The sequence below is a fragment of the Macrotis lagotis genome, chromosome 3, assembly GCF_037893015.1.
Source record: "Macrotis lagotis isolate mMagLag1 chromosome 3, bilby.v1.9.chrom.fasta, whole genome shotgun sequence".
Classification (NCBI taxonomy): Eukaryota; Metazoa; Chordata; class Mammalia; order Peramelemorphia; family Peramelidae; genus Macrotis; species Macrotis lagotis.
Window position 1 is genome coordinate 225,989,907 of NC_133660.1, and position 72,089 is coordinate 226,061,995.

The 72,089-nt window shown below is 35.6% G+C and overlaps 1 protein-coding gene across 2 annotated transcripts; it reads left to right on the forward strand.

Moving 5' to 3' along the window:
* Window positions 1-4,280: 4,280 nt before the first annotated feature.
* RNF212 (ring finger protein 212) lies at window positions 4,281-49,884 on the forward strand. 2 transcript variants are annotated; one of them, XM_074227509.1, is made up of 12 exons: window positions 4,281-4,488; window positions 11,603-11,664; window positions 13,301-13,375; window positions 23,523-23,579; window positions 28,007-28,065; window positions 30,038-30,102; window positions 30,201-30,261; window positions 33,472-33,517; window positions 35,595-35,658; window positions 44,272-44,338; window positions 48,327-48,511; window positions 48,997-49,884. In XM_074227509.1, exons 1-12 carry the CDS (start codon window positions 4,377-4,379, stop codon window positions 49,032-49,034), a joined length of 891 nt encoding a protein of 296 aa, XP_074083610.1. In that variant the 5' UTR covers window positions 4,281-4,376; the 3' UTR covers window positions 49,035-49,884. The 2 variants fall into 2 exon arrangements, with proteins under 2 accessions (XP_074083610.1, XP_074083611.1); XM_074227510.1 differs by lacking the exons at window positions 33,472-33,517; window positions 35,595-35,658; window positions 44,272-44,338.
* The last annotated feature ends 22,205 nt before the right edge of the window (window positions 49,885-72,089 follow it).

The following is a 72,089-nucleotide window of genomic DNA, read 5'->3' on the forward strand; positions in this document are numbered from 1 at the left end:
GAATCCAGTCCTTATCTTAACCTTGATGTGGGTCAACTATAAACCTCTTCATGATAAATGATTTCAATGCACTTTACCAGAGTTTTGGCTTTCTCTTAATGTTAATACTTGATGCACTTTTATTCTGATTAGATTTGAAAGTTTGTTTCAGAAAGACTACATCTCAGATGCAATAATTGAGAGAATAAGGAGAAAGAGAAAGAGAGAAAGAGAGACAGAGAGAGAGAGAGAGAGAGAGAGAGAGAGAGAGAGAGAGAGAGAATATGCCATTAGTGAAAGACAGAGAGACCAATAGACAGAAAGGGAGAAGTGAAATCAGGGGTTCTATGAACTGGTTTAAAAAATATTTTGACAATGATATTTCAAAATAATTGACTTTCTATGTGTTTATATATTTAAAAATATTCTTCTGAGTAGAGGTCTATAGGTTTCACTGGATTTTCCAAAGGTTTTATGACACCAAAAAAGTTAAACACTCTTGTACTAGGTAATTGTACATTTATGTGTATTTAGAAATTGTTGAATGGTTGGATCCAAAGAGCTGCCATTCTTGTTGTTCTATGATACCAGAAGCAGAGTTCCCTATGGATTTGTTCTTATAATTTTGGCAATAAAATGCTGTAGAATGGAGGATGGGTGGTTTACTTATCAACTATGCAAATGATCCAATGAAAATCTTCAGGCAGGGAATGGATGACCTCTGACAAGGGATGGCATAGAAACAATTCTTATTTATTATTTTTTTTTTGCAAGGCAATGAGGTTAAGTGATTTGCCCAAAGTCACACAGCTAGGTGTTAAGTGTCTGAGGTTGGATTTAAACTCAGGTCTTCCTGACTCCAGGGCAAGTGCTTTATATCCACTGCACCACCTAGTTGCCTCCATAGAAACAATTCTTGGTCAAGCACAGGTTGAACTGAAATTTTGTCTAAGGCTGAGATTCTGGACTTCTTTGTAAATCCCAGAAAAACCACATGATTTGCAATTTGTTGCAATATCAATTATAGTTGTACAAATCATTGTTGTCAAGATTCAGGAAAACCAGTCTGTGAGGCTGATTGTGATTCTGTTCAAAGATGGCAGTGCCCAATTGGGAAATGGCAGATGTCCAACCTATGGAAGAGATGTGTTTAAAATACAGGATTTTGCAGTTTTGTACAAATGCAGCTAAGAAAGGTAAGTGACTAGTGAATAAAGAAGATCTATTTGATAGACTTTGCCATTGATGAACTTTACCAGATTAAGAATATGATTTATGAGCTGTTCTTGGATTTGTGAGTATCAACTTTCACTTTCCTCCCACACATTCTTTTGTTGAGAAGTTTTTAATTTCACCCCAAATATCACAGCTATTTCTTTCTTTTTTTTTTTTTTTTTTTGCAAGGCAATGGGGTTAAGTGGCTTGCTCAAGGCCACACAGCTAGGTAATTATTAAGTGTCTGAGGTCGGATTTGAACTCAGGTACTCCTGACTCCAGGGACAGTGCTCTATCCACTGCACCACCTAGCCGCCCCATCACAGCTATTTCTTACTGAACACAAACAAAGACTGAATTTGGAACTCAAACCATTTAAGTAACTCCCTAGTTTTTTGAAGACTTTCTATGTCAAATTCATTTTGGAGTTTAGGTAACAAAAAGAGACATTTGGTAAAGAAACTATTGAATTTTTGAAAAATTTTATCCTATTTCTTTTGCCTTTTTTAAGATTAGCATTCTAGGGGTGGCTAGGTGGCGCAGTGGATAGGGCACTGTCCCTGGAGTCAGGAGTACCCTGGCCTCAGACACTTAATAATTACCTAGCTGTGTGGCCTCTTGGGAAAGCCACTTAACCCCATTGCCTTGCAAAAATCTAAAAAAAAAAAAGATTAGCATCCTGATCATCAGAGATCAGATTAGTATCATCTGATTAAAATGAATGATTTGTAATGTCAGGAGACATAATGGTACACTGGGAAATAGAGAATTTGACCCCAGAGGGGGTCAAATTCTTACTTGATTACCCTGTGTGACAATTAAAAAGTTCAAGTTTCTGGGTAATTTAATCATTTTATTAAGAAGACTTTTATGTTTATTAATAAAAGTTTGGTCATTTGACTGAATCTCTCAGACCAAAGACCCCTTGTGGCAGTGGGTTCACAGTTTATAAACCTTCTGAAGAGTAGGTGTTCCTGAGGGAACTCTGACTGAGGAAATAAATATGATGACGAGAGGTTGGGCTATATAACACTGAAGTTCTTGGGACAGTGACTGGGATCACCTAAATCTTGCTCAAAGAGGCATTAATTTACAAGTAGCCTGTCTGACAAAAGAGAGAATCAAGACTTTCCTGTACCCTTCAGAGCAAACACAATAAACAGGAGTGCAACCATTTGTCTAAAATTAGAAATTTAAAAAATTGTCTCTGATTAGACCTCAGCCATCATGGCTAGGCTAGTTTTTAGATGAGGAAATAGAAAAGAGGTCCTAATTCAATAATTAGCTACTAAACATGAGAGAAATACTCATTTCTCACATTTGTCAACTTGGACAATCCTCTTTGGGCTTGAGGTCCTCATCAATGGATAAAGTATTCTTGAGTTCAAGTTTTGCTTGAGATATTTACTAGCTGTAGAACCTCAATCTTTCAGTCTCAGTTTCCCCATTTGCAAAATGGGGATAATATCACCTATTTTATTAGATTATTGTGAGGTTCAATTGAGATAGCATATGTTAAGTTTGGAAAATCTTAAAGCACTATATAAATGATATTCTTATCATATTAATGATATTATTATTATAAATGATATTATTATTACTATCATCTAAAAACGATAGGGGCAGCTAAGGTGGAGCAGTGCATAGAGCACAGGCCCTGGAGTCAGGAAGACCTGACATAATAATTATCTAGCTGTGTGACCTTGGGCAAGTCACTTAACCTCATTGCCTTCCCCCCAAATGAATAGTTAGATGGTCCCTGAAATACTTTTCAGCTCTCAATCTATGGCCTACAAAATCTTTATATACAGTATATAAATCTATAATCTAAATTCAACTAAAATTGAACTAACATTACATAGTAACACTGTTTCCACCCAAATAAGTGGAGTTACATACAAAGCATCTACTCTGTGTTCACAAAACCCTTTTCATCTACTGCCCTGGTATCCCCAGGGTAAAGATCTATTGAAACCTACTGCTCACAGCCTCACTTCCCACCTAGTCATACCTCTTTTTTAAGTCAAAAAATTCAAAGTTAAGTCATTTAATGAACCAGAATAAAAGGTTTAATAACATGAAATTAAATCTGGTGTCAAACTCAGTTGGCACCCCTTCCCTTCTGGAAAGAGAGTAGTAGAGTCACTCCCAGTCAACTCTGATCTCAGTCATCACCAGTTTAGCACAATGACTGGCCTATAGTAGGAGCTTTCTATTGTCAGAATGGCAGAAAACTGTAATTTTACACTGCTTAACGGTCAGTTTTGTTAGTGGGAGTTGCCTCAATCTAAGAAATCACAGGTGCATATTAACCTTTTAAAAAGTGATCTAGATGGGGTGGCTAGGTGGATCAGTGGATAGAGCACCAGCCCTGGAGTCAGGAGGACCTGAGTTCAAATCCGACCTCAGACACTTAATAGTTACCTAGCTGTGTGGTCTTGGGCGAACCACCTAACCCCATTGCCTTTCAAAAACCTAAATAAATTAATAAAAAATAAAAAGTGATCTAGAATGTTGAAAAACCACCATAACATGTAACTGGAAAAAAATAAAATATCAGATGGGGAACTTGATTTTGGAAAAAAAAATCTAAAATTTTTATTAAAAAAATAAAACTTTAAAATTTAAATAAAAAATAAAAATTTTAAAATTTAAATTAAAAAAAATATTTGTATTAATAAAACAGCAGAGTTGACATATACTGTCTGTGAGGTTTCTTTTTATGTCTGGTTTGATTCCAGCCTCCCCCATTCCAAAGAGGAAACCTTTATGTTGTAGCACGTTTCTTAAAAGGATCGAGTTCCTCAGGGAGGTGCCACAGTTGAGGTGATGGGGGGGGGTGCTGTGCTGGGATAACTTCCATACGACGCCTGTCTGCGTGGCTGCCTCTGGAATTGGGACGACAGAATAAACTTGAAAGTCGTTGAATAATTCTTTCTCCCAAATAGGGCCAGAGCGGGAGAGCTGTTATCGTCATCTCCTTCCATTCCAACACGCACCCCCTGCCGGCATCAATGGGCACGTCCCAACCTCTCCTCGCCCTCTCTCACGGGGAGGGGGCGGGAAGGCAGTAGTGCGCAGGCGCCGCGGGCGCTCGCGCCTCTTTTCCCTCCCTTTGTCCAGAGCCCGGGCGCCATTGGCCGCAGCGTGGTCGCCGAAGCCTCACGCCGCGGCCTGCGGCCATGGCCGTCCGGATGTTCTGCAACCACTGTTTCCAGCCGCCCGGAAGGTCCTCCTCGCACTTCAGCGTGACGAGCTGCGGGCACGTGTTCTGCCACCTCTGCCTCCAGCAAGGTAAAAGGCCGGGAAAGAAAAGGGACAAGAGGGAGGCCTGGCTGGACGGCGCCGGAAGTGACGTCAGAGGCGCGCCAGGCCTTGGCGCCTCTCCCCCATGCGAGCTCGTTATCGCTCCCCCAGGTATGGAGGGCGGCCCGCGGGCCCCAGGCCTCCCTCACCGGACACCCCGAACCTCGCATTTGTAGCTTCTCTTGGATACACCCCGTGGCCGTTGTGATGCCGCGCCCCCGCGGGCAGGCCGGGCAGCTGGCCAAGGGGACGAGGATGTAGGCCTTGTAAAGGAGGATTAGCCCGGGGCTCTTCCCCTCGGGCCCTTCCAGACTCTTCTCCTCCCATCCCCTCCTTATCTTCTCCTCACAGGCCCCTTTCCTTTTTTTTTTTTTTTAGGTTTTTGCAAGGCAAATGGAGTTAAGTGGCTTGCCTAAGGCCACACAGCTAGGTAATTATTTAGTGTCTGAGACCGGATTTGAACCCAGGTACTCCTGACTCCAAGGCCACCTAGCTGCCCCTGGCCCCTTTCCTTCTATCAAAAAGGACTTTAACTTTCCTTCAGAAAGCATGAGCTTTCTACCATCCTATCATTCACTCGTTTTTTAAGGCAATTTTTGACCCTCAAACTACTTTGTTTTAATATATATATATATATGAAAGAAATATATAATTAATAATATAATATATTATTAATTAGATTATTATACATAAATATATCATCAATACATTATTATATATGAATATATTATTACTGTATATTAATTTATTAAATATATAGTTAAGGCAATGGGGTTAAATGACTTGCCTAAGGTCACACAGCTAGGCAATTATTATGTATCTGAGGCTGCATTTAAACTCAGGTCCTCCTGACTTCAGGACTGGTGCTCTATCCACTGGGACACCTAGCCACCCCTTGAAGTGACGCTCTCAAATAGGGGTGGCTAGGTGGCATAGAGCATGGGCCTTGGAGTCAGGAGTACCTGAGTTCAAATCGGGTCTCCGACGCTTAATAATTACCTAGCTGTGTGGCCTTGGGCAAGCCACTTAACCTGGTTTGCCTTGCAAAAACCTAAAAAAAAAGAAAAGTCACCCATGACCTGTATTCAATCCCTGTTCTAGACCTCTGCTGCTTAAAAAATATTTTTATTATTTTTGTTTTTTTATATCACATCCATTTCCAAACATTCCCACTTAACTCTACCCAGAGATCTATTCTCTGTAGAAAGAAAAAAAAAGAGGGAGAAAAATTCAGTAAAACTAACCAACCCATTAACCAAATCTAGTTAGATGTGGATGTCAATATCCATCTATCCATCCATCCATCCATCCATCCATCCATCCATCCATCCATCCATCTCTCTCTCTCTCTACATTTCACTATCCATCCTCTCTTATCTATAACCTACCACTCCACCTCTGTGGCTTTTGACACTTATCTTCTCCTTATGCATCCTTTGGTTTCTAAGGCACCACTTTTTCTTTGCTTTCCTCCTATCCTCTCAATAGCACCTTCTCAGTGTCATTCACAGTCACATTCATTCTTTATTGTTGTTATTCCTCAAGGTTCCATATTTTGGACATATCCAAGCTGCCAATTTCACTTTTGTAGCTTCTCTTGAATGCCCACCCCCCTTTTGCTTCTGCTTCCCCCATCCTGGTATAGGCCCTGAATTACTGCCCTATATTTGGATATTTTCCCATCAATCACTCATATGACTATAACTTTTGTTTGCACTTAGCTGATAAACAAATACAATCCAAGCCTTATCTTTGCCTGAAGGTCTAGACTTGAGTCTCAAAATACCCATAAGAAACCTCTGCTGAGATTTCCTACAAGCACCTCAAATTCAACATGTCTGAAACTGAACTTCTTATCATTTACCATAATTTCCTTATTTCCTATTTTTCTTTTCTTGCAGCATTCAGCCACCCATTCATTTTTGCACCTTTGAAATTAACTGATTAATTCTTATCATCCTTACCTCTCACATCTTCGTTACCTAGTTTTATGGATTCTGTTTCTATTATATTTCTTGTATTTTTCCCTCACTCTCACTGATCTCCTATAATTCCAAGTCTTTCTTGGAGAGTTCCAGTAGCCTTCCTAAGTCCTCCTTCGTATCTTCCCTCTCTTTCATCCTTCTTTTAGACTACTGCCAAATGAACATTTCTTATATACAAATATAATTTTGTCACTCCCTTGTCCAAAACCCTTCAATAGCTTTCTATTGCCTATCAAATAAAGTTAATATTCAATTCGATTCAAAACATTTATTAAGCACCTAGTATGGGCAGCTAGGTGGTGGATAGCATGAAACACTTGGCCTCTAGGTGGTACAGTGGATAGGATGGAACACCTAACCTGAAGTAAGGAAAGACTTTGTCTCCTTGAGGACAAGTCTGGCCTCAGGCACTTAAATGAGTAAGATCCTGGCCAAGTCACTTAACCCTGTTTGCCTCAGTTTCCTCATCTGTAAAATGAGCTGGAGAAGAAGAAGTTAAAAACCCCTCCTTTGTATCTTTGACAAGGAAACCCCAAATGGAGAGTTGGACCCATTGAAATGATTGAACACAATAATGTGTCAAACATTGTGCTAAGTGTTGGAAATATAAATAAGAAAAAGGCACTTAACAGTCTAATTGGGGAAAACAACACACTAATGGAAGCTGAAATCAGGGGCAGGGGCTGTCCCCAAAGGTACCCAGTGGGAGTGTGGGGGGCGTTAGCATGGTCTTCTGTGGAGTTGAAGCCAAGCAATGGAGCTATCTCAAAAACATGTTAAGTCCTCTCTAAAAGAAGCCTTTGGAAAGAATTTACTGTTTGCCCCCAGTCCTCTAATCAGAGAGGAGAGTTTCCAAACCTGAGTTAATGTCTGTTAGCTTGAGGTTCAGTGTTGTTCAAAGTTAGTTCCCAGTCTTCCCTTCTAGACATTTTGGGTCCTTGTCTACTACTATTTCTCTTTTCTTTGATCCTTTCTCCCTTCTTCCATGCCTTTTCCCACAAATTGTTTCCTGTCCAAAGAACCACTATTTGTTGAAATCTTCCTTCTTTAAGGTCTCAGACCAGGTATCTTCTCTTCCATAAAGAATTCCTTCATCCTTTCAGGGGATAATGATCTTTGCCCCTTCCTTTATTGTATAGCCCTTACCTCTACTTTTGTTAAACATTTATACATTTGATGTTGTTATTGGTCTTCTACCACATACAAGACTGTAAATTTATTGAAGGAAGGGACTATGTCTTGTTTATCTTGGTATCTCCAGTGCACTATTTTTATATTTCTAACATCCATGATTTGTTGGTATGTTTATTCCTTGCATCAATTCCTTTCTGCCTCAAGAGATGGTTTTCTTGAATTGCTCTGGACAAATAAACTGTCACCCTGCAGTCAGTATGATTTTGATCTTCTTTGGACTTATCAGGCTGATCCTTGGATGCCTTAGGGCCCAAATTAAAGTTTTTCCAAGTTTGATAGGTGCTGCTGCAGACTATGTTTTATTCACCAGTGTAGTCCTTTTTTTTAATTAAAATTTTAAAAATTCATTTTAAACTTAAATGCAAAATGAAAAAAGAAAAACATTTTCATGAACATAGCAGACCATAATAGAGGATTCAGTATAAAATAATATCCATTTCATGAAAATCAGTGTAATAAATCCTACATTTTGTTTTCAAAACAACATAGCTTCTCTTTTCTTCTAAATTTTACTTTATTCACTTTTTTCTTTCCTCCGACCTAGAGAAGGCTACAATTAAATGTGAATAAACACAAATATACATAAACATACATATGTATCCCTATTTGTCAGATCATACTATGCATATTACTCTTTGTCAGTTCTTTATCTGGAGGTAGATAGCATCTTCCTTCATAGGTCCAAGTTTTTCCTTTTTTTTCCTAATCAACGAAGTCATCATTTCTTCCATCATAGCAGTATTCCATACCACAGTTTTTTTAAGATACTTCCCTAATTGAAGAACAGCTATTATTTTAACCAATCTGATGGGTATAAGATGATATCTCAAAATTAGTTTAATTTGTACTTCTCCAATTAACAATGATTTAGAATATTTCTCATATAATTGTATATAGTCTTGATTTGTTCACTGAAAAATTGCCTGCTCTTATTACTTAGGTATGATTTATATTCTTATAAATTTGACAGAGTTCTCCATATATTTGAGAACTGAGACTCTTGTCTGTGAGGTTGTCTATGAAAATTTTTCAAAATTTTCTGCTTTTCTTTCAATCTTGTCTACATGGTTTTATTTATATAGAAACTTTTTAATTTAAAAATAATTGAAATGACCCATTTTACACTTAGCAATATTCAGAATTTCTTTTTCTTCTCATATTATTCTCCTCTTTGTATGACAGATAATATGTTCCAAGTTCTTTAAATTTTCTTTTGATAGCTCCCTATATATCTAGTTCATGTATCCATTTTGACCATATCTTGGTATACAGATTTAATACATTGGTCTATTCCCACTTCTTGCCAGATTGCTTTTCAGCTTTCCCAATAATTTTTTCCAAATAATGAATTCTTTTCCCTAAAACTTAAAATTTTACATTTGTCAAACACAGTTACTGTAGTCCTTTATTACTGTCTATTCTATGTCTACTCTGTTCCACTAATCTACCTTTCCATTTCTTAGCCAGTACCAGGTAGTTCTGCTATCTGATTCTCTTTTATGAGTAAGTTCATCCCATTTATATTCCGAGTTATAATTATTTGTTGTATATTCCCTTTCAGCCCATTTTTTCTCACTGCCTTTCTTGCTCTATTTACCCTATCCCTCCTCACTGGCTAATTTACTTCTTCTGCCCCCCAATTTCTTTCTCTCCTATTTGGTACTCTACCCTCCACTCTAAAAGTCCACTCCTTATCCTCTTCCCCCAACCTTCCATCTTAATCCACCTATTTTTCTAAGAATTTCTCCTTCATTCCCTTGCTTCCTTCCTTGCGTTACTTCCATGCTGTGATGAGGCTTCTATGGAGGTTATTGCACAGAGTTAAATTGACCTAACAGCTGATATTTAATAATTATTTATCTAAAGAACTGGGGCTTGTCTCCCTAGAAATCCATGGATCTCCATATGGGGTCACAGGCATCAGGGCTGAAATAGATTTTAGAGACTGTTTACTGAGGTGCAGAGTAGAAGTGATGATTTGTACCGTTGCCATTTTGTGGTTGGTTCCCAGGGTTATGGTCAGCTCAGAAGTGTCAGACTTGTCTCCATGGGCAATTTCTTCACACTATAATTTGATTCAATTGGGTGGCATTTGAAGTTTATAAAATGATTTCACAGATATTATTTTACTTGTGTGTCATAACAAATCTTTGGTGCTGAGAAGGCAAGAGTTCTTTTACAGATAAGGAAACTCAGATCAGGGAGATTGCTTAGGGTCACACTCAGAATGGGGAGCTTCTGACTGACTACAAATTAAATTTCTTTCTACTATATCACAATGTCTGTTCCATAGTAGCTCCACAATCAAAGATGAAACCCCCATGGATCCATAGGCATCAAAAGTACTTCTTTCACTCAATTTTAAAAAGTGTCAGTAGCCTGAGAATGCTGTTAAATTTCAAAGTAGGTGATTCCTTTGGGAGAAACAACCTTCAGTCAAATTCTATGCCATTTAGTTTGCAGAATGTTTCTAGGACCATAAAGAAGTTCAGGGATGTTTTCATATTCTCAGAAATTAAAATATCGGAAAGGTAGTATCAGTATCAGATAGTATCAGGAAAGATATGTATCAGTTCAAAAATATTACATTTATTTATATGTATACAGCACTGTTAGTTACTGTGGGATATAGACAAGTCTTAGCAGAGTCTCTAAGAAAGGAAGCATGAGAGAGACATTTCACAAATGGGAATGGGGAGCAAGAAGCTAGACTTGTGATTTTATTGTCTAGACAGAATAAGTTCTTTTGGAATTTAGAGCAGGAAGAGATCACATTAGGAAAGCTATGTAACGTGGATAGAGTGAAGGATCTGAAAGTCAGAAGACTCATCTTACTGAGTTCATATATGGCCTCAGACACTTATTAGCTATGTGATCCTGGGCAAGTCACTCAACCCCAATTGCCTCACGAATTCCCTTCTCTAAAACATCAACCAAACAACCTGGAGGCCAGTGTCACTGAATCATTGAGTATGTGAAAGGGTTCAAGGGATGAGAATGAAGAGGGAGGAAGAGGTCATATTTTTTTAAGAACCTTAAAAGCCAGAGTAATTAGTGATTGAAATAATCTTTTATGTGGTGTTGACTGGCAATTCCTCTTTAGAAAACTGTTCATACCAGTCAAGTCAACAAGCATGAATTATTCTCTGCATTAGGAATTGTGTTGGGCACTGAAGACATAAAGACAACATAAAGTAGTCCCTGAGCTCAGGTTGGTTAGTTAAGAGTCTCTTCAGGGGAAACCACCTATGCACAGGTAAGTCATTCAGGCTTGGCCCTGTCTACAGAGGATTTGCCAGGGAGATGTTTCTGATGAAGCACAATGGATACTTTGCTTGTATTTTGTCCCCCTTTTTCCTTGTTAGGTGCTGCTCCTGTCCTCTCAAGAAGATGCTAGGGTACTTACTTGTTCATATGTCTTGGTGGAAGTGACATGCACAAATTAATTGGAGATCTCCCCACTTATTTAATCTGAATCAAAAAATAAATCAGTATTGTCAATACTTCTGTGTTAGTTGAATTCAGTTATATGAATGACTCTGATCATATTTTTAGCATTCATTCACCTTCAAAAATACTGTGTTCTTTTCATTCATATTCATAGTATCAAAGATATATCATTAGAGCTAGAAGGGAACTCAGAAATTAACTAGGCCAATTCCTGAATTTTCTGTAAGGGGAAAAGGAGGCTAATGATTTGCCAAAGGTAATGGTAATTCTAGGTAATGCTTATCAGAACTCAGGTCCTCTGACTTTCTGCTCTTTCTATTATACTATTAGACTAATATTCCCAGAACTATAGTCCAAATGTGGAGAGTGGTTTTACATGCCATTTTCATTTAGAAGAAATTTTATAATCACAGTTCTATTTTAAACTACTAGCCAATTTTATACATATCATAAATTTACCTTTTTTTATATAGGTAAAAAGGAAGAATGTTTGATTTGTAGCGCCCCTTGCCGCATAATTTTACTTTCAAAACAAGTAAGTTATTAGTTTTGCAATAATATTTGCTTTTAAATATGAAGATTCTTATATTCATATACTTGAAACTTATTTAGAAATTCTAACAGTTGTACTAAAAGATTTTTAAAAAATTCTGAACATCTAAAGTATATACATTAAAAAACTAGGGAATAATTTTTGCATAATTAGAATTTGTTAATTTATAGTGTAAGTTGGTTTCCAAGGTATTGAAAATTAGTTGTTTAAATAATTTCCTTTAGAAAACAGTTATGAAGAGACATCTGAGATTTATGAGAACTCAGCTTTTGTTTTAAAAATACTTTTCTTCAGATTTAATTCCTTAATATAATATAGAGATGTAGACTATTTCCAAATCCCATTTAAAATTAGTTATTAAAAAATCCTCACCTAAATATGAGACTAATTATCAGTGAATTATGCCTACTATAATAATTTTGTTAGTATTATGTTATTTTGCTAATTAGATGTAGTTAATCTGCTTTGTAACTTAGTTATAACTGACATATTTATATATATATACATATATATATTATACATATATATGTGTATATATATGAAACTTAAAAATACTCTTAAAAATATTCTCCTTGACCCAGGGAAAATTTGTGAAGTGACTTGAGTTTTAAATATATCTACTGTGGATATTTATTGTTAGCATGTTGAAATTAAGACAGGAGTGTTTTCAGTGAACAAAGTCTATCAAAGAAAGACTTTTCAGATTTTTCCTTTTTTTTTTTTGGAATGGGGAGCACACAATTTCAGAATGAGTTTGATTTGCCCAAAACTATGTGGAATGAGTCTAAAAACTAAGGACCCTAATATTCTGCTCAGCCAACCTTGAAAACTATCCTGTATTGTAATAAGTATTTGAATCTGATATGGCTATGTAGAAAAAAAATCAAGTAATTTTTTTTAAAATCAAAGATTCCTAACTTTTTTTTAATGTGCTAAAGGCCCCTTTGACAGTTTATGCAAATTTAATAGTACTGTGGTTTGATACCTACATTATTAATCAAAGAAAATGCCTAATTTCATTTAGAGATTAGTGAAAAATGAAGTTGTAAATTTTTCCCCATTCACTTTAATAGATTCCTGAAATTTATTCACAGATCAGTTAAGAACCTTGGAACAAAATCAGTTTTTTTAAAAACAATCTGCAAACTTAGATTTTGAACAACCCTATTTTATATATATAGGTAATAATTTTATAAGCAAGCTATATTTAACATTTTGTATCAATCATTCTTCCATTTTATGTAATAGAATCATAGAAATTTTAAAATGAAAGGAACATTAGAGACCATCTATGTTCTTAAATCAGATTTTATGTTTGTTTTCCAGGGCTGCATAATATACTTTGTTAGACTAAAAGCAGCCCAGTGGGAAGGAGTAATTAGGTTTGAAATCCCTGATTTAGTAGACCCTTTTAATTTTCTTCTTGAGAAACTGAGACCAAGAGAATTGAAGTGACTAGACTAAGACCATGCAACACTAACATTAAAATACAATATATAAAAAAAACTTTTGCTTTGAAATTTAAGTTCTATATATCTTTCTAATATTGAGATAGAATTTTAATGCCACCCAAATTTTATATTAGAAGTTAGATAATCTCTTTGTTTTCCCTCTTCAGACTGATTTTAATATTCAGGCATTCTTTATGGGAATAGATGGATTATGCAAGAAATATTCAAAAGAAACATCTCAGGTGAGTTATAATTTGAACTATTTTCTAAGACTATCAGAATATAAGATCATTTGAGAAGGTGACTCATGAGTCTGACTTTGAGAGGCTCTGAGATATTGCTAATAATCTCTACAGAGAAAAATTAAAAAGGAAGAAAAATTACTTTTAAGGAGCTTTCTTGCTATTTGCTTCATTTATAGAAATAGAATGATGCAGTTTTAGACTGAACATTTTTCTATCAATTGTAGATCTGTTGATGTGATACTAGAAGATTTTTTTAGAAATTATAATTTATTTCCTTTGATTTTTTTTATCAGAGACCTATAATAATTATTCTTTGGTTTACTTTATTTGGACCAAATAAACCAAGTAAAATAAATCAGACCAGAGAAACTTCTGAATCATATAAATTAGACTTGAAAGAAACCAAAGACCTAGTTAAGAAGTTCAGACTTTATCTAACTCATCAATCTTCTCTAAAATATCCCTCCAAAATATATCTGGCAAGTGATCATCTAGTCTTCACTAGAATAGACTTCCAGTAATGGCAACTCACTACTTTATAAAGCAGAACAATTTTAGTTTTGAGTATTGGTGAGCTTTGCCTCATTGATTTGAAATCTGTCTTTGCAACTTGTACCCTGATTCTAAGTTTAATATCTTTTTCTATGATCCTTCAAATATTTGAAGACAATTTATGTCTTCTTCTAAGCCTTGTGTTCTCTAAACTGAACGGCTATAGTCCTTCATCTTAACAGGTTATGGTATGATTTTAGTGCCCTTTATCTTTAACATTTTCCAGATCATCATCTTCTTAAGATGTGGTTTCCTGAATTGGCTATTACAGTCTAGATATAATTTGATCACAAAACTTGGATGTCTACTTTGTTAGCCTTATGGTAGAGGGAATTCCTGCTTTAAATGTCAGCTGTATTCAGTCACTTAGAACTTGTTTTTTTCCTGGGATTTTCTGATGTATTGAACTGTTTTTCCATGGAAATATATTACTGGATTATGTAAAATATACTTATTTAAAAATAATCTAGGATATAAGAATTAAAAAGTTCCTTCATTTTTACAGGCAAACCTTAAATAACATTGTCTTAGGAAAATTATCGTGCAAATAACATCCTTAGTTGACCATAATGTAATTCTGTTCAAACATTTCAACACACATTTATTAATTATCTACTATGTGCAAAACAACATTGTGTTAAGGGGCTGGGAGAAAAACAAATCAAAAGTTACAATCTTTTCCTTCAGAAAGATTGGGGTCTGGGGTGGGGGGGAGAGTAGATAAGACTTATACTCAAGGAGCTGTTAAAAATCATTTTTTTTTACTCCAGTTACTTCCCCTTAAATCTCCCTCACCCCACATACATTAAATTCTTTCCAGTGAGAAAAACATTTAAGCAACACGGTGACTATATTTGGCAATTCGTATTTTACACTTTTTTCTTTAGAAGAGGGGTGTATGTTTTATCACAAGTACTCTGAATTCCAATGACAGAGTTAAATACCTTGTTCTATTGTCTCTCTTGTTTTGCCCAGCTTCAGCCTTCTTTTACTACCATTATCTGTCTCTCACCCATGTTGACTGGGTTCAATACAAATTCACATTCTGTAACCACTCAGCTAGGTCCTCACTACATCAAGGCAAGTCTTTTATTATCCCCTCATTGATAGTCTATCTCACTCCCACAGAAGTGGGAGGCCTTCATTTTCTTCAGCATCACCCCCTCCCCCACTTTCTCCTTCTCTCCTCAGCTTGAGCTGAGGACCTTGCTTCTTAGTGAAAAAATATTGAGACTTTTCATAGTGAGCTTCCCTATTCTCTTCACTTCATAACCCTTTGGCATCTTCACTCCTCTCTTCTCCTTTTCCCCTTTTGTCAGAGAGAGATGGCCTTCCTTTTTGCCAAGCCCAACCAACTCTAAGTGTGTACTTTATTCCATCACCCTGACTCTTCATCCTCAGTCATCCTCTTTTTCCAATCTTCAGTCTCTTCCTTCCAACTTGTTTCTTCCTTGTTGTCTTCAAACATGTCCAAGTCTCCCCTATGCTTTAAAAACTTTCACTAATTCTACCATCTTCTAGTTTTCCCTTTTCAGCCTTTCTCTCCTTGAAAAAATTGTCTGTACTTGATGCCTCCACTTCTATCTTCTCATTTAATCCTGGGTCCTTTGTAACTGAACTTTTGAGTTCATCACTTAACTAAAATTACTCTCTCTAAAGTTAACAGTGATCTTTTAATCACCAAATCTGATGGGGTTTTTTTCAGTCGTAATCTTTGCCCTTCATCTGACACTGTTGAGTTATTCCATTTAAAAAAATGTTTCAACTTCAAGTGGAATGGAATGAAATCTCAAGAGTTTTGATATGTATTTCTCTTCTTAATAGTGTTTTTAAGCAGAGTTTCCTATGGTAGGTGAAGGTTTATAATTCTCTTTTTGAAAAGCATGTTTATTAGGGAGTAGTTCTTGCTCTTAACATTTTTGTCTTCTCTATGGAGCTCATACAGTATAGGATAGAGGGTTTTTTTTTCGGGGTGCATTTGGAAAAAGCAGTATTTTCTCCTGTATACTATTTATCTCAATGAAATTCAAGATCATTTTTGCTATTCTTTTCACCCTCCTTTAAAATTTAATTATGTTTGTGTTTTTTTTTGAGAGAACATTTTCTAATAAACCTTACTTCCTAACATCTTAATTCATGAATGAAGCAGTATGGTAAGACAGTTTATTTCCTGGATCTACTTCATGTCCCTGTGTTTATTGTTTGCCTGGCATAAGGACAATCATATGTTATCTCTGAATATATATTTTTCTTTTCACATTGGATAGTGGTATCCTCTGGACATGTACATGAATTGAGACATATTTTGGGGAAGCTTTACCTTTTCTTGGAGAAAGGGTAAGGGCATATCTTGCGTTATCCAGTCCCCTCTGATGATATTTATTGTTAGGTTCATTTTGCACCCCACTCTGCTCACTGTGTAAGTGCATTTGAGAATCCCTTTGTTTCAAAAGGTGCTTCTTGGTTCCTTAACCCACATTTTTCTCTATTACTATTCTTACTCTACTGTCTGTCCTACATTCCTCCAGGCAAGTCTAAGCTATCATAAAGACCTCTCCTCTCAAAGTCATGTTTAGCAGAAGTATATTTCCAACTTCCTTCCTATTATTTGCTTTTTGAGTGACTTTTCCTCTGCAATAATTTCTCTTCTATTCTATAGATTTTGATTGCCATCTGAGGGAATAGGTTTCAGTCTATGGAATGTTAATTCAATTCTTCCTTTTTTTCTCCTGATTCTTTAATACCCCTTTCTATGCAGAGCTCATTGATTGATAAGCTTTGATAAGCATTTTTAAAGTAGTGCCTTTTCTTACCCTAGAATAAGGAGAAAATTGATTTCATTATTTTGTCTTTTCATATGTGTTTCTGTCATTTCAAGTGTTTGAAGTCAAATATCTTATTGTTTTCTCTTGGAATAATGATTCTAATGCCTCACATTTTTCAAATGTCTATTTTTATTTACATTCTAAATCTTTTTTGCTTTTCAGAATATCTGATTCCAATCTCTTCTTTGCTTTCTTTTAGATTAGTAGTAGTCTTTGGCTATTTGAATTTTTTTTCCTTGATAGCTAAAGACACTGTTCTTGGCTTCTTGCAATATTTGTTATTTGATATTGAAATTTTGAAGTTTAATCACTGTATTCCTTGATGAATAAAACTTGGAATATATGTCAATGATTTAATTTGCCTTCTATTCTCAATACTTCTGTCAACTTTCATGTATTCTTGTAGTATATAGGATTTTCATGTCATATTTTTTCTTGAAATCTATGATCTTAAAGTTGTTTCTGTACATTCTTTAAATATTGTTTTTTGAAACAGATGTTGGTGCATATGAAGCATTCTTTGAAATTGTTTTGCTAATTTTCCTTAAGATCTTCATTTTTGAATTCCACATATGCCATTCTCCTTTTCAGAGAATCACCTGACGTGTTCTGAATCACTTTTCCTATCATGTCCAAATAACTTCTCTAAGAGTTTCAGTTGTATCCTAATTTTTATCTTTATTTCCTCTTTTAATTTCCCTTTTTCTCTTTTAAACCATTTTGGAGTTTTTTGCTGTTATTTGATCATTTCTGGGAGACCCATAGAATTTATTGTCTTCCTTTCATTTTTTTTTTATACTTTTTTTTTTAGGTTTTTTTTTGGCAAGGCAAATGGGGTTAAGTGGCTTGCCCAAGGCCACACTGCTAGGTAATTATTAAGTGTCTGAGTTCGGATTTGGACTCAGGTACTCCTGACTCCAGCGCCGGTGCTCTATCTACTGCGCCACCTAGCTGCCTCTCTTCCTTTCATTGTCATGGAAGTTTTCAAGGCATTTTCTTCAATAAGATTTCTTTATTGTATTTTGATCTTTTTGGTTTAGGGTCTCATTTTCCTTATCTTCCTGTTGATCTTTTCTGTGGGGGAACATGATATATCCCCAAGCTTTCTCTGTCAGTCTTTTGGTTTCTTCTTCTCTTCTGATCATCTAATATTGTATCATACCTTATTTGGTTTTAGCAGAGTAGTGAGATATAGCTGAATCCCACTACTCTGCTAAAAATTCAGGAAAAGCAATAAATATCATTCAAAATCAAAATGAAATTTAGTAAATATCTAGAAATTAACTTATGAAGACACATGAACATAATTCATATTAAGGACAACTATGAAACAGTTTGCAAAAAATTAGAATAAATTAGGTATTAAATTTAGATGAGAAAGTCAAGCTAACATAGTAAAGATGACAGTACTCCTTAATCTATAGATTATATGATATATTGATCAAAATGCAATAATGGTATACTTCAAAGAAGTAGATAAAATAATAAAAAAATGTGGAAGAACAAAAAATAATGCCTTGGAAAATTATGAAAAAGTAAAAAGGAAGTGAGATACATTTCCAGATCTAAAAATATACTGTAAAACAATAATTTTCAGAACTTTCTGGCACTAGATTTTTTAAAAATACAAAATTTGTATTAGTAAGATATTTTATTTTTCATTTTTGTTTTTGTGCTTATTGCAAGGCAGTGGGATTAAGTGACTTGCCTAAGGTCACACAGCTAGGTAATTATTAAGTATTTGAGTCTGGATTTGAACTCAGATCCTCCTGACTCCAGGTGGTGCTCTATCCACTGCACCTCCTAGCTGCCCCTAGTGAGATATTTTAAATAATTACAAACTAGAATATGACTTATCTAATAGATTAGGTTTCCATAAACCTAGGATTTCAAAACACTGGAGAAAATTTTCATTGATCAATAAAAACTGTTGGGAAAACTGGATGTCAGTTTGATAGCAGATGAAGGCAGACCATTATTTCACAATATTACAATAAATTCTAAATTGATCTGCAGTCTAATTTTTTTAATTAAAAATTACAGCTGGAGAATAATAAACTCTGCCAGACGGGGAGAAGTTAATTTGTTAACAAGCTATCACTTTAGAGAAAAATTATTAAAAACATTCTGGTGTGCTAAGTATACTGATTATTACTTATGAATTCTAATTTCTGGATTACCATAGATGTTTGATAATTCTTCACATTTTTGTAATACTTCATAATTTTCAAAGCACTTTCACATAAATGGATTAATTTTATCCTTAAAAAAAACCTCATATAAGAGGCAGAGTTCATCATTTTAATTCAATTTGATTATGTAGCAAGTAGCTTTTATAATATACTCTGAACTCTGCCTGTTTGGAATCCTTCAACCTCCTTTAGGCCACAGTTTTAAAATCTGTCCTGTGTGTACTGCAAGGCTCTCAGACCTGGGCCTGAATTCAAATTTAGCTGTGATACCTGGGCACTTATCTCTTGTCTGCTGACCTCCAGCTTGTTGTGAGAATCAAAAGATCACATTGGTAAAGTGTTTAGCACAGGGTCTGGTACAGAGTTGGTGCTGGGTTGATAGTTACTACTGCTATTATTAGTAGATAGTACTTCTGCTTCTTGAAATTCCATTTTATTTCCTTATCTGTTACATGCTTATTCCTCCATAGGGGTGAGGAAATGTCCTTTTAACACACTTCTTCTGGACTCTATTGTATTATCTATGTTGCTCTGTTTTTTTCAGCCTTGGCTATTGTTCACAGGGCAAAAGGTTTTTCAGACTACTCCAAAAATGAAATGTGATACTTTTTAAAGAAATAAAAAGTTCATAATTATCTTAGAGAATATAAATTTCTGGTAAAATCCAACTAGTGTTAACTTAAGCTTAGATAAAACTGAAGTAATTTCGATAATGAAGACCATAGTTTTAGAAAGTGAGCAGAAATAAAGTAACGTAGGGATTTGTGACTATAATGTAGGTATGATGAGTGGGTGTGCTGATTTCTGTATTACTTATAAATTTTCTAAAGTTTCTGGATTATCACATGTTTGGGTTGTACTTCTTCACATTTCTGTAACACTTTAAAGTTTATAAAACACTTTGATATTGTCATGAATAAAGTTTCCAAGAGAGAAAGTTCCAGGTATTTAAAAGCAATTTTATTAATTAGCCTGGTCAGTAATCATTAAATTGATGGGCAGTGGTCTTTCTAAGTAACAAGAGACAAAGAGGCAAAGTCTTAAGTGTCCACCTGTCTTCCTGACAGCACACACTATTGGACCCTCCCCTGACAAGAAAAGGCAACCCTAATTGGTGGACACTTATGAGGAGGTAGGAGTCCTCTACCTCTCCAGATTACTTCATCTTTGAGGGAGTGAAGTCAGCTGAGAACATGAACTGCAATCTGGGGGCCCAGCAGGCCCTCTCTTGGTTTCTCCTTCATGAGAGGCTGTCTGAAACTAAAGGGACCACAGACAACTAATCTCTCTGGGTAGCTAGAGACCCTCTCAGTTTGGCTTCTGTTTATGGAGTATACAACTTTTGCAGTAGTGGGATCTTGACAAAATCAAGAGGAAAAAGGATAATCACAAATTAATAATTGATTATTAATACAATAATAATAATTTCCCTCAATGTGAATGGTTTCATTTAATCCTTAGAACAACCCAGCGTATAAGGCAGAGATTATTATACCAGGTTTTTTTTTTAAGATAAAGAAATGGTCTCAGGGAGATTTATTGTCTTGCCAGTGTTAAATAGAAGAGTGAGTACTAGAACCACGTTCTTCCAATTCTCAGTCCAGTGCTCTTTCCATTAATGACATTAGTTGTAGTAGTACAGTCAAATATTTTCTCTTAAAAATTCAAAACAGGTCATACATAGTCTATCTTTGCCCTGTCTTTCCTTAGCAGAAGTGTTTTTTTTTTTTAAGATTTTTGGCATGAATTTGAGAAATGATTCCCTTTTCTCTTGAGAACAAATGCAGTCTATATTCATATATCAAACATAAAAACTCATCTGTCTCTTTTGAAATTGGAACAAAGTCTGCCATCTTTCTTATTATGTATATCATATATATATATATATATATATGTATAAAACAGATATATCTAAACGTATACATAATTTCCTACCAAAGCCCCTGACTAAGCTTAACTTCAAATATTATTTCTAATTATTTGTTAATGTGTTTTTTGGGATAAATTCAAACACAGATGAATTTCTGCTTTCAATTAAATTTAGCAATTGTTTATTAAGCACCTGCTGTAAACAAAATACTGTGCTATAGACATTGAGACTATAAAGACAAAAATAAAATACTTCCTGTCTGTGAGGACCTTCTATTCTCTTGGAAGGGAGATCATGTAAAGGGATAACTAAATATAAGATAATTTGAGGAGGAAGGGAGTACCAACAATTGAGGACACCACAGTCTTCAAGGAGAAATTCCTGAATTTTCATGTCATCAAAGTGAAGATCAGGGAAAAAAACAGACTTCAGGCACTTATTCTTCCTATTTATGTATTACAAGGCCTCTCCAGAGACCCTGTTCTGAGTTCCTTTTAGTTTGGAGAGATGATTCTGAATTCTTGAAGGCTGTACCAGTGGAATCCAGATTCTGTCAGGTCCTAGAAAGATTTGAGCATGGGTTCAGCAATAGCTTTGACAGAGCTAGCCTACCTCTATAGGGTCATCTATTTAGAGACCATCCAATCCACTCCCATTATTTTTACACATGAGGGAACTGAGACTCACAGGGGTTAAAGTAAGAACAAGTCCTTTTATTCAAAAGTCGTTTCTCTTTCTACTACACTGCACTGCCTTTGTGAAGGGATGCATCATGAGATTGACTATAAAGTGATTAATTTTTCAGACAAGACAGCTTTTAGAGACTCTAATGATGGATCCTTGAAGTATGTTTCATGGGGGGCTTAAAGCATTTCATTCTTTTCTCTTTGTTGCTTTTTGTCTTTTTACTTTTTCTTCATCAAATTTAGATTTGTTCTTTGCTTTTTTTTTTATTGTGCAGTAATATCTCACTTATCCAGAGGTCATTTGTCCTGCTATTGCCCTATTCAAAAATCTGAATAGAAGCAAAAAAAAGAAAAAAAAAACCTCCCTCAATAGGTGTGTCCTGAAGTCTGTGCATTAGTTTCAAGAGTTTGCTTATGAGATACCTTTAGGCTTTATTCTTGTTAGACATTGTTGTCAAGAAACTTGATTATCTGCTTTTTTAGCCCATAACAAATTAATAAGTTGAAAAGTGTCTCCTAAATATTAAAAACTTGACAGATCATAGAGAGAAAAACCATGTAAACCAAAAAAACCCCACAAGAATTAAAATAACAAATCAATTTGGGGTCAGTTAGAAATGAGCACATCTCAGTATGACAATATCTCCTATAGCATAGCATGATCATTGATGATCATAACGAAAATTTTGGTTGTGGACTTGGCCCGACTCAGGCTGGCTGATGGTTTGGACTTAGCATTAAAACAATATGATCGACTCAGAGATAATCGAACACTAAATAAAAGCTAAATTTACTTAACAATGGCATGGAAAGAATAATGAGCAAATAGCCAGTGCTGATTTAGGAAGACAGAGGTCCCCCTTTTCTTCAAGGGAGATATCTTCAGCTCTGAGGGTCACTGACTTAGGCCACCAGGAAACTGGTCAGCAGCTCTTTCTATAATACTTTGGACAATCAAGTCTCTGGGATTGCTTTCATGTCTTTTAAGGAAAACTAGCTGCACACAAGACTAGGTCCATAGGAAATATTATTTCTACTATACCCTAGGGGATCAAAAAAAGATGAATTTTGTTTCCTTAAGAAGACAGGAATATATTTTGGACAGATTTTCATCCCCTAAATGGCTCAGTTGTTAAACGTTAATAGGATTTGTAAGATCAGAGATTTAGATCTGGAAGAGGACCTGAGGTCATCTAGGACCCCGCCCTTTATTTTATAGATGAGGCAGCTCTGACCTAGAAAGGGCTGAGATCAGAAAGGGTCAGACTTTGGTTGTCAGTAGGAGAGCATGGCCTTGAACCCATAACTCTATGGCTTTTCCTTTTGTACACCACCTTTGGTTTTTAAAAAGTTAGATTCCAGTTATTTAGAAAATTGTAGAAATGACTCTTCATGTAGCTGAAGTTAATAATAATAATAATTATAGCTAACATTTATATAGCTTTTTGAGGTTTGCAAAGACCTCTACATATGATAAATCATAATAGTAATAACAATGCCTAAGAATTATTTTATGTGCAAGGCACAGTGCTAGGCACTTTCTCTGGGAGGAAAGTGCTTTTGTCATTTCCATTAAAGGTTAAATGGCTTGTCCAGGTTACATAGCTAGTTAGTGCCTTAGGCAGGCTTTGAATTGGGTCTTCTTGCCTTCAAATCCAGCCCTCTGTGCATAGCAGAGCATAGCAGCATGGCTAGCTGCCTCATAAGAGTGCCAGATTAATGAGATTTTACTATATTAAGTACAAATATCACTATGTTTTAGACTAAACGTTTCAGATTAGTTTAGACTAAAACAAATTGTTTGTTCTCAGGGAGCCCCCCATTCTGAAGCAGTGGGACAGCTTTTATCTGCATTTGATTACATTTCATATTAGAAATGTTTATAAAAATATTTCTGATTTAAATACTTTTCTTCAGACCATTTAATTACTACTAATAAAATCGTAAAGCTAATAAAGTAAAATGGGGATTTTGAATAGGAACGTATGTCAGCAGCTGAAATTTATATTTTATTTTTAGATTTTAGAATTTCAAGAAAAACACAGGAGGAGATTGTTAACATTCTATAGAGAAAAGGTAAGTCTGATTTTGCCTCTGAATGCCAGAGTTACTATTTAAGGTTGTGTGCTCCCTAAATTTTAGTAAACTGATGCTAGAATCATGGTCAGGATGAGAGAACTTTTGAAGACTTTCTCAGTCTTGGGCAAGGGCTTGCTCAGTTCCATAGCTCCCTTTCCTAGCACCCATAGGCTCTGGCACACATTGACAAGACATCTAGCTGGGGTTCCAGATGTCATCTCCTGTGATTTTTTTTTTTTCCCCTAGAGAATCAGTGTGATTTATCCAAAGTGGAACAAATGTTTATAGTTACTGGAGGTACTGAAAAAGCGTCTCCCATATACTGTTGTATTACAAAATTGTAATAAGTGTGCTATATCACTTAGTATATAGGACAATCGTATCTTGGTTTTAATTAAAGCAACAAATGATTTTTAGAACCTTTATTCTCTATAGCATTGAAATAGGGCAGGTAAGGAATAGAATGCTATGTATGGATAATGAGTAATTGAAGAAAAAATTTTTTAAAAATGTCTGTACTATATGCCAACATTTTATAAATATTGGGGCTACAGATAGAAAAAGAAGAGTCTTTGTACTCAAATGATTTCCATTCTAATTAGGAGAGAGAGAGAAAACACATGTGGGAGTAGGCAGTGTCAGGGTGGAGGAAAAGGCCGAGGGGCCCTAAATCCTGGAGGTGGGAGGACTGCACCACTGTCCTGAAGCTTGGAACCAGTACCCAGGAGAGGTCAGAGTTGAACAGTCGTTCTGAAATTCTTCTGCAGAAGTGGGAAGGGGCCAGCTGTTAGTGTCCAGCCAAGATGGGAAGTGGGGAAGTGATCATTGACTGGAAGGGTGGGGGTGGAGGTGCAGGTGCAGAGAAATAGGTCGAGAGCTGAGCCGAATGGACCCAGGGAGAGACTTAAAGGGACAGGCTGTGGGGGAATTTGTCCTGTGAACTGTTCTTGTCTCATTCTGTTCTTTACCTGGCTGTGAATGTCAGAGTTAATTATCAGGAGTTACCACTGCCCTTTGAAGTCCTGAAGTCCTCTGGTGTGCTTTTCTTTTAAGACTTCAAAGCGTAATTTAAAATAAACTTCTTTTTTTTCCCATAGCTTTCTAAAGGTATTTACTATATATATATGAAGGAATGACTTGGGTTTAAGAAATTTACTTTGGAACCTTAGAACTCCATAGTCAATTTACATAGCTATCAGCCTGAAAGTCCCTTTGACAGGCCCCAAACTGCCTCATCTTTGTTCTTTTTTTCTTTGAGAAATTTGGCTGCCCCATTCAGATAGTGTTGAAGTGTTACATTAGAGATCAGTCACCATTAGATTCTTACCAGGTTGGTTGAATCAGGGTGACCCAAAATTCTTGTGCCTGAGGCAAAGAGGGGAGGGGGTTGGGAAATTAGAAAAGTTAACTTCTGGAAGGGGCAGTACAGAAAAGTGTGTTGGGAATTTCTCTAGAGAATACCTCAGGATTTTACTCATATAGACCTTCACCTTCATTACTTACATTTGACTTTATTTCATTTGGCAAATACAACCTATATGCCCTCCAGAACAAAAGCCAGTGTGACCACTCATGATCCTCAGCCTTGGGTTCCAGGGAGAAAAAGAAAATGGGGACCTCCCCTTCAGGGGTTGTAACTTGCCTAGGGGAGGAAGCAGGATAGTTTTACAATGGAAGCCAGTGGCATTTGAAAGAATCAGTCCTCAGTTTGTGCTCTAACCTTCCAATTGCCTTTCCTTAGATTCCAGATTCTTGACCTGCCTCACCCTCCCAGACCCAGTTGTTATGATACTTTCTGGCTGAGGGATCCTGGAAAAAATAGTGTTAATACTGAAATTTTGAAGTTATCTTGGAACTCATCCTCTTTTCCTGAAAGTTGGGAGTTTTAAGAATTTTTTTGTGTCTTTTATAAGAACAATAGTTTTCACACATTTCCTAGCTAGCTGATTTGACAGAGGTTGAAGCTGAGAATTTGCTGACCCCCAAAGGTTTTACTATGAGATTTTTCTGGAGAACGTTTGTTTGTGTGTGTGTGTGTGTGTGTGTGTGTGTGTATGTACACCCCCATGTAAACCCTAGATGCTGGGCATCAGAACAGAGGAGAGGAAAATAATTTTAATGATTTAAGAGCTGAAGAAGTTATATAGCAAGGTTCACCTGCATTAGACTTGAGATAAAAGTAATTGGGAAGGATAAAGTAATTGGACTGTTTATACATATAATGCCAGGGCCATTGGATGATGAGGGACAAGGATGATGAAGTGGTGTTCTTCTAAATTTTTTTTACAATTTTTTTACCTGGGCAAAAAGTTAATCCCTCAGTACACACTTTAGAGAGGCATTGCAATTAGAAAATTATTTGGACCCAGAATTCAGATTCCATCAACTTAATATACATGTACTATGTACCAGGCACTGAACTAGTTGGTAACCAGACTAAAGCTAAGATGAAATCGTCTCTGACCTTAAGGTTCTTCCATGCTCTCAATGGAAACAACATATGTTCATATAAGTCAATCCAAATAAATGCAGAGTAGAACTGGAGGAAGAGAGCAGGGATGGGGGAGACCGGCAGGCAGGAAAGGCCATCTGAAGGAAGGAAAACTTGAACTATCTTTGAAAGAAGCAGATGGTTAAGGAGAGAGAGCATTCTAGGTCCTAGGAAATATCTAGATCAAAATCATGAAGCCAAGAAGATGGAATGTTTTATTCAAGTAATAGCAGGAAGGAAGAGTTGGCTGAAATATTGTATGGGAAGGGGCCTGATGTGCAGTAAGCCTAGAATGGTCAGCTGGAGCCAGATCATGAAAGGGCTTTAAAGTCCAAAGTGAGGAATTTGTGTTGATCCTAGAGATTATAGTGGACCACTGGAGCTTTCTGAGCAGGGAAGTGACATAATCAGATCTGTGCTTCAGAAATATTTGTGGCTGGATTGGACAGAGGAAATAGACAAGGTAGAGACACTAATTAAAAGACTAATGCAGTGGTCCAGGTGAGAAGTTATGAGGGCCTCTGTGAGGTATAGAGAGAAGGAGAGAGCTGTGAGAAATGCTGTGGAGGTGAAAGTGACAGGATTTGGCAAGTAATTAGAAGGGGGAAGTCGAGGAGAGTAGAAAGATGAGGATGATTCCAAAGCTGTGAACCTGGGTGACAAGGGAGAGTCTGACAAAATTAGAGAAATGAAAAGAAGTTTAGCTAATGAGTTTTATTTTTGACATGTTGAGTTTGTGATGCATTCAGAACAACCAGTTGGAATAGGTGGAAGAAAATGGTCAGATTCAATTTGAAAAATAGATTAGTTTCAACAATCCTAAATTGTTTCCTGATGAGAAAATCCAAATTTTTAACGGCAGTATTCTCTTGGTAATGCTTTATGGTTATAAATTCTATAATCCCTCAGTCTCCAAAGAATCAAAATTAAACCAGGGACTATAGGCAGATTCATGATGGGAGTAAGTAGGTTGCAATGATGACCTCTGTGCAAAAAGTAGCATAGGAGACATTATTACAGAAGTGTATTATTGAAAAAACAAGTAGACGAGTTAGGAATAATAAGTGAACACCTTGAATATTTTGTTGGTATTCATAAAAGCTGAACAATTTTGAGGAAAGCCTCTAGGACCTGAGTTGATTCTGTGTTGGAAAATTTAAAAGAAACCACAGGTAAGACTTTCACATGAAAACTGACAAACAGGTTGGGATCTGCACCAGTAGAGAAGTACCATAAGGAAGAGGTCGTGAATGCATAGAAATGTGCAGATGCAATTGTGATTAGTAAAATGCAAACATTTATTTAGATCATTACCAAATTCTTCATAGCCTTTTTCATCACTTAATTTTTTTTGTCATCTCTTATTAGTACCATTGTTATGTTAGAAATCACTGAATTTTGTTGCTTCAAAATGTGGTCCTCATAATAAAAAAAAAAGAGAGAAGAAACATTGTCCTGGGTTAACCTAGTGCTTTTTCTGAAAGAGTTATTAAGGTAGCTAGAGAGTGTCTCTATTTGATGCTTGGGATAGAGCCTATTTTTTTAAGACAGAAATTTCCAAATACTAATGAGCTTGATGTGGCTAATTTTATTTTTAGCATACATCATCTGGTGTCTGATCATTTTTTCCCCTGAGGTAACTGATTCAAAGTTAAAATGACAAAAAGATCTAGATTTTATATTATCTAAACCACTGTCCATAGAATATAATATTTTTCAGTTCTTAGTCTTTAAAACAAATGCTTTGTAAATAAATGTGCAATTAAATTTATGTTACTTATTGAATATGCCAATATATAACATAATAGGTGCTAAATTTATATAACTTTGGTTTTGTTATATAGTAACAAATTTAACTGTCAAAATGTATCTTAAGAATTAATATAACTGATGTATTCATTCTGATACATGGAAATAATTTGATTATATTTAGATTTCAAAATTAGAAGAATCTCTTAAAACCTTAACACAACAGATACAGCAGATTCAAAGGTAAGATAAAATTAAACTTTTAGTAAATCTTCAAAAGTAAATAAGAAAAAAATCCTGTGAGATAATCAAGGCAAAGATTATCAAGATGAATAAACTGAGGCTTAGATTATATAATGCATGTCTGAGCAAGAGTTTAACTTTAGGCTCTTGATTGCAAGTCCAATGCCCTTCACTGTGAATTTTGTATATAAACCCTGTAATAATAGTGACAAGCACTGACAAGAAATTACAAGCATTTCTATTGTTAAACTGGCATTTATTCACTGACCAAAGCTCTCATATTCATTATCTTGATGTTACGTTTCATTCTTCCTCCCACATCTCATGTCTAATTATTGAGTCCAAATCTACCACCACCATATCTCTAATATCCTTTTTTTCTTATTGTTATCACTCTAGTGATGACCCTCATTCCCATCCACATGGGTTATGGCAGTAGCCCCTTCATGGGTCTTCCTCTGCTACTTTCTTCCTCTTCCAAATCATTCTTCACACCAGAGAGACTTACCTACTTTTCTAATCTAAGTATGCCACATTTCTGTTCCAAACCCTTCAAGATTTCTCTGATGCATATCAAATAAAATTCAGTTTCTTTGCCTGCTAATTTTTCCATTGTCTAGAACTACCTTTCTACTCTTATTTCATCCTAGAATTTTCATTCTTCATATTGTATATTCTACCCAAACTGAATGTTTGCTGTTCTCGATACACACCAGGCTCATGTCCCCAACCATTTTTGGTAAAGTAATTCCTTCAGTTTTCTTCTGTGGAGATATACTAGACTGCCCATTAAATTCTTGCCTGCCCTTTAAAACAGACATTATTAAATTATCCTTTCTGTATCATGAACCTCTTTGATAGTTTGGTGAAGTCTATAAACACATTCTTGGAATGATATTTTTAAATGCATAAAATAAAATATAAATATAATTACATAGGAAACTTCAAAAATTGAAATATAAGTATCAAAAAAATTCAAAGACCCCAGATTAACAGGAGTATTTTTCATATAATAGGCCTTTAAAAATCATTTGTTGAATTAAATTGTGTCCTCAGAGACCTCATATAGAACCTTATTTTCCTTAAAGATTTTATGTATATCTATATATCTATATCCACATATAAGTATATATAGATACATGTATATATAAAATGCTTTAATAGTCCTATTAATTTATCCTGGTACAATGGAAAGAGCACTGACTGGAGAAGGAGGACCTGAGTTTTGATCTTTTCTTTGGTACTTATTTCTTGGGTAGTATTAGGTAACTCAGTCAATTTCCTTGGGCCTTGCTTTTGCTCATCTAAAAAATGAGGTTGACCTAGATAGTTTCTGACATATCCTGTTTAACTCTTTTTGGTCATGAAAATAAGTCCTGGAATGGTCAGGATCAACAGGAATCAAATGTTCACAAGGACAGTGCTTTTGAAGACACTTAAAAATATCGTGTGATGGATTAAATAGTTGTTATTATCTCCTTATTGTCTCCTTTTTATACCATCTAAACCAACTAGCCTGGAAAGTAACTATCAGGAATAATCATTATTTATCTAGTTATTATAAACTTCAAAGTTTGCATTGCATTTTCTGTCTTCATACTCCTTTGAACTTCATAGTACAAGTATTATCCCCATTTTACAGATGAGGAAACTTAGAACTGTCTAGAGAGATGAAGTGACTTGCCAGGCTCTCAAGTAGTTAACAGTTAAATAAGTGAGTGAAATCACTATTAATAATTTCATTGTTTCCCTCTCAGTTTTCTAAATAATCATCATGCCTGGCAGGGAAGCAGAAAAGTGTTTTGAAATACTACCTTTTTTTAAAAAAAATGAAAGTATGGTTTCTATAAATAAAACTTAGTTTTAGAAGTATTACTATGTTTTTCAATTGTATGGTATTTTGTAATAACTTAAATGAATCCAATTTATACTAAGTTTTTAATGTTTTAATCTGGTTTATTTTCTTACTTAGTAAAAGATCATCTCAACAAACTGGGCAGTTATCTTTTTCTAAGCCAGTAAAAACCTCAGTTTCAAGTAAGTATAATAAATAATAAAGATGTATATTTTTTAAAATATATGTCCTAGAAGTACCCTAAACAACATTCTGACATTAAATTTACTGTTTATCATAGCTCCTTCAGCAAAACCAGTTGGATATTCATCCTTGCCAGCTTACTCATCGACCTCCCAAATGTATGTATGTATCTACTAAGACTGAAAATTATTCTCCCAGAGTTGGGAGTGAATCAATTTAACCCTGCAAAGAATTCAGAGGAAAACTTTAATTTGACCTGAAAAATTTGTGTAAACCCCTCCTTTCTCTTTTTATCCTTTTTGCTTTGTCAGAAAGACTGCATATCAGATGCACACTTGCAAATAATAGGGACTTCAGTGTCTTCCCTTTCCTAAGACTTTCCATCTGCTGTTGTTTCATATTTGAAACCTTTTTTTCTAGATTGATAGAACCTTAGCATATTGTGCAATCATCTCTACACTACAATGAAGCTTCAGAGAAGGACATTTGTGAATGTTTTGAGTTTTAGGCTCAAGAAAACCTTTGCATAAAATAGTCCACTAATTCAGAATTTAACAACTCTTGGTAAACATATCACTGGTTGGCACATATAAATATTACTGATACCCCTTTTCACCATATGCAACTTTTTATTTTTCTCTTTCACTTATGGTATACAATGCCCCTGGTTCCAAAGTAGATCTTTTATAAATATTAATTGAAAGACTGATTTCTTTTCTTTCTCACTCCCTTTTTTATTTTTATTTTTAAAAGATTTTTGTTTATTTTGAGTTTCACAATTTTTCCCCTAATCTTATTCCCTCCTCCCACCCCCCACAGAAGGCAATTTGTCAATCTTTACATTGTTTCCATGTTGTACATTGATCCAAATTGAATGTGATGAGAGAAATCTATCCTTAAGGTAAAAACCTAAAGTATAAGAGATAGCAAGATCAGACAATAAGATATCATTTTTTTTCCCTAAACTAAAGTTAATAGTCCTTGGTCTTTGTTCAAATTCCACATCAAGGTTGATTATTGCCCCCTATGTTGCTGTTAGGGTGTACAGTGTTTTTCTGGTTCTGCTCATCTCACTCAGCATCAGTTCATGCAAATCCCCTCCAGGCTTCCCTGATTCCCATCCCTCCTGGTTTCTAATAGAACAGTAGTGTTCCATGACATACATATATCACAGTTTGCTAAGCCCTTCCCCAATTGAAGGACATTTACTTGATTTCCAATTCTTTGCCACCACAAACAGGGCTGCTATGAATATTTTTGTACAAGTGATGTTTTTACCCTTTTTTCATCATCTCTTCAGGGTATAGACTCAGTAGTGGTATTGCTGAATCAAAGGGCATGCACATTTTTGTTGCCCTTTGGGCACAGTTTCAAATTTCTCTCCAGAAAGGTTGGATGAGTTCACAGCTCCACCAACAATGTAATAGTGTCCCAGATTTCCCACAACCCTTCCAACAATGATCATTATCCTTTCTGGTCATATTGGCCAGTCTGAGAGGTGTGAGGTGGTACCTCAGAGAAGCTTTAATTTGCATTCCTCTAATAAGTAATGATTTAGATCAATTTTTCATATGTCTATGGATTGCTTTGATCTCCTCATCTGTAAATTGCCTTTTGCATATCCTTTGACCATTTTTCAATTGGGGAATGGCTTTTTTTTTTTAATGTGACTCAGTTCTCTGTATATTTTAGAAATGGGTTCTTTGTCAGAAACATTAGTTGTAAATATTGTTTCCCAATTTACTACATTTCTTTTGATCTTGGTTACAGTGGTTTTGTCTGTGCAAAAGCCTTTTAATTTAATGTAATCGAAATCATCTAGTTTGTTTTTAGTTATGTTTTCCATCTCTTCCTTAGTCATAAACTGCTCCCCTTTCTATAGATCTGACAGGCAAACTAGTCCTTGATCTTCTAGTTTGCTTACAGTATTGTTTTTTATGTCTAAATCCTGTATACATTTGGATCTTATCTTGGTAAAGGGTGTGAGGTGTTAGTCTAATCTAAGTTTCTTCCATACTAACTTCCCATTTCCCCCCAGCAGTTTTTATCGAAGAGAGAGTTTTTATCGCAATAGCTGGACTCTTTGGGTTTATCAAACAGTAGATTACTATAATCGTTTCCTGCTATTGCACCTAGTCTATTCCACTGGTCCACCACTCTATTTCTTAGCCAATAGCAGACAGTTTTGATGACTGATGCTTTATAATATAATTTTAGATTAGGTAGGGCTAAGCCACCTTCTTTTGCACTTTTTTTTCATTAAATCCATGGAAATTCTGACTTTTTATTTCTCCATATGAATTTACTTACAACTTTTTTTTTAACTCATTAAAGTAATTTTTTGGAATTTTGATTGATAGGGCACTAAACAGGTAGTTTAATTATTAGCTCAACCTATCCATGAGCAGTTGATGTTTGCCCAGTTATTTAAATCTGATTTAATTTGTTTGAGAAGTGTTTTATAATTGTTTTCAAAAAGTTTCTGAGTCTGCCTTGGCAAATAGACTCTTAGATATTTTATTTTGTCTGAGGTTACTTTGAATGGGATTTCTCTTTCTAGCTCTTCCAGCTTTATCTTGTTAGTCATATATAGAAAAGTTGAGGATTTATGAGGGTTTATTTTATATCCTGCAACTTTGCTAAAATTGCTAATTGTTTACAGTAGTTTTTTGGATGATTTCTTGGGATTCTCTAGGTATACCATTATGTCATCTGCAAAGAGGCTCACTCTCTTTTTTGTGCTTTCTTCTTATTCTATGATCTAATTTTCCTTTTTCCTTTCTCATTTTTCCTTAGACATTCTTTTTTTGTTGTTGTTGTTTTTGCAAAGCAGATGGGGTTAAGTGGCTTGCCCAAGGCCACACAGCTAGGTAATTATTAAGTGTCTGAGAATGGATTTGAACCCAGGTACTCCTGACTCCAGGGCCGGTGCTTTTTCCACTGCACCACCTAGCCGCCCTTTCCTTAGACATTCTAAATGATTAGTTAATTCAGATTTTTTTAATGTTGTTAATATGTTTTGAAATGTTTAATAGAGACTCAAGTCTAATCCCTCCTTGTAGCATGGAGGTGAGACTCAGGGTTTTTAGATTTCATAACAGTGAATCACAACTCAGGCAGGACCAGCCAATCTTGAAAACTTTCCCTTATGGGACCAGAGATGGACAGTTGTCTGAGGACCAAACTCATCTTAGTATGAACCACAGGATATGGTTTTCTGTGAAAAACTCTTTCCTAGAAGAGCTGTTTTATATCTTGGTAAAAGGAGTCCCAGATCTGCTATAATCATGGATCCTTGAAATATTGAAGTTGCATTAGTTAAATGTAATTCAGTGCTAGGCCTAATTCATATATTGTCTTTTTACTAGAGTGGAGTCTATGGATGTTGATCTTTCGCCTTCCCCAGGGAGAAAAGTGAGTTAATTCACTTATCTTTTAAATTTATATAGTTGATTACAACTTAATAAGCTCCATGAAAATGAGCCATAATTTCTTCCAACCTTGTGACTGAGGATATTTTCACTTTGTGTTAGTCCTTTTCTAAGAGATTTGCTGGTAGATTCACAAAATACCTTCTTTCCTCTAGAATTTTTTATTTGTGCCAAGTGCCTGAACTGAGGTGATAAAGTCATCAAATAATCTACCAAGAATCCCAGGTTTATGTTTAGGAATATTCAGAAATTGGGGGGTTGAGGGGAACAGCAGGCATAGAATGTTATAGGCTTTATTAAGAGGATAACACTTAGACCAGTGTTGTAAATTGTCTACCTCTGAGAATGTCAGAACTAGTGTTAATAGCTAGCATAAAGGTCCAGAATTCAGCTCTGTGAGGTTGCCAGAATACTTCAGGATATGATTTCAAGCAGTTAAATGACTGTAAATTGTGACTTCAGATTATTTAAACCTTTCAAATGAGAGACTGAATATCTGTGTCTTAGAATAGATTGCTCCATGGGCCCATGTAAGGATAGTTAATATTTCTTCTAGATAAATTTAGTTATTTCAGATTCCTTTGCCTGGCAATCAAGGTCCTTCCTAATTTGGTCCCAGTCTGCTCTCCCTGGATTATCTCAGAATCTTTCCCTCCACACATCTCCTTGAACATGTGGTACACTCCTGTGTCTTCTGAAACAACCCAGCAGACAACTAGTGTCCTCTCTCACTCCAGAACGTGGCCTCCCTCTACCTCCCTCTCTTCTCTTGTTCATTCCCATTCATCCTTTAAAGTCTAGTTCAGATTTCATCTCTACTATGGATTCCCTCACACAGTACTTTAGAACATTGTGTGGTAGCTATTTGTGTTGCAATCTTGTGCCCTGACCCAGTGAGGGTGTAGTAGGTCCTACTTGGAATTGTATCTCCCTAGTAATAATCATGCTTGAGGCAGATTTTTTTTTTTTCCCCTTTAAGGGAGCTCTGGGAAGGCTCTTAGCTGAAAAGTGAAGGAGCTTGCCTAGGGCTTTAACCATTATGGATCAGAGCTGTCACCTAACACACACTAGCCCATCTTGACCCATAGGCAGAGTTAGGGCATATACTTGGAAAACTAATACTCTATTAAGAATATGGAATTTCGGAATGAGGAAGGACCTTCAGTATTTTGTTTAATTATTCAGAGATAGGGACAGAACCTGTGGTTACAAAGGCATAATGAACTTGTGAGTGAGCAAGCTCCTATTAATGCAGGTCAACATCTCTGAAACTTAGAATTACTGAGAGGTGCCTAGAGCATTGAGAGGGGAAATGATCCTGAAGGGTCAGACAGAGAGATGTGTCAGAGGCTGGACTTGGAACCCAGATCTTCCTGGTTGGTAAGCCAGCTCTCTGCCTCCTATATCAGCTTTCCTAATGAGGTAATTATAATTAACTCCTTTATATTTCTCTGAAAAGGAAGTTGGCTATGTCTAGGCTAAGAAATTTGGACTGCATTCAATGTACAGTAAGGAACCATTAGAGATTTTTGAGCAAGGAAGTGACATGATTATTACTTCTGTGTTTGATGGATGAGAATGAAAAGAGACAAGAAAATGAGGAGGTTGTGTTAGTAATTGAGGTTTGAGATAAATGTTGGAGACATATGCTTAGAAAAGAAACTGGAGAGAGAGAGAAGGGATTCATAGCCCAATTCTCAGTATGCTATTCCTGGGATATTAATTGAATGTAAGATCATAATGTCCTTTCTCAGAGATTTCCAATGTATTTTTTAAAATACTGAAAAAAATGCAAATCTTAATATCATCTTTACTGTAATCACATTTTGCTTTATATCATAGATGTTTTTATATATCTTAAAACACTCCCATATTTTAGATGATAAGATTCTTGAGGGCAGGTACTGTGTTACTTGCCAGTTTGATTCTGAATTTTTTTTATTTAATCTCTTCAAAAATTATCTATTAGCTTATGTAAAATATTATATTCATAATGTTTATCTTATTAAAATATTTGTAAATGGAAATAATATTTCAAATTTTATTAACATTTAATTTAGCCTGAGACAGTAGCAGGCCCTGCAAGGCTTTCATTGATCAGTCCACCTCAAGATGGACGTATGGGTATGTAAAAATATCATTTTTGTAGTCTTACCCTAAATTGTTTCATATATATATATGTGAAGCTTGATCCCAATCTGTAGCCATGGTTAAGAACAATTTTGGAACTTCTCTTTTGGATTTGACTTCAGAGTCAGTTAACACCTTTCACAATAAAATCAAACTCATGACTTTTTATTCAAATCTATTTTTGATCAAACACTTTATTTAGCTTGATCTCTTACCTCATTGAACATACTTGGTTCCAAATGTTAGTTTCTAGATATCAGCTCCATATTTCTGTCATCATTACTTCATCTCATTGTAGTAGAATTTTGACAAAGATAGAGTTAGAAGGACTAGCACGGAGTCAGATTTGGAGGTTCTGAGAATGTGATATATGTGAAGTTTATGGCATATGAAGACTTAACAAAAACATAATAGTTATCCTCTAGTATTTAAAAGCCTTTCACTCTGAGGAGAGAAAAGACTTGTTCTGCCTTTTTTTGAAGGGGGGGTGACTTTCGAACTATGAGTGAAAATTGCAAAGAAGCAAGTTGCGACATGATTTGATACAGGAAGAAATATCCATCATAAAAATCTATCCAAAAGTGGTCTCACTTGAGGTCTGTATCAGACTTCTTTTGGCTAAAGCATTGGATAACAGAAAGAACATTGGGTTTTGGAGTCAGAGGATCTGAGTTTAAACCTAACTTTGCTGCTAATTAGATGTGTGACTGTGACCAAGATACTTCTCTCAAGGCCTTAGATTCTTCATCTGTTAAATGAAGCAGTTGAACTAGATAATTTCAAAGATCCCTTCTAATTCTACCAAACAGTCCAGTACATTATCAAGATCTTTGTAATACATTCCTCTGCTCAAAAACTTTGTGGCTCCCCTTTGTCTTACAAATGAATCACCCATCCAGAGCTCTCTTCAACCTAGAATCCCCCTGCCTTTTCATTTTCTATCCCATTATTTTGTATCCTTAACCATACCCCAGGGCCAGAACTGTAATTGGAAGAAGCTGGGCAGCAACTACTGGGGCTTTATGTTAGTGTGGCATCTTAGAACCAACTGAAATTTCTACCTGGTTAGCTTGAATAATTATTTAGACAAGGAAACTCCTACTGTTTCTGCTATACCCTTCCCAAATAAACTCCTCCTTGGTTTTGTCTTACTTCCCTCTCCCCATTTATTGCTTTTCCAAGATCCTACCTAAGTCCCACACCTTTTCATAATGCATTTCTCAAATACACAGTTTCCTGCTTGCTTTTGAGTGTAAAAGTTTCTATTTTTGTTCTCAGTGTTTTTTACTTCCAGGAACCTCTTTAAACAACAGCAAGAAAATGTGTCATGAACCCCAGAGTAATATTCTACTCAAAGTATTTTTAGATTTATTCATTAAGTGCTTGCAAAGGCAACTTTTGCCCCTAAAGTTCCAATTTAAAATGTATATTATATAATTATAACAATAAAATATAATTTTTTTCTGCTTAAGTATCTAAAACTATAAAATTATAAAACTCAAATTATAAAATAATCATGAATATTTTATGGAGGACATTCCACAAGAAATAAAATAAGCAATACAACTAGAACTCATATCTTTAGTATGATGATCTGTAACATTTCATGTTGAATTTATATAACAAATTGTGTTAAAACTATAAATAACATTTAATGAAATAAATATCTTGGAAGATGCTTACCACCCTATAATAATTAGTTTTTATGAACTTTTTTCCTGAGAAAAATTTGCTATATTTGACTTAACAATAAGTTTTCTTAAATCTAGTTTTTCATCAAGTTTAATTCTGTATTTTTATTTAAACAAGAATAAAATGAAACTGCAATTCACCCAAATATATACAAAATTTTTTACAAGTTCTTTTGCTTAGAAATGGAAATTAATTTTTTATTTCTATCCAGAAATGTATAAGGCTGTCAATTTTGTATGTTTGCAGTCAAAATCCATTGAAAATAAGTCAGTTTTCTTTTTTTCATATCATCAGTTTTCAACCCAAGACATAAAAAACATGTCAAATGGGTTGTAAATTCAATTTAATTTATTGGAAATTTTTAGAAAATATTCATTGAAAGTCAATTATTGGAAATTTCTGGAAAGTAATCAGTGAAAGTTACTTCTAAAAATTTATATGATTACAGATAGCTTTCTTGACAACCTGATCCAAGGATAGTTCAAAGACAATTCCAAGGATAGATATAAGGATCTAAGGATAGTTCATTTTGTTTTAAGATTATGTAATATCACAAATCACACAGTAATGTTCCCAATTGTATAGTTCCAAAATTTTGGTTTCTTAATCATACTTTTTATCTTGAGCATTGAAAGTTTCTATTCAGACCTGTAATAATGTGTTGAAGTCATTAATTTTTTAAAAAATGTATCACCTAAACTTGGTAATTTAATATCATGTTATTTTTACCCTTATTTGAAAAAGATAGTTAATGAAGGTAACATCTAAATATGAGTAATAATTCAGCTATGAAAGCCACCTAACATCTTTCTGTTAGTAGTGAAACATTCTTTTTTTCCTGATGTTTGTCATTTTTTTCTTTTTTTTTTAATTATATAAATATTTTACTTGTTCTCCAATTACATGCAGTAGTAGTTTCTACCTATTATTTTTGGTAAAGTTTTGAGTTTTATATATTTCCCCCCCTTCTCTTCCCCACCCCCCCCATAGAAGGCAGTCTGATAATCTTTACATTGTTTCCATGCTAAACATTGATCAAAGTTGAATATGTTGAGAGAAAAATCAAATATTAGAGATAGCAAAATTATGTAGTACATAACTTTTTTTTTAAATTGAAAGTAATAATTTTTGGTCTTTGTTTAAACTCCACAGCTCTTTCTCTAGATACAGATGGTATTTTCTGTCACAGATACCCTAAAATTGTCCCTGATTATTGCATTGATGTAATGAGCAAGTCCATTAAGGTTGATCATCACCCCCATGTTGTTGTTAGGGTGTACAATGCTCTTCTGGTTCTGCTCATCTCAATGTCAGCATCAGTTCATGTAAATCCCTCCAGGCTTCCCTGAAATCCTATCTCTCCTAGTTTCTAATAGAACAATGGGTTCCATCACATATATAGGCCCCAATTGATGGACATCCCCTTGATTTCCAATTGTTTGCTACCACAAAACAGTAGTGTAACATTCTTGCTTCCTATGTCTTTGCACATAAGGATAAATAATCAAGAATGGGTCTTAATTTTATAAAAATCAGTCATTTTGCAGTATTATATAATTCTCCTAATTCTATGGCTCTTTGATGCCAATATTTTTTCATGAATACTGCAGTGTATCTGTACTAGTTTTACATGAATTTTTTCAATATATAAAAGTTACCTTAAAATTGCAAACTTAACAGTTATGCTCTGTTTTATACATATTTCACAAGAGGGCCAACTGATTTGTTTTCCTTCAAAGTATAAATTTGGTTTAAAAGTCTTCTCTTAACTGATGACAAAACAGGATATCTTTCTTTACTATCCTACAAATATATTTTATAAATATAATTAAAATTGCTGGGGTACAAACATTACCTGACTCCTCTAATTGCTGAGCATAAATGTTCATTTATTCTTTCTCCTTATAACCTTAACTATCATAAGATATGTCATGTATCCTGTGAGACACTGTTGTGTTAGGAATGTGTATTTTCAGGGGCCAGAGCCAAGATGGCAGCATGGAGGCAGGAAGTCCCAGAAGCTCTCCTCCAGAACACTCCAAATCCCTTAAAATTCTAGAGTAGTGGAACCCATGGAAAGATCGAGGGAAATAATTTTCTGACCCAAGACAACTTGGAAGATCCATGAAAAGGGTTGGAAGGGGCCACAGCATAGCATAGGCCATAGCCACAGCACATGGAACAAATTAGCTCCAACCTTCCAGGAACAGCCTGCAGGGTACCTGGTTCATGGGAATGGGAGCACTTTACAGACCTCTCAGCTCAGGGATTACCAAGGACAACTTGGAATATCAGCGGGAAAACTCTGTTGCAACAGAGTGAGCATGGAGCCCAGGTCAGCCCTGGGAACAGGAAGTAGGCCTATGAAGCTACCCAGCAGCTGCTCCCAGAACACTCAGCCCACAGATGGTAAAGGGGTTGGGGGAGACTATTGAGGTTTCTCTGCTGTCCCTGAGACAGAACTGCCCATGCTCAGATCCAGGGCCCAGTCTGGGCCCCCATACCATCATAGTGGAACAGGGACCCTCCTCACACTCCAGGGCAAAGGGGAGGGCCTGTGCTCTCTCAGAGCCTCTCCTAAGACCCTGGAGGAATTAAGATTCCTGGGGAGATGTCCCCAAAACACTCAAAAGCTTGGTGAGTGCATTAAAATCAGGTCATTGCCTGGGGAAATGAGTCAACAACAGAAGAAAAAGAATCTGACTATAGAAAATTACTTTGGTCTCATGGAGGATCAAAACACACATACTCTGAAGATGACAAAGTCAAAACTTCTGTATCCAAAGCCTCTTAAGAAAAATTGGAATTGGTCTCAGGCTATGGAAGAGCTCAGAAAAGATTTTAAAAATTGGGTAACAGGTAGAGGAAAAATTGGGAAGAGAAATGAGAGAGATGCAGGAAAATCATGATAACCAAGTCAATAGCTTGGTGAAGGAGATACCAAAAAAAAAAAAATACCAAAGAAAAATAACATGTTAAAAACCATTTTAGGTCAAATGGAAAAAGCAGACCAAAAGATCAATCCTTAAAAAGCAGAATTGGCCAGATGGAAAAGGAGATAGAAAAGTTCTCTGAAGAAATGAACTCCTTCATCTGTAGAATGGAGCTAAAGGAAGCTGATAACTTTGTGAGAAATCAAGAAACAATAAAACAAAACTGAAAGAATGATAAACTAGAAGAAAATGTAAACTATATCATTGGAAAAACAACTGACCTGGAAAACAGATCCAAGAGAGATAATTTAAAATTTTTGGGGCTACCTGAAAGTCATGACCAGGAAAAAAGCCTTGACTTCATTTTTCAAGAAATTCTCCACAAAAGTTGCCTTGAAATCCTAGAAGCAAGGAATAAAATAGAAATTGAGGGAATCCACCTATCCTCCTGAAAGAGATTCTCCCATCTCCCAGGAATATTACAACCAAATTCCATAAATCCCAAGTCAAAGAGAAAATATTATAAGCAGCCAGTAAGGAATATTTCAAATATGATGGAGCTACAGTCAGGATTACACAGGACTTAGCAGAATCTACATTAAGGGTTCATGGGACTTGGGATTTGATATTCTGGAAGGAAAAAAAGTAAAAAATTATAACCAAGAATTAACTATCCAGAAAAACTGAACATCCTTTTTTTTAAGGGGAAAAGATGGCTGTTCAATGAAATAGGGGACTTTCAAATTTTCCTGTTGAAACGATCAGAGTTGAACAGAAAGTTTGATCTCCAAGTAGAGGACTTAAGTGAAACATAGAGAGGGAGGATAGGGAGGGCTAATTATGAGAAACTTAATGATGTTGAACTGCTTGTATTCCTGCATGGAAAGACAATACTGATAACTCATATGAACCTTCTCATTTGGCACAGGAGAGAGCTGAATATGAAGGTATAATATAAAGATGGAGTCAATGGGTAAAAAAGGAATGTACTGGGAGAAAAGGAAAGGAGAGGTAGAATGTGCTAAGATATTGCACATAAAAGTGTCAAGAAAAGGCTTTTGCAATGGAGTGGAAGGGGGGAAAGTGAAGGAAATAATTCAACATTCTCATCAAAAATGGCTTAGAGAATAAACAACTCAATAGGGTATGGAAATCTATCTTACCCTAGAGGAAAAAGGAGAGGAAAGGGATGGGAGAAAGGGGACAGGGGAGGGGAGGGGAGTATAAATGATAGAAGAGAGAGAAGCTTGTGGGAGGGGTTGTCAGATACAACACAATTTTCTTTTTTTGCAAGATGGTGGAGTTGGGTGGTTGCCTGGGGTTAACACAGCTGGGTGATTGTTGGGTATCTGAGACCAGTTGGGGCTCAGATCCTCTTGGCTCCAGGGCCAGTGCTTTGTCTTCTGCACCACTTGGTTGCCCCCTCATCACACTTTTGAAGAGAGACAAAGTGAAAGGAGAGAGAGAATAGAATAAATGGGAGTATGGAGGAATAGAATGGAGGGAAATACAGTTAGCAAAAGCAACTGTGGAAAAAAAATGTTGAAGCAACTTCTCTGATGGACTTATGCTAAAGAATGTGATCATCTCAGAGAACTGATGGTATCTGAACATAGACTGAAGTACATTTTTTTCTTTTTCCTCTCATTTTATTTTTCTTGAGATGTCTCTATCCTTTGTGGGGGAGGGGGTTATGTTTACTTTTTTTTTGTCAAGGCATTGGGGTTAAGTGACTTGCCCAAGGTCACAGAGCTAGGCAATTATTAGGCTGGATTTGAACTCAGGTCTTCCTGACTCCAGGGTCAGTGCTCTATACACTGATATGTTTACTTTTGCAACAAGACAGTTGTAGTAATGTGAAAATAAATAAATTTAAAAATAAAAATGAGTATCATCTCTAGCTTTTTAATGCAACATTATGAAAAGATAAGCCTACTAATTGCTTGGGCACATTTCAGGATTGAATTTTTCTGTAATAGGATGAACTTCCCTATTTATTTTATTTTTTGAAACTTGATAACTTGCTAAATATGAAGTTTCAATTGCTTTTTCTACATGTTCAAAGAAAAAATATTATTGCATGTTTTCAAATCTTGCTTTTTCTACTTAAAAAATCAACATGCTTATCAACATGTTTTGATTATAAATGTTGAGATAAAAGGAAGATTTTAAGCTGCCTTATGCAATAATTCCACAAATTATATATTACAATCATCTATATTCATCATATTCAGTAAATGAAGCAAATTTAATATATTCCTCATTGTTTTTTCTTTACAATTCTTGTTGTAATTCAGGTATCTCAAGCATCTTTGTGTAATATTTCAGAATTATGATTTATCCATTGACTTTTACCAATTTTTTGATTGTAACATACTGAATCTGAATGAATATTTTGAGATTCCTGATTAACACATCTTTCAGCATTCGTTTTTCTGGTTACTTCTAGTCTCTTTTCAGTGATCCACTGAGACTTGTAATTTTGAAAATAAACTTAAAAATGCTCCTACAAAAATTTCATTTTTATATTCAATAACTTGTTAAATATATATGGTTTCTATGCCAGTACAATTGATATGCATGTGCATTTCTCTGTCATTTCAATTGACAGCTATTAGGACACTTCTGAAGTTAAACATTCTGTATTAATATGACTCCTTCACTAGTCAACCACAATGAGTAGCTAGTTACAATATAAAGGATTTACTTTTCTATTGGCTAATGACAGTTTTGTTTGAAAGTAATAAATGCACCCACAGTTTAGGTGCTCTATTGTTTCGACAACATTTGCATGTGAATTAACCTTTGTAAGGAAAGAATCTGTTTAGATTTAACTTTATCTTTTATCACTAACATATGAGCAATGCATACACAGAAACTTTACTGAAAGATTGACCAATGTCTCCAACCAGAGTGAAATCCTGCCAGATAGAAGAATAGCATAAGCTGTGAATAAGTTTGAATTGGAAAACAGTATTAATACTGCAGTGAGAAGCTATCTGGTTTATTTCTGCCCAGCTTTTGTGGTGGTCCATCATGATTGTTATATGGTTTGTAAAGAGCGTCCCCAAATATCATGGTTTACATGTTTATATAACTGATAAGGTCTTATTACTCAGTAATGAGAACAAGGCACCTAAATGCAAAAGAGAGCATTGCATGCTTGGAGACATACATACATATGTATGTATGTATAAAGATTTGTATAATATAATTTGGTAATTGTTTATTGATTAAGAAATCGTTCAAGAATTTTAGGCATGAACCCCTTTGGACCTCTGTGGTAGAGGGGGTGGCAGAGGGTTCACAAACAACTAAATGGGAACCACTGCCCTATAATAAAGTATAGGTTCAGATAACAATAATAGCTCATGTGATCAAGTTTACAAGATGCCTTATATAGATTGTTTTAGCTGGTCCTTACAACAATCGTTTAGGTATAAATATAGGTTTGTAGATTTTAGAATCGGAGTATTTAGAGCTAGAAGGGAATAGAGTATTTTGCTCCCCTTCTCATTTTACAAATGGAACTAAGGCCCCCAAAATAAAAAGACTTACCTGAAATCTACAGGGAAAAATGGCAGCACCAGATTTGGAGCCTAATTCTTCTGACTTCAAACACAGATCCCTCCTCCAGTACCACACTGTCTATTCACAATATGCTATAGCTTTATATTCTGTAGAGTGAGAGAGCCAAGACTGGAACCCAGAATTTCTGGATACATGAATGCATACACACAAACATGCATACATGTATATACATTGTTCAATCATGTTTACATATACTCAAGTGCATATTTGACACGGGAGTTGGATGCTTGTACATTATAGGGCAAGAAGATTGTGTCTTAAACATTAAGTAATATTTATTTTTAGAAGAAAAATGATAAAAAAAATTAAGTAGGATTAGAGCAAATTGTTTGTCTTTTTTATAATTCTTATTGAAGCAAAAAGTATAATATTTTAAAACATTATTTTACAGGAAGTGTTTCTTATAGAAGGCCCCAGCTATCTGGGCTTACCTCAAGTCAGAGTAGCAGCATATCAAGGTCTGTATGGTGGTTTATGTGCATGGTTTGTTTTTTGTTTTGTTTTTTTTGCTAGGCAATGGGGTTAAGTTACCTGTCCAAGGTCACATAACTAGGTAATTATTAAATGTCTGAGGTCAAATTTGAACTCAGGTCCTCCTGACTCCAGGATTTTTTGCTCTATCTGCTATGCCACCTAGCTGTCCCCAAAGTTTGGTTTTAAGAAGGAGACTGTTTTATCTTTAATGTTATCTTGTAAAATTTCATTGTTAGGAAGTTGTTTACTTTGTACTTTTCCTTACTGAATATAATGTGTTTAGTTTTATTTATTGATTCTTATAATATTAGATTATATAATATTGAGTCACTATCTTGGAACTTTGTCCTCTTAAGTGAATGAGATACATTGTTATAATGTGTAATCATCAAAGAAATGTGTTAAAATAAGAATTATTTTATTATAGCATCCAAAAAAATTGAAAAGACTAAAATTTTTAAAAGTAAACATGGAAACCAAGTATCCTTGCTCTTTTTGAATTTCATCATCCAAAACTGTGGAATGTTTCTTTTTTGGTACCATTAGGTTTGATAGCTTGGTAGCTTGAGAGAGTTATTCCATCTACTTTGTAAGTATTTTTTTTTTGTACTCATCTCCATTTTTCTCCATAATCCTCTGACTTTTAAAAAGTCCTTCACAACCTGCCCCCACCTATCTTTGCAACTTTTAAAATTATTCCTCTGCCCACTCACTTTGATCAAAGTCAAATCAGCCTATTTTGTCTTATCCCTAATTCTCTGTCTTCATCTCCTATGCCTTTGTCTTTGCAGTAGTTTTCTCCCATTCTTAGAGTGCACTCAATCCTTTCTTTCTTTTCTTGCTTCCTTTGAAACTCCACTCCCAACACCACAAGTACCACTTACAGGCCCCTTTCCTTCCAAACTACCTTGTCTTGTTTTTTTTTTAAGGTTTTTGCAAGGCAAATGGGGTTAAGTGGCTTATCCAAGGCCACACAGCTAGGTAATTATTAAGCGTCTGAGACCAGATTTGAACCCAGGTACTCCTGACTCCAAGGCTGGTGCTTTATCCACTATGCCACCTAGCTGCCCCCCTTGTCTGTTTTTTTGATCTACTTTTATATATGTACATGTTGTCTGCCCTAGTGGGATCTAATGTTCTTGAAAGCAAGGAGGGCAGTCTGTACCTGACAGCTTTATCCGGTCCTATTCGTCTTCCAATATTTTGTGAACTACTCACACTAGACCATTTTCCATTTCTTTTCTGGCCTTCCTCTCCTGTCTTCAAACTTTTACCTACATCTTTTCTCAAGTCTGGAACTTCACTCCTCTTTTCCCCTTCACCTTCCCTTCCTTTAAGATTCAATTAGATGTCCCATCTTCCATGAACCTTCACTTTCCTTTCCAGTTTAAAATGTTCTCCCTTCAGTTTTCTCACAGCATTTTACCTACATCTTTTCTTAGCTACCACCTTTCTCTTCCTTGCACCATAGTTACTTTTGTGTTCTTTCCATCAAATTATAAGTTCCTTGAGAATGTAAACTTGTTTTTCATCTGTTTGTGTATCCCTAGAATCTGGCCCAATTTTAACTTTCTAGGTAGAGATAGATCTAGTATTTAATTGGTATGGAGAATTCTCAGACAAGAACATCCTTTGCCACTGTAAACAAACCTCTTTTCAACCACATCAAATCTTAAGGGCTGCCTGGAGCAGCTAAATGTGAGCGGATATGAGTTCAAATCCTACCTCTACCACTTACTTGCTGTTCTGTGATCTTGATTAAATCACATTGCCTCAGCTACAAAGGAAGATAGTTGGAGCCATGACTTTAGAGGTTCCTTCTAGTTCCATTTCTTGGAGGAAATTGATGTTAACTGTCTGTGATAATCCTTTAGATCAATTCATTCCCTAATTCTAAAACCACCCAGTTTTATTATTAAATATCCTCTAATCTCCATCTTTTCTACAAGTAGAGCAGGTGAGAGTTTTCTCAAAGACTTTGTTAGAATCTATGTACACTGTGCTGCCAGCATTCTTTTGTTCTACCAATTTAGTAACTATCAAAAAAAAGGAAGATTAGTCTATCATGGCAGCTGGCACAAAATAGGTGCTTAATGAGTGCTCCCTTGATTGTGACTTGTTTTTGATGTGCTATGCGGGCATTATTTGTAGTCTAGCTAGGCCTTTTCCCATTTTTGTGCACATTTTTTTTTAAATCCAAGCTGGGGCTTTATATTTATCATTGTCAAATTTCATTTTGTTAAGTTTGCCCATCACTCTAGTCTAACAAGAATGAGAATGATTACAAACCTTGCTTTCATGGGCATGAGGGAGCCTCCATGTTCTCTTGGGAACTCTTGACATTGCCTTTAACATGAGTTTGGAAGGGCAGTTAAAACTTTAGGTGACACAATCAGAGCCCAAAAGAACTCAATAGATGAGAAAGTTGCACTCAATCTTAATACGAAATTAAATGACAAATGGAATATCCTATACTTGTGTTCCCCAAAATGGACTCATGAGGACAAAATTGGATAAGAGCACCCAGAAAACAGTTTGTGTGAAAAAACTCTTGGTGAACTCAAAGTTCATTATGAGACAAATAGTGCAAAACAGAGACCAAAAAAGCTATACTGAGTGAGAGGGGTAATGAGGTCCAGATCTTAGGAAGTGACAGTTTCTCTTTATTCTGCTCTAAGCAAATCATAGCTAAGATGACATCATTTTTATATTCTGGGGTGGGGGGAGCATATTTTAAGAAGGACTTTGATAGGTTGGAGGACCAACTTCCAAAGGAAAACATAGAACCCAGTGAATGATCTCAAATCTGACATAGAAGGATTTGGTGACACATAACTTGGAAAACAGAAAATGTAAGGGGCAAACACATGATGACTCTAAAATCCTTGAAGGAAAGGGGATTAAATTAGAACCAATGGATTGAAATTTACGAGAATCATTTTTAGGCTGAATGTAAGGGAAAGCTCCAATAATAACAGGGTTATTTAAAAGTGGAATAGGCTGCCAGGGGATGATGGATTCCTTTTCATTTGAGTTCTTTAAACAGAAACTTAGCCATTGGCCTACTGTTGAGGATATTATAAAGGGGATCTCTGATATAGGTGGAAGTAGCTGCCTTTTGAGATTCTTTTTATTCACACCTATTTCCATGGGGCGGGGAGGGGTGTGGTGTTTGGTTATTGTCAGCATGTGCATGATAAGCTCTCAGAATTCACTGATGTAAAGGTGTATTCCCTTTGTAGAGGTATATAAGTCTCATATTCTCATTTATTTGGATATTTAAAAGTTTATTGTGACTTATGTGGTAAGGTGTTATGCAATAGACACTTAACTCAGTGATCTAGATAATTCTTTAATACTCTTTAAGTTGCAGACAATATAGATTTGCATTAGTAATGGGAGTTTCCTCATTAGAGAATTCACTTATCCCAGAAATCATAGGTCCAGTTCTTGTTCCTTATTTTAAAAGGTCATGGTTGGTGACCTTGGAGTCATGAGGACTTGAGTTCAAATTTGGCCTCAGACACTTATTACCTAGCTTTATGATCTTGGGCAAGTCACTTAACCCCATTGCCTTGCAAAAACCAATAAATAAACAAGCAAACAAATAAATAAACATGAAATTAAAAAAATAAAAAATAGTTTTAGTATATTCTGTGCCTCATGTTTTTGTATGTTTCCTAGTTATGTGAACCATGAGTAAAACTTTGATTTTCTGTATAACCATGTGTTAATATATGTATTGCATATGTGTGTGAAATTCTTTTATTTCTGTATATAAATCATGAAATTTGGTAAATGATTAATACTATACAGAAAACTGTGAGGAAGGTAAATCTGCTGTGAAAGGTAAATTTTAAAACCAAATTTAAAAGACTTGAGTTATCTACTGTTTATTTCATTTTTTAACATGTATAATGAATAACTGAATATCATGTTGTTAAAAAATGTGTTATTTATTTGTGTTAATAGGACGCCACCATCACAGATTTCTTATAAAGAACCTTCACATGTTCTGTCATCCTCCTTGCAAAGCAGAATAGGAATGTGGGATTCTTCTGGTTTCAGAATTCCTCAATTTACCATTCCTCCATCTCAGTCTTCAGTGCCAAGACAGCCAATTAGCATATCCAATCTTCTACAGAGGCAGTGTTTAGGCAAGTGAATGATTTAATTTTAAAAATTAATTAACTAGAAAAATACTTTAGTTCTTGTAACATAGAATATTAATTCACTTGTATTTAAACGTATTCATGACTGAATTTATTTTAAAGAAAGATAAGCTACTACATTTGAAAATTGTGTATATTAACAGGAATTCTGTTTCTAATCCTTTATGCAGATAATATAGCTAAAAATTTATTGATTTATATAAAAGACTTTTTTTTTAAAAAAACGTTCATTTTCTAGTGTAATTGAGGAATGGGAAATAAGAATTTTAAAAATATGTATTCCAATGTGTGTTTCCTGTGCTTCCCTATAGGATGTGTTTATTTGAATCTACAGAATCTAGTTTTATTTCCATTTTTCTCAACTACACAAAATTTCAAACTTGTTTTAAGTAATTATGTTTTTATATGTACTTAACTATCTGCATTATGGCACATGAGGATATTTCATATATGTTCGTTCTTTCTTATAGGATCTACTCTTCATGGAGGAAACACACTAGGAAGATGATTGTGTTTTTTTGTGATGATTGCTTTCCTTTAATTTTCAGGTAGATCCCTCTATCAACATTTATCTATTAGCTATTGAATGTTGTGTCCATTTTTCTTGATGTTACAATTAGGAGGAGAATATCATCGAATAAAGAATATTTTTCTTATTTCTTGTAGAAACAAACTTCTTTTAAAAAGCTTTTTGCATAACAAAATTATCCCTTTAAATTATTAGTCTTGGGAAGCAGGTTTAAAGTTTAGCACCTACATTATAGTCTGAATATAAACTGTATAGACTTTTCTGAATGTTTTTCATTTTGAGGGAACATTACTTAATCTTTCTGCAATCCTGCCAACCATGATTTTTCCCATTTTTGGTCATCTTTGTTAATTTGCTGGTTGTAATATGACACAGTAGACACTTGATACATAATTATTGTCTTGAATTAGAAAAAAAAGAACACGAAATTATTTTCAGAAGATTTAGATTCAATCTTGGCTCTCTTATTTGCTACCTCTGTATTTTTTCATTGTTTAACATGCATAATTAATAGCTGGATATTAACTTGTTCAAAGAAATGCATAAATGATTATATTGGTTTGTATTAATAGTACTCCACCATTACAAATTTCTTAGAATGAACCTTCTCATGTCCTGTCCTTCTCCTTGCAAAGGAGAAATAAGAATGTGGGATATCTAACTTATCCAAATATTTGTTTCCTCTTTTTGTAATGTAAGAGAGATTAGCTGATCTGTGAGGTCACTTCCAGATCCTAAATCCTATGAGCTATTAAATCGACCGGAAAAAAATGAAAAAAAAATTTAGTTTGGTTGATTGAATTTATCTGGAAAGAATAAATAAAATAAAAAAGGCAACGATGTATTTGTAAAGGCCATTCAATTTTTTGTTCCAATTGACTAAATTTTTGACATTTTATGTGCTCATAAGCTGTTAATGTCATTGTTGATGTTATATAGCCAAAAGTCATTCCCCAATAGATAATTGCTCATGAGCAAACAGTTCTCAAAAGAATTGCAAGCTTCTTAAAAACCATAAGAAATAAAACGAAATCACTAATAATGAGGAATATTATAACTAGCAAATTTACATAGATGATAAAAATGGTCATTGCTATTAGTGCCTATGTACCAGGCACTATGGTAGACTTTGCTCTCAAGGAACTTGTGTGGGATCATGAATTAATCCTGCTGTTTTGAAATGAAGCTTGGAATTTTGCTAAGAAAATGACTAAAATGCCTATAGATCTCACTTCTAGGAATATACCCTAAGGATCTCAGTGATAATAAGGTTCTATGTGCACCAAAATTTTTTGTAGGATTGAAGAACTAGAAACAAAGTCAATGTCCATAGATTTGGGAATGGCTAAACAAATTGTGATTTAGAGCTTAATGGACTGTACTCAATAAGAAATAGCCAATGTAGAGAAGCATGAGAAGACTTATGTGAACTGAGACAAACTATAAAGCTAGCTATCCAAGGGACCACAACAGTATAAATGCACATCAAAACAAAACAAAACTGAATGTTGATGATTATTGATAATGATAATTGATAAATTATGTAGACCAGGCTTGGCTCCAAGGAAGACATATGAAAATGTATGTCCTTCCCTTCTTTGCACAGGTGGGCTCAGAGGATAGATATGAAATAGCTTTTTAGAAGGTGTAGGGGTTTTAATTGAGATGTTTCTCCCCTCTTTTTAATTCTCTGTCATAAAAGGGATAAGAAAAAGGGGATATTGGGAAATGTAGGTGATGTACATCAGAGGATATGAAGAAAATTTTGTTTCCATTATTTAAGTGATAGTGAGATTTGTATTTAAAGTGCTCTGAGGGTTTTAAAGCTCCAAGTGTGTTATTTTGCTTGTCCGTTGAAAACCAGATAAAGGCTTTATAAGATAGATTTCATGTAATTTCATTAGTAATAATACTGGTGCTGAAAAACAGAAGTCTCAATGAAGCTTAAACTTATTAGCAGTTATATCACATAAATCAAAACTGAAGCTCAGTTAACTGTTAACTGTTTATTCTTCCACTTTCTTTCTCAGAAAGAAAATTTACAGTATATCCTAGGAACACTAGAGGGTGCTGTATCCCCAACAAATTCTACCTGTAGGGAAAGTTGAATTTTCCTCTACAACAATAAAAAGCTATCCATGATTATTTATTTTTATAAAGGAAATAGATAATATGAATGCATACTAAGCATTGGGGAGATGAAATATTGTTGTCTTGGGCAACTGTGAGATAGAAGAATGAATTCTGAGTCAAAAAAAGTGACCAATAATCTGTGACCAGTTTGTGTACATACATGCATATATCAGAAAGGCAGCTAGGAGGTACATTGTACAGAGGATCTGGCCTGGAGTCTAGAAGACCCAACTTCAATTCCTGCTTCAGACACTTAATAGTTCTGTGACCGTGCCTCAGTTTCCTCAATTTAAAAACTACAAATTAAAAAAGCATGTAAAGTGTATAATAATAATAATAATAATAATAATAATACATGCATACATACCTCCCTGGGTGGTTGTGAGAATCAAATGAGATCATATTTGCTAAACCACATGGCCAAGGCTTGGCACATGAGTTCTATATAAATGCTTGCTATATTAATATTATCCTTTTCATTCTAAGGAAGATAAATGAATCAGTATTGCTATTGAATATATACATACATGCACATTTATGTACAACACTATAATCAAGGCTTTTCTTGCTTGTTAGGACTTTGTGTTTTGAAATTTTATTCCTTCTCCCTTATGGAAGCTGTTAATCTATCACATGTATAATCAATCCTAAGGGGGAAAAAAACTAAATTCTTCCAAGAGGCCTTTGATTCCTCACTTGAAAATGCAAGCAAAGGCCCTTTTCCTATCACTTAACAGAAAATTGGCATGTATTCTATATAAATATTACTCATTCTTTATGCTCACCCTCCCCTCCACTAAAACCCCCTTTTCCCCATCTCTGTCTTGATGACCCTAAAGAACCTGACATCCTGGATAATATCCTCCACATTACCTTTGTTAACCTTGAATAAGTTAGGAACATGTAAGGATATGCTTATTAACTAAAGCAGGGATGCATGGCAGGCTATTGCTTTTTTTAAAAAGTTATTTGTCATTTCATCCAAAAATAATATTGACAGCATCATATGAGAACTTATTTAAGGTGTCTTGAGTGAAGGACGAGATTCTGAGGAAAAAGAGGTAAATAAAAATTCTAACATATATCTGTCATAAAATAGCCCTCCACAATGACTTGTTCTTTTTAAACATTTGAAAATATTAGTACTTAGAAGACATATCAAGAAATTATTTAAGGAGCTCTCTGAACTCATGTGGATAGAGTTTCAATTACACAGAAGAGACTTCTGAAAATAAAAATTAATTTTCATGATGAAAATGTTTTTATTTCAAAAATATAATTAGAGCAGCTGAAATTTTAAAACTTTTTTTAAATCATAAACTGGTCAACATTTGGGACTCACTAAGGTTCCTAGATATTTAGATGTAAATATTGTGCCAAAATGTTCCTATTTGAAGGGACATTATCATTTTAACTCTAGTATTCTAGTGATTGATGGCTGCAAATCATCCATCACAGTGGTCTTAAAGGAATAAAAATTAAAGGGGAATCAAAAGACAATGGAAAAATTCATGGCTATTACATATTGCAAATAATCACTCTTTGTGGCAAGAGTTAGAAAAGACATAGAAAATGACAACTAGAACCAAAAAAAAAAAAGGGATGGAGCTGGTTATGTAGCTAGAGTGACCCTAACAGATGGGCATTCTGAGTGCTGCTGATATCTATTAAATAGCAAAAGAATCGGGGGGAAAAAGCCTCCATTGTAAAGAGCAGATAGTCTATGGAGAATTTATGAAAAGAAATACAGAAAAGGAAAGTATCCATTGAGAATATTCCACATCCTGAACAATGCTATGGGGAAATAATCTCCTTATGGCAGAGTGCTTCTCTTTAAAAGACTGAAAGGGTCAACAAAAATAAATACCATATTTTTGAAATATGACTTCAAATTGGCTTAATCAATTATTGATTAATTATTAAATTATATATTACTATTACTATTAATTATTACCCTCTACTTTCAGTGACAACACTTTCAACATCAGATATTTTCTTGTAAATCCTTTTGAAAAGAATATGCTTATTAATAAAATTACATATATGACTTGGACTGTAATAACATATGAAAACATCTTTGATGTCATTTATTTGCTACATATTTATTGTCACTTAAATTTTGCCTTAATTTTTCTTAAAAGATGCATTGACCATGTATGGTATTTGGAAGAGTACATGTAAGAAGTCAGCTGTTAAGTTGTTTAGTCTCTTAGCTACAGTATTTAAATCATCACTTGCCAAATAGCATTCTTTGCATTCAAAATAATTAAGCTGCCAATTGCTACTTGTTCATTTCTGCACTTGGGTTCTGAGGCTGATGGAGGACACTCATCATGCATACCATCAGGAAGGCATTTAAATATAATGCAGCAATCTATGTTCCAGCATTCTTGCTCCTCATTTGTCACTTCAAAGCAATGTGAGACTCAATAGGTCCTGCCATTTGGCAGAAGACCGTTTCAGTCTTAGAACCACCATGGATAAAAGGAAGATCAGTCAAGGACATCGGGGGGAGGGAAATAGTTCTCCTTATCTGTCTTGCCTTGGCCCAGGATTTATTGGAAACTCCATCCTCTTTGCTTCTTCAAAGTGCGAGATACTTTAAATAGCTCTATTTTTGCCAATATTAAGTGAAATATTTTATTAACAAAAGATTCTGCTAAATAAATTACCATCAGACAATTTATTCAAACAAATCTGTAATCTTGTCAATTCAGGAACTGCTCCCCCAGTGATTCATACTGCAACCAGTCCAGAGTTATGATTCTCCAAGAGTTGCCTGTCTTGTGCAACTTTTCATGTCTTCTAATAGAGAACATGATAGTAGTATTCTACCATTTCTTTATAGTACATGTGGATCAGGGACCAGAAAAATGTTTTTTTCCAACTGATATTTTATTTTTCTAATTACATGTTATGAAAGTTTTTCAATAATCATCTATGTGAATGCTTATTTCTGTTACATAATTTCCTTCCACCTTCTCTGGCCATCACCCTCCCCTCAATGATGAACACTGTACATATACATTTGTACATTTGTATGTAACATGATTATAGATTGGCCATTTTCTCTATGAGGAATTAGGACTAAGAAGGGGGAGGAGAAAGAAAACCATGAGATAGAACGAAAAATAGAGACATTTTAAAAAAGCAACTATAGTGTTCATTCAGATTCTGTAAGTTTTTCTTTGTTTTGTTTTGTTTTTCTTCCTCTGGATCTGGATAACATTTTCCATAAGAGGTCTCCCAGGGTTGTCCTAGCTCTATGAATTGCTGAGAGGAGCTGTATCCATCAAGTTTGATCTATTCACAATGTTGTTAATGTGTACAATGTTCTCTTGGTTCTGCTCCCTTCACCAAGCATTAGTTCCTGTAGTTCTTTCTATGCTTCTCTAATGTCATGGTTTCTTATAGAACAATAATACTCCATAAATTCTTATAAATTGTTCAACCATCCCCAACTATTGATCCCCTCAATTTCCAATTCTTTGCCACTACAGAAAGAACTGCTATGAATATCTTGGAATATGTGGGACTTTTCCAATATTTTTTATGATTTCTTTTGGATATAGGCCCAGTATTGATATTGCTGGGTCAAAGGGTATGATCCATTTTATTGCTCTTTAGGCATAGTTCCATATTGCTCCACCAATGATGCATTAATGTCCCAGTCCTCCCATAACCTCTTCAACATTGATTGTTTCCCCTTTTTGTCATCTTAGTCAATCTGATAGGTGTGAAGTGATACCTCATAGTTGTTTTAATTTGCCAGCAAAACTCTGGTCTCTTTAGATCTCTACGCTCTTACTTTAGTTGAGTAAGGATATGGTTTTGCTTCCTAGAATTATGTAAAAACAGGTACTATCCTAGACAGCTTAGGTGACATCATAGTGAATCCACTCTACATGTCAGAGGTCTTGCTTATTTTCTCCCAGCCTTGGAAGGTACCAAAAGTTTCCTCTCACCTATTGTCTAGCCCATTTTTTCTTCCATCCTTTATTCCTGTTTTTTTGTTGAATTTAATTATATTTAATTCAGTATTTAGATGTGATTCAACAATCTGTTTCAATATATTTGTTCCTAACTTTCACTTCAAGGCCATGTTAGTCAGAAACTTGTCCCAAATTGTGGTCTCAAGATAGGAAACATTGGTTAGCAGTGGTTGCTTGTGTATATCTTTTCGTGTAACATTGAATACTTAGTCCTTTTCCAAATTATTTGTCTTATAAATCATAGAATCTTAATGAAATTTATGAGGAAAAAAATGAGATTCTTAGTAAAATTTATGATGAAAAATGAGATTATATATAATCTATTCCAGGTGGTAGATCAATGATCAAAATATTTAAAAAATTTTGAAGAATATGAGAAAATGGAATGTTTTATTGTGTTTGAGGAGGGGAGAATTCTTCTCTGTAGAACAAATAGAAAAACTATTCTATATTTTTAAACAGTTAAAATAAACTTGATTACATGATAAAAATTTTCGCATGATGTAAAACAATCCATCCAGAATTTTAAAAAGAAGCAGATTGGAAAAATATTTCTGATGATTTTTCACATATATATGGATATTTATGATGCAAATGTGATAACTAAAATCTATAAGGTTTATAATAGCAAAATCCAAACTTTAATGGGAAAATGGACAAAGAAGATGAATAAGCATCTTCTCAAATAAAAACATAGATTATTCATAACCAACTTGAAAAGTGTTTTACCTAGAGAACTGCATATTAAAATAACTGTGAAATACTTAATGCCACTTACTAATTTGGCAAAAGTAGATTAAAATGACATTTAACTTTGGAAAGGAGTGGGAAGGAATAGATTGATAGAGCCATGAATTGATAAAATCTTCTTTTCAGGTTTTTTTTACTATTAAGTTATTTACTATTTACTAAATTACTAAATTAAATTATTTACTATTAAATTTTACTATTTTTTTTACTATTAAGTTAACTTACTTTTGTTAACTTACTATTTACTATTAAGTTAAATTACTATTAAGTTAACAAATATCAACATCCACATACAAATAAGAGCAGAAAAAGGATAATTATATGTGAAACTCATGGCACATAGGGTTTTTAAAAAAATGTTAATCAAATTTAATACATAATCATACAACCCCTGGTTGTCTTGGACCCTCTTTAAACCTCCTTCTGTTGTCTTCAGTGTTTTTAAAAAATGTTTCATTGATCCTCTTTCTTTTTTTTCATCACTGCCCCTTTTCCCCCATCCTCACTCCGCAATTCTTTCCTTTCTCAAAAGACCTCACTTGTCTGTTTGCAGCCTTCTTGTAAAGCAACAGGACAATATACAAGTGCTAAAAGAACCCCCCAAAAACTCAACCCCTTTTCATACCTTTTGACCTAGGGAACTCTCAACTACTAAAATTATGCCCTCAGGGTGATATTGAAAAGGGGGAAAAAGCCTCACTAACAAAAATATTCATAGCAACTCTATTCATAATAGCAAAACACTGGAAGCAGCCCATATGTAGAATGATTGAAAAATATATGAATAAATTGTTGCACATTAACATAATGGAATATTGCCCCATAAAGACTTTCATGGGTAGCAAAAAAAGAAAGATATATTCAGGCTACTGCATGAACAAAGTAGGATCAGACCAATAATATACATATTGATGATGACTACATAAAATTAATAGCAACAAAATCATTAAAAATACATAAAAGTGAGAGACCAGAAGGCATAGAAAAGATTGAATGTTTTTGTTATACAGTTTAAAAGCAAATTACAAATACTTTGGAATTTATGACTTTTATGTCAGCCTTTTTATTTTATGATGGGAAAGTTTGTGTCACTGGTTATTAACTTTGGAATTTTTTTTTCTATTATAGAATCTTAGATCTGAAAAAGACCTGGCTATATTGTATAACATACCACCTTAAGCATGATTCCCATACAGGACATCCCCACATGCAATCATTAGTCTCCATTTGAAGATCTCTGTGTTGGGGACCTTGCACTTTTGAGTCATCAATGATAAAGAAGTTATTTCATATATCAAACCAGTCTGTTTTCCTGCAATTTGGGGCTTTGTGTCTTAATTTTGCTACCAGTGGACATGTGAAGCAGGCTAATCCCTCTTATATATGACAGTTTTTCAAATGTTTAAAGATGGTGCATTGTCATGTCTTCTCTTAACCAATGTAAACATCCACAGTTCCTTTTCCTGACAAAGATTTGAATCCTCTCTTCATTCTGAATGCCTTCCAATTTCACAATGTCCTTTCTCTAAAGTGGTGGTCAGAACTGAATACAACCTTGCAAAAAGGGGCAGCTAGGTGGCTCAGTGGATAGAGCACCTGCCCTGGAGTCAGGAGTACCTGAATTCAAATTTGACCTCAGACACTTAATAATTACCTAGCTGTGTGGCCTTGGGCAAGCCACTTAACCCCATTGCCTTGCAAAAACTAAACAAACAAACAAAAAACAACAACATTGCATAAAGGGTCAGTTCAAGATAGAGTATTTAATGGGACTGTCATTTTCCTTCTGTACATGCAAGACCAAGGTCATATTAGAGTTTGTTTGTTTTTGGTGATTGTGTTACACCTGTATTAAATTTCCAGTCCTCCAGATTCCCCAGATCTTTTCCTTTCCTTAACTTTCCAACCATATTTCCTTCATCTTGCATTTGAATATTGTTTTTGGACCAAATATCTCCCTATTAAATGTCATCTTACTCCATATGACCTCTTTCTTTAGTTTTTCTGGATTTCTTTGGTTTCTCTGTTGGCAATCAATATAACTATTTTTAGCACCAGTTATCTGCAGATTTGGTGAGCACAGATACAATTTATGCATTCATCTAAATCACTGATGAAAATGTTGGTTAGAAATTAGACAAAGGATTAATACCATGTGGTACTTTGCTTGAGACCTTCCTATGGTTAATTAACATTGTTCCATTCATCACTATTCTTTGGATCTGAACCTGCATTGGCTATAATATCATCTAAACTGCATCTTTCTACTCTGGTTATATAATGAGAGATTTTGTTAGATGACTCAATAAATCTTTGTATATTCTGCTCACTTATTCCTTTGGTCTTGTTCTGAAGGGTTTCATTTTCTAATAAATTTTATTGATATTTTTGGTTTTACAGTCTCAAAATTTCTCCCAGTATCCTTCCCCTTCAACCCTACCAGACAGCCATCCCAAATAGTAGTAGTAGTAATAATAATAATAATAATAAATACTTAGCACTTATGTGCCAGATAATATCCTAAGAGCTTTAAACTTAAAATAAACATTTTTAAAGAAAAAAAATCTTCCAAACCAATCATCATTTTGGAAAAAATACATGCCATGCTCCATACCAGTCTACCTTCTAAAAGAGTGGAAGGGAGGGGTTCTCATATTTCTTCTTTGCGTTCTGCTTTTTTTTGGTAATTTTTCTAATATTTACTTTTGATCAAATGTTCTGTTTATGCCTTTTTAATCATTGGGTATATTATTTTCTTTACTGCTTACCTCACTCTTCATCAGACTATTAACCTTGTCAAAAAAGGAAATAAAGTTAATATTTTTAATTTATTCATTATTTTTTAAAATCAATTTTATTAGTATCTTTCAGTTTTTAGTTCATCAAAATTTTCCTGTGTTCCCCCTTCCAAATAGCAATCTGAAATAAACATATTTTTAAAGAAAAAAGAAATCAGTAAAACTGATCAATGAATCAAAAAAGTCAGAACATATTTGCAATATATTGCACTTGTGTATCTTCTACAAAGGAAGGGGGTTGGGGGTAGTTATTCTATGTACTTTTTCAAGCATTCATTTTTGATTGTTTTGTGGTGGTTCTATAAAGAGCCAATTATGTTGTTGAAGTCATTAAAATACAATATTCTTAATGAATTTATATTGATTCTTAGTGACCACTAAGAGGACAGCTAGGTGACACAGTGGATAGAGTGCCAAGCCTAGGGTTAAGAAGATTCAACATCATGAGTTCAGCTCTGACCTCAGACATTTCCTAACCACAGAACTCTGGGCAAGTCACTTAATCTTGTTTGCCTCAGTTTCTCCATCTGTAAATTGACCTGGAGAAGAAAATGGCAAATGATTGTAGTATCTCTGCCAAGAAAACCCCAAATGAGATCCCGAAAAGTTGGACACGACAAAAGTTCGTGTGTGTGTGTGTGTGTGTGTGTGTGTGTAACTGTTATGAAATATGCAATTAGAGTGAGCACAACATGGAACTTTGGGTAAATTTTTGTTACTTGCTTATAGAGAGAGCTTTAGATCCCAGATGCTTAACAAGGGTGTGATCCCTAGGCTTCCCTGATGTCTTTAGTCACTGATGTGACCTAGATCCTCTGCTTTATTCAGATCATCCGGCACCTCCCTCCCCATTTCTTAGTCTGTGGGAGTGGGGTCAGTGCAGACACGGCTGCTCATAGCTTGGATAAGCAATGTGTCGCCCACTATAATCTCTCCATTAAGATGGAGGACCACCGGGCCTTATCATCTGACCTGCCACCATGACCTCCAGATCCCCTAGATGTTGTCATCAGACATGCCATTACATCCTGTAGTTTAACCCATTTGTGTTGACTCCAATTGGAATCTGAGCTCCTTGGGAACAGACTGTCTCAATTTCTATTGATATCCCAAGTGGATAGCATAGCCTTTGGTATACGGTAAGCAATAGATGTGTCATTCATCCATTCATTCAGTGCCATCTTCTGAGCTGGTTGACTTGTGTTAAGGAGGCAGTTTGATATCATGGAAAGGAGCTAGATTCAGAGTCAGAAGACCTTTGTGACTTTGAGCAAGTCCTTTTATCATGTCTTCTGTTAAAAAAACAATGCCCCACCCTAAAACTGAGTTTATGCTATGATTTGTCTCTTCCTTAAACCTCAAGTTTCCTATTGTTGCTATTATTAACTCACCAGTGGTAAAGGATCAAACTTTCTGGTACAACTTAATCTGACAGGAAAAGCAATTTTAAAAATTTACTATATTCTACACCCTGCTAAATACTGAGGATGCAAAGGCAAAACAAAAACAGGTTCTACCCTTAAGAAGCTAATTTTATTAAAGATAAGAAAATTTTAAGGAGGGAGAGAGCATCAACAACCCAGGAGATCAGGAAAGCTTCTTTTATGAGAATAAGGCTTTTCAGAGTCTATTTCTTCCTCTGTAAAACAGTAAACACTGGAACCATCTACTTCCTAGGGTTGTTGAAAGTCACAAATGACTATGAAAAGTGCATTGTGAATGCACAGTCTTAATTAAATAAAGCAAACATTCATTAAATACCTACTGTCTTTAAGGCATTGTGATAAGTCTTAAAGAAACTTGTTACTCTTATTTCTTAGTAGGGAAGGTGTGTAGAAGGTGCATTAATTCACTCATGCCAGTAGGGGACTGTACAGGTTTAAAAAAAAAACCAACAACAAAAAAACCCCTAGTTAAATGGGTGGCTTCCCTGTTTCATAATAGGATTATAGATAGATAGATAGATAGATAGATAGATAGATAGATAGATAGATAGATCTATATCTGTGTGTGTGTGTATACACACACAAAATATTTTATATTTTTCCCAGTGATAGGGTTGGATTTTCAATTATATATGCTCCTAATTATATATGTGATATTATGCTGATGTTGCTTAACTCTACCTAACCTGACCCAATCTTTGCTGACTCCTAGTCCCACATTTCCAGCTACCTTGGAGTTAGATATACAATAGCCATTTTAGTTCAGTGTCTGAAACTGAGCTCATTTTCTTTCCTACTGAATCTTCTCCCATTCCAAACTTTTCTATTGCCGTGGAGGGCACCCCCAGTCTCCCATTCCCCAAGGTTCACAATCTAGAACTTCCTTCTGGACCACTCACTGTCTCTTACTAGCCATATTCAATATCAAGGCTTAGGTTTTACCATTGCTATATTTCTCATCTGCCTCCTTCTCTCCTCCTACACCACTTCCCCTTGGTCTATTGTTTCATCAACTCACGCCTGTCATCTTGCAATGACTTGCTGGAAGGTCTGCCTGCCTCAAGTCTCTCCCTTCTCCAAACCATCCTCCATTTGTCCACCAAAGTGATTTTCCTACCATACGGGTCTTTGTCAACTTCTACTCAATATACTCCAGTGTTTCCCTATGATATCTTGGATTGAATTAAAAACTCCTCTTTGGCATTCAAAGCCCATCACAACCTCTTACCCTTCCAGTCTTCTTGCACATCACTCTTGTACTCTTGAACCAATGGCACTAGTTCCTGGTTGCTCCATATTCAAGACCCCCCCCCCAGCTCCCTGCATTGTCTCTGATTGTCCCCATGCCTGCCACACTCTCTGCCTTCCAAACATCCCCAGCTTCCTTCATATTTCAATTAAAATCACACTTCAGTTGAAGACCTTTCCTAATCCCTCTTGATTCTGTGTTTTTGTTCCTTAGTCCTGCCTGTTGCTGTCTGTTAGTTTTCACTCCCATTTGATCATGAGCTTCTCAAGGGCAGGGATTGTCCTCTGTATCCTTCCTTTGTAACTCCTGAGCTTAGTACAATGTCAGGAGTTGTAGTAGTCTGGGTTTATAGTGCCTGGCATCATGGTAGGTGCTTAATAAATGCTTACTGTATCTGACATAATAGATGATAAATAAATGCTCATTGTGCCTGGCATCATGGTAGGTGCTTAATAAATGCTTATCGTGACTGTGATCGAAGTTGTGAATTTTTCAGGAGAGCCACCCATTTTCTCAGAACCAACACATTTCCACTTTGGGGAGGAATTGGGGGTAGGGATTAACTCACCCGTGGTTACATAGATTAATCAATCAATAAACATTTAATGCCTAATATAGGCCCCACGTTGTGCTATAAATCCTAGGATTCATTGATAGGAAACAGCAGAGGTGAGATTAAAAACTCATTGATCCCATTGCCACATTGCCTCATTTTAACAACTTCAGAAATGGAGAATCAGACAAGTGTAGTGACTTGCCCAGGGCCACTCACCTAGTCAGAAGAGAGCCAAGGTGAGAGCTGTCTTCTAATAAGTATGGGGCTAGCTTGGGAAAGAAAGGCTAGCCTTGTGTGTTGGGGAGGTTTGCGGTAAGGAGGTAAGGACCCATTTCCTTATTTCTTCAACTCAAAACAGAGTAGACTTCCTCAGGAGGGAATGGGGTCCCCCTCTCTTTAAGCAAAATCTGGAGGAGCCCTTGGTGGAGACACTATAGAAGAGTCTTGCTCAATCATGGATTTGCCTGGATGATCCTTCTCAACCCAAGATCTGTGCCAACCTCCAGACCATAATGGAAGATATCTAGAATACTTTATGCTGCCTTCCACCAGCAGAGGCTTCCTAACCTCCCTGACCCTGCTCATTTACATCCACTAATTGACCTTTGTTGGATTTTTTTTAAAGAAAGAATTGAAGCTTATTTACACTAAAGTGTTACCTGTGTCTGGTGTTTGCATTTTAACACTTTCCTCCCTAATTGTGGAATAAGAATTTGCCTTTATTTGTGGTAATTCAGGTACTTTGTCTAGCAGGTGGAGATTTTTTTTTTTTTGAGATGGGGGCAATGAAGAAGTCTCTAGTTACACAGTAGCTTACTGGCTTAAAACTTAGAAGGTTAAAACAGAGTTCATCCTATTTTATATAAGGGCTCCCTTTGGCAATCTGTTGAAACCTAGGGACCCTAGGAAACCTAAAGGAACATTTGTGCCCTAAATTCATAATTGAAGAAAATGCTAAATTTCAGTTAAAGGTTAGTAAAATATTTAATTTTCTTTCCTAGTCAAGTTCACAGACTTCCTGAAATCTATTTTCTGATCCCTAAGGAGTCTCGATCCACAGTAAAAAACCTCTGAGGTAGAAAAACTGGGGTGTGGTTCCAAAAGGGTAGTTTGTCTCCAAAAATCTTTGTACCAGCCTGGCATCTCTGTATTCCCATCTTTCAAGACTCCAAAGCACAACTCAACAGACCACCTTGACTTTCAAATATCAGCCAGACATAGACTTAAACCTGTGACATTCTTCCTGGTGGCATTACCTACATAGCCTAGGAGGGTCACCTATGGATCCTTTGAATGGACTTCAGGGCCCTTAGCATATTCATCAATACATAGTTAAAATGTTCAAACTGGTGGGCTCCTTGAAAATGATGAAATTTCTTCATTCCTGCTTCATTCCAGACTAATAGATCCTTGAGAAGCTTGCTCTCGATATATTCACATCTTTGGCATCCAACCCTTTCCATTCACCTAGCACCTTAGTTCAGACCCTTATCCTCTCTTCTCTAGATTATTTTTTTAATTTTTTTAGGTGTTTGCAAGGCAAATGGGGTTAAATGGTTTGCCCAAGGCCACACAGCTAGGTAATTATTAAGTGTTTTGAGACTGGATTTGAACCCAGGTACTCCTGACTCCAAGGCCGGTGCTTTTATCCACTAAGCCACCTAGCCGCCCCTCTTCTCTAGATTATTGAAACAAATTTCTAATGGATCTCCCTGCCTCAGGTCTTTGTCCTTTCTCCAGTTCTTCCTATACGCTGCCACTAAAATATTTTCTTTATGTCAAGATCTGATTTCCCTGTCCAGCCAATTCCAGTGACTTCCTAAATGGCCTCTTGTATAAGATGTTAGCTCCTTTGTTTAGCTTTGAAAATTCTATCTGTTCTGGCCCTTGAGATTTCAGGATAAAACCCTACTTGTAAGTGGATTAAATCTGTCCAATAACTAACAATAATAGCAGAGAGCAAGGAACAAATTCCTCACTCCTCCATGTCATGGCTTTAGTTCTTTGCACCAAGAACTTCCTGCATTATCTTCTATCCTCTAGAAGCACAACACCCATGACAATCTCTCACAATGGAAAGCTAGAACCATGAAATGAAATCTTGAACTTTGGGGTTCACACATGAAACAGATCCTGAGACTGACAGGGACATTTCCCTGTTCATTGTTTAGAAGTCTGGATTCTGGGATCATGTTGCCTAGGAAATTTCCCTTCTCTCACAAGAAGTCTAGATTCTGAAACTCTTGAATCTGGGACTACTAGAGAAGCAACCTTAAAAGCACCTTTGGGAAATCTCCTTCAGATCTGGCTGCTGCCATCTCCTGCACCAGGAAAGTCTGCTCTCAAGTTTCTTATGTTAGAAAGAGGAAGAGAGGAAAAGGCAAAAAGCAAGTGAGAAATTAGGGTCCAGGAACCTTCTCTTGGATTACATGGAAAAGAAATGTACATCTCTGCCATATGTCTCTCTAGGGCCTCTTGATGATCTGTATCTACCCTAGCTTCTGCTTTTTCTTTGAGTTGATTTAGCACACTCTCCACCTGGCATGTTCAGAAAGAGAAAAAATGAATGCAAAAAAAAGAAACCAGGAATTTAAGATACGAGAATTCTCTCAAGTCACATAACTCACCATATGCCTTTTCCTGTGGTTGGTGTTGATGACTCCCAGGGGAATAGGACAAGTGGTATTCATACTATGCTACTAGGATCTCTGGAAGGCAGAAAAAAGGGGAGAAAAGAGGTGCCAAATGGTGTCTATATTCTCTCTTTTATAGGCTAGTGCAAAGGTCTTGCCCTTCCTCAAATAATGCATCCCACAACTGGGGATGTGATAGCCAGTCAATTCATTTTATGGGTAGTCCATCAATGGAACAGGAGGCACAAAAGGGCAGTTCCAATATAATATTTCATCTCTGGGATCAGTGCCAATCACTGAGATTTAATCACTAGATACCTTTAGTCCTCTCAACAAGGTACTATTGAATTTGTCCACATTGTCCAATGGGAAATGATTTTTAAAAAAAACCCTACACGAAGATTCCCTACTTGTAAACTCATCAATTCAGTATGGGAACTCTCTTGATTAACCCCATACTCTTCCTTTACAAACTCATCTACTGCCATCTTATATGGATAGAACATGTTCAGAATTTTCTCTTGGCTCAAGTATCCAGTATAATCATGGAATTCTTTTATAACCAGAATCAGTAGACTTGAGCATTTCTTTGCCAGCTCTCCCAGCCATACTTCTTGAAAGACAGTCTGTCCAGTGGTCTGAGCCAAAACCCATAATGCTAGTGAATGACTTCCTAAAGATGAAGGTGATGATACTGGATCTTGGACTACTGGAAAGTGGACTCTACCCAGAAGGCCTTTTACTTTACCCTTTACCCCTGTTCTCATCATGAGGGTTTTAAACTTTCTCTGTGCCTCTTGGTTAAAAGTGAGAGAAGGTTAATAATGAATTTCTGTTTCCTCCACCACTCTCAGTTTTCTCTTTGTAAATTTGAGACTCCCCTAAACAGTACAACAATAATATCATATTCCTTCTTGAATGTTTTTCTCTGTTTTACATGCCCTCAAAGATTCCAAAATGGGGCATCAAGTAGCTCATCACACTATTATCAGCACTTCTTAATGAAACTGTAGTCCCACCCCTGAGCATCAGTCTTCTAATACCTTGGAGGATATGATGTCTTTTCATTCTAGAACCCAAGTATCCAATGGTGCTTCAACACTGTGCTTTTAGTGTATGAAAATGGGACTAAGACTGGTCAGTAACTTGTCTAGTCTTTATATGTGCAGAATGAATAAGAATCAAATTATAAGCTGCTTCCAAAGCAATCTATATAATCTATATAAATCACCTTAGTGTAAGTTCCAAATATTAATGTACTCAGAGTTTTTAAAAATTACAATCTTTCCTTAATTGATATATATGACAAAGAATACAAACAGATAGTTTTCAAATGAAAATATTAAAGCTGTATATATATATATATGTATATAATCATAGAGAAATGCAAATTAAAACAATTATGTGGTACCGCCTCACACCTATCAGATTGGCTAAGATGACAAAAAGGGAAAATGATCCATGTTGGAGAGGTTGAGGGAAGATTGGGACATTAATGCATTGTTGGTGGAGTTGTGAATTAATCCAACCACTCTGGAGAGTAATATGGAACTATACCCAAAGAGCAATAAAACTGATCATACTCTTTGACCCAGCAATACTAATACTACACCTATATCCAAAAGAAATCATACAAAAGTTCCACGTATTCCTGAATGTTCCTTGCAGCTCTTTTTGTAGTGGCAATGAATTGGAAATTGAGGGATGCTTATCAATTGGGGAATGACTGAGCAAATTATGAAATATGAATGTTAACCAGGAATGATGGGTCTCTGGAGAAACATGGAAAGAATTATAGCAACTGATTTTGAGCAAAGGGAGCAGAACCAAGAGATCATTGTAGACATTAACAACAACATTGTGAGTTAATCTCCTTTGATGGATACTACTCCTCTCAGGAGTTCAGGGAGTAGGACAACTCTGGGAAATCTGTTATGGACAATGTTATACACATCCAGAGCAAAAAAAACCAAAACTAAACTAAACAAAAAAACCCCCAACAAATTACAGAATCTGAATGTTCACTTTTAAAAAATTTCTCTTATGTTTTTCCTTCCTATTCCATGGTTTTCTTTCTTTTTCCTTATTCCAAATTCCTCATACAGAAAATGACTAACATGTAAACATGTTCACTAAGACTGTTCACCACTGAGGGGAAGCAGTGAGAAGGGAGGATGGAAGAAAATTGTGTAACTTATAAATATGCATGTGGAAGAATGTTGAAAAACTTTCATAACATGGAATTGGAAAAATAAAGTAAAATATCAATAAAAATGACATTACAAAAATCAGTGCATCCTTGCAATACTAGAGAAATGAGTCTTAGGTTGATCCACTATTTTATAAGCATCCTTAAATGACCAGTTAACTATCCATAACTAATTTATAATGATCCCAAAAAATGTTGCCAATTTGCCAGCTTAGCATCAGGTTGTTGTGGACTTTGGTTCATATTTTTGAGTGGCATTTTCTAGTGTTTACCAAAAACAGTTTGAGCTCTTACTCCAATGAAAAATTGGGGACCCCAAAACTCAGTTCTAGATATTTAATTATTCCTGTGCTTAGAGAACCCTAAGCAAACAACGGTATAAATGGCACAAAAAAAGTCGTTTCATCATAATAGAAAAAGAATTTTTAAAAGTAGCACTAGCAGTACTCCAATACTATTCTCCAAATGTCAGTGTAATCTGAAGAAGATCTCCCCTCCCCACACCCTAACTCAGCATGCTGCCCGACAACTGGGAAAAACTATATAACATCTTGGCGACCTCGAGCACCTGCTGCTCTTAGCTCTTAGCCTGCCATTCTCCATAGTATCTGCAACACCCCAACAGACCCTACATGTTTTTGAGGCTTAGCTGCTCACCACCTCATAACTCAGCCAGCAGCGTTCTTGCCTGGCCATTCTTCAGTTCCAGTTTGGGTCAATTTTACTTCTCACTCCTTGCTGAGGCAAACGCCATTCCCTTCCTGTTAGTTCATCATCCTATGGGAATTGGAAATCTTTGTCCATAGCTCTTTGGGTTGGTGGAGTCATCAGAAAGTAGCTCTTAAATGGGTGATCCTGTACTTGTTGTGTGTTACTCTAGGCAATGGGAGCATCTTCTCTTCGTAACTGCCAAAAGAATGTAAAATCATAGACTCTCAGCATTAGAAAAGACCTCAAGGGATATGTAGGTCAACTTGTGTCTGAGCAGAATTCCTCTTTACACCATTGCTAATAGATGGTCACTTGAAAACCTTCAGTGGTGATAAAGCCATCCTACTGCTGTATAGCTCTAGTGTTTAGAAGTCAGAAATCTAACATCTTCCCTTGGTTCTTTGCTTTGTGGCCAAACAAAACAAGGCTTTCTCATAAGTCTTAAAATATTTCATTACAGGATCCAAAAATTTAGAGGTGGAAGAAACCTTACTTTATACATGATCAAGCTGAGCTCCAGAGAGGTTAAGTCACTTGTCCAAGGTCACACAAATAGCATGAGGCAGAATCAGAATTTGAATGTATCTTCTCCAATTTTAAATCCAGTGATTCTTTTTTCCCCTCTGGACCACATAGCCTCCAGAAAACAGTGACTGGACTCCTTTCAACATTGCTCTTTTTCTGACTAAACATCTCCACTTCTTTCAAAGGGTTCTATCACTTGGGGGTTGTTCTAATTTTTACATTTTTGTTGTTTTTTCTTCTTGTTTATACCATACCCTGGATTCTTTTAAGGCAATTTCCCCTTATTGTTTCTAGTTCTTTCCTCTGGGACTAAACTGAGTGATCCTCCTTACTCTTCCTCATCACAGTCCTTCACATAATCAAAGACAATAATCATTCCCCTTTGGAAAAAAAAAAAGCTATTTACACTTTCCTCTTCATGGTCCTTTTTACTTAAGCCCATGAAAGATTTTTTAAAAATGTTTATAAGGAATCTTTGTCATCAAAGGATGTTTCTGGTCATCCCAATAGCATTTGGAAATACATATTCCATTTTGATAACATTGGCCAATCATGAGTAAGTTTTTTTTCTCTCTTTGAGAAAAACTGCAGTCTTGAAATGCTTCCATATGCTAGAAGTTGGTCTCACCCTTTTGCTGGGGGGGGGGGAAGGGGAAAAAATGTGGTTTAGTGGGCAGTTTGCTCATAAACATTAATCAACAGATTTAGTAATGGCGTCATCTCAGGATTGCCTGGGAAAACTTTCCAACCCCCGGGCCTCACCTCATTTTTAAGGTTGAATGTGGGATTTTGCCACAAAACAGCCCATTAATAGAAATCCATGATGATGTCCATAGGCTATGAAAATATGAGACTGTGGGTAAAATGGGTAGTATTCTCAATTCATATATATGCAAACACCTTCCAGTAAGGAAATAGACTTCCTTTTTAATTTTTCTTCCAATCTTAAGTAACAAGCACCAAGAGGAACAAGATTGTCACTTTACTCCAACCTTTGCCTTTATCAACACTCTCATACATCTGGATACTTTTGAGTTAATAGTATATTTATCATGACTGTAATTTCTACAGAAATACATGGATATTATGACAAGAAATAAAAATTTGGGAAAAGAGAAAGGAAGTGGAAAAGATGATAAATTCACTTCAGATTATGTTCATTTGAGATGCTTGTGGGGCACCTAGTAGTAATTACCCAGCAGGCAATTGATGATATGGGACCAGAAATCCAGAGAGAATTCTGGTCAAGATATAATTTTGAATCCATTTGCATAGAGGTGATAATTGAACTCAAAGGGAAGGATAACCAAAGGAGAAAAGATTAAAAAGGGACCAAGGCAGGGCCTAGTGGACTGTTAATTCACTTAGCAGATTCAGGCATTTAGGGTGTGAAGGCAACAAAGCTATCTGAGAAGGAATGACCAGACAAATAGAAAAATAGAGAGAAATCATGGAAGCAATGTGAGCAAAGAATACTTTTGAGGAGGATGAGAGGTAGGTGGGTTGGTCACCAATTTTAATGGTATTAGATGTCAAGGAGGATGAACATGGAGAGAAAAAGCCAATGGACAACTTCATTGGTCACATCTTACCAATTTAAAATTTCTGATCACTAAAATTATCTAAATGATAGAAATGTTCGTTCTCAGTGGTATGGTGTAATTAAGGGGCCATGGAATATATAGTTAGAAGGAAACTTAGAGGTAATAGAGCAAATATCCATTTTACAAATAAGGTTGAATGGCTTGCCCAAGGTCACACTGGAATCAAATTGAAGATCCAGGATTTAAACCTCTTCCCTCCAAGTGCTTGGTACAGTAAAGCATTAGAATTTCAGAGGGAGAGAGGGTGTTCAATGGTCATCCAAGCCAACTGCTAGCTGAACAAAACTTTCCTCTACAATTTACCTGAAATATGGTCATCAAGGCTACTGCAGAATCTATAACAGTCATCCAGGCCTGAGCTCAGGGGAGGATTCAAAAGGCCAGAATAGGACTATGATGCATGGGACAAGCAGACTTCTCTAGATTTTGGCCTGAAATTGGCTTTGTCCTTGCAAAAGACTTCTGGGTCACACTTCTCATTCAGACTTCTGATCTACCATCCTTGCCTTGTTCCTGGTGTGATGGGCACACTGATGGCTATTTGCTATGGATGCAGCCTGAGAGTTGGGTGAGTTAGGACAAGTTCTGAAGAGCTGTGATGACCAAGGCAGAGATATCTAGCAGAGATGGATCCAAGTTTTTGAGAATAAAGATGGATTCACCATCAAGGACAAAAATAGAATGAAAGTGAACTGAAATGACAATCTTCAAAAATCTCAATGGAAAGTAGACAGAGAGAGCTTTTTTTCCCCTTTCCTGTATTTTCCCATGGTGGGGTTGGGGATCTGTCTACTACAATGGGGTCTAGAGACACTACTTCCCTTTTTAATTTTCCCCTTGACTTTAAGGTGCTTTGGGGAGATTTTGGAACTTCTCCCTGTTCCCCCAGAAGCTGGTAATGAGTTTCAGAATGAACACTCCAGAGTAGCTTTTAAGCATTGTTGCGTGTGTGTGTGTGTGTGTGTGTGTGTGTGTGTGTGTGTGTGTGTATGAAGCAAGAGGTACCTACAGTTTGGAATACCTATTTGTTATTGAATACAAAGACTTATGAATGAGAAAGGGTAGACCCTGGAGTTAGAGATGGAAATCAGAGAGCAGTTAATAATTTTTGTCTATATCATACACCTATAATTATATTCAACCTGGGGACAGCTGTACATTGTCAGCTTACAAAGAACTTGAGGCAGTGGAAGACTGAACAGGACAAGAGTTTGTAGGCTGCCTTTGAGAAAGCCTAAAGATGTGCAGCACTTCATGTGACAAAGTCCCTTGACCATGAACTTTAGAGTAACACCACCTGATGACCAAATCATATATTATACTCCCTGGATAGCTAAATAGTTAGTTATATGATAGCTTGGCTATCATGTAACTGTAGGCTCTAGCAGATGTATTGCCATGACTCATGAATATCTCAGATGTGAAGGAACCCATTCCCTCCAGAGTCATTTTCTTTCATTTCTTGAATAGCTCTAATTGTTGAGAAGTTTTTCCTTGCCCCGGTCTTATCTGTTTGCAGTTTCTCTTTCATTCTTCCTAGTTCTGCTTCCTGGGGACAAACAGAATAGGTCTAATACTCCTTCCATGTGAAAGATCTCCATAAATTTAAAGATAGCTCTATCATGTTCTCTAAGCTAAGCATCTCCAGTTTTTTCAAATGATCTTCATCTATTGTATGAACTCAAAGTCTTTCATCTTTCTAATTGCCCTCCTTTGTCATTTTTCAGCTTATTTGTGCTCCTCCTAAAAATGTGGTGCCTCAGACCAGCACAGAGGGGAATGGTATTATCCCCTACTTATTCCTGAATGCTATGCCCCTCAAAGTAGCCTAAGGTTGTGTTTCCTCTTAGTCAACTTATGGTCTACTAAAATTCTTAGGGATAGGCAAGAGATGCAGCAGATAGAATCCCATGCTTGGAGTGAGGAAGACTTGAATTTAAATCTAACCTCAAATATTTATTAGCTGTGAAACCTTAGGTAAGTCACTTTACTCTGTTGTCTCAGTTTCCTCTTCTGTAAAATAAGTTAGAGAAAGAAATGACAAATTACTCCAATGTCTTTGCCAATAAAACCCCAAATAGGTCTCGGAGAATCAGATATGACTGAAAAAATGCTATCAGCAACAATTAAAAAAACCCTTAAAGATCATTTTCATACTATCTGTTATTCAATGTTGTCTCCTTCTACCCAAGTGAAAAGTTTTGTATTTATCACTTTAAAGCTGTTTGAATGGATCAGATCAATGTTATAACTTGTCCAGATTTTTTTTGAGGGACTAGAAAATTTGGCTAAATTGAATAAAAGGAAATTTATACCATGCTGTTTTGATTTTAAAGTCAGAAAGCAGGAATTTGAGTCTTGATTGCTCCACTTACTGGCTGTGTGACTAGCATTCTCTGTACCTCAATAACTCTCATCTATAAAATTCA

Excerpts from the sequence above, each read along its gene's own strand:
- RNF212 (XM_074227509.1), top strand. The coding sequence starts at position 4,377 with ATGGCCGTCCGGATGTTCTGCAACCACTGTTTCCAGCCGCCCGGAAGG. Across the intron at positions 13,376-23,522 it reads ATTCAAAAGAAACATCTCAG|ATTTTAGAATTTCAAGAAAA; the intron begins GTGAGTTATAAT and ends TTTTATTTTTAG. Across the intron at positions 23,580-28,006 it reads TAACATTCTATAGAGAAAAG|ATTTCAAAATTAGAAGAATC; the intron begins GTAAGTCTGATT and ends GATTATATTTAG.